This window comes from Chrysemys picta, chromosome 6, assembly GCF_011386835.1.
Source record: "Chrysemys picta bellii isolate R12L10 chromosome 6, ASM1138683v2, whole genome shotgun sequence".
NCBI lineage: Eukaryota > Metazoa > Chordata > Testudines > Emydidae > Chrysemys > Chrysemys picta.
This window is the reverse complement of record NC_088796.1, coordinates 79404135-79476223: the sequence shown is the minus strand read 5'-3', so window position 1 is coordinate 79476223 and position 72089 is coordinate 79404135. Positions and strand designations below refer to the sequence as shown.

Sequence of the window (72089 nt, the reverse complement as noted above, 5' to 3'; positions counted from 1 at the left end):
AGTCGACTTTCTCACTCCAAATTGGTTAGCAAACTGGCCAGCTTCCAGATCGCAATAGCCACCCACTTCTCCACCGGCAGGGCAGCTCTCAATCTCGTGTCCTTGCACCACAGGGTGGGGGTGAGCTCAGCACACAGTCCCATGAAAGTGGCTTTTCTCATCCAAAAGTTCTGCAGCCACTGGTTGTCATCCCAGACTTGCATGACAATGTGATCCCACCACTCAGTGCTTGTTTCCTGAGCCCAAAAGTGGTGATCCACAATGGTGAGCATGTCCGTGAATGCCACAAGCAATCTCATGTCATATGCGTTATGCGAGTCGACATCGTCAAACTCCTCACTGTCAGTTTTTATCTTAAGGAGTAACTCGACTGCGATTCGTGACGTGCTGGCGAGACTCGTCAGCATACTCCTCAGCAGTTCTGGCTCCATTCCCGCAGACCGAAAGGGAAGATAGAGCGTGCAGTACAAAAAATGTTGAAAGATGGCGCCAAATGTGGACAGAAGCACAGGGATTGCTGGGATGCGAAGCGATGCATCCCGGGGCATTTGGACAGGACCCAGAATGCCCCACAGCCATCCACACCAGTCCCACAAGCCACAGCGCCAGAATGGGAAGAGGTGCTCTGTGGGATAGCTGCCCATAATGAACCACTCCCAATGTTGCTGCAAGTGCAGCAAATGTGGTCACACCAGTGTGCTTGCAGGTGACAGTGTGAACACACTGCAGCGCTTTCCCTGCCGTGGTCTCCGAGGGCTGGTTTAACTCACAGCGCTCTACATCTGCAAGTGTAGCCATGCTGTATGAAAGCTGCAGACACCTGTTGTAATTTGTCCATACCCTGAACAATAAAGCTTTTCATTTCCCCGGCTATACATTCTCTGCTGGTTCCTATGGTACAAAAGCCACTCTCCCATTAAGAGTAGACCATCCTTTGCAATTGCTGTGCATCTAATTTAGGGAGACTCACCTGTAGGGAACAATACTAATGAAAAAATAAAATAAAACAAGCTTGTGAATCACTTATTTTCACTTAGCTGCAAATACTTACATTAAAACAGGAAGAGGAAACAGAAAAACCAACGTAAGAGACAAAAAAAATCCTATGAGACATACTCACTAGCCTTTCTGCAGACGTCTGTACTATCCAAACAGGCAGACATTGCAATAGTATTAAAAAAAGATTTTGTAGTTGTCTATTGAGGATTTATGCTGCTCAGAACAGGACTGTTGATACATCAGTTCTGATCGAAACCAACACTTACATATAGGAAACACATTTGGGACTGATCTGCTTTAATTGGTCAGTAGGTCAGTTTTTATATACTTATCAAAGTAATAAATATGAACTAGAAAGTCAAGGGGAAAATAGCTGTCCTGTCTCATTACAGTGGGCTGGATACAGACCAACACTTCTAGCCAGAAAAAATTAACATACTAAAGCATGGTCTGAGGTAAAAACAAAGAGGCCTTAGAATGGAGGTGGGAAAGGGAAGAATGTTTATTTGGAAATAAGATGTGACAGAGGCACAGGAAATGCAAGAAATGCAAACTATTTATTCAGGACAGCAAGTACAGTCCTGGATGGATTTGGAAAACATACCATGGTAGACAGTAGTATAAGGGTCCTACCGTCAATCAAACCCTAACCCTGCCCCTTGACCCCTTAAGCCCCGCCCATTTACCCCTTGATCCCTCCCGCCTGTCACTGGAAGTCCCTTCCCATGGGGGTATTACTTCCGGGGTCAAGGTGCCACCTGACCGGAAGCAGGGTGTGTCATGTGACCCCTCTACCAATCAGGAGGGGGTTCGTCCTGATAGGACCGCCCCAAGAGGAGATTTTGACCAATCAGGGCGACTTCCGGGGCGGGGGTGACCTGTCCGGAAGTGGGTCGTATGACCCCTCTAAGAACTCCCCCCACTACCCTCTACCAATCAGGAGGGGTTTCGTGCCGACAGGACCACCCTGAGAGGAGATGTTGACCAATCAGGGTGACTTCTGGGTTGGGGTGACCCCTCCGGAAGTGAGTCGTGTGACCCCACTAAGAACTCCTCCCAAGGCCCTCCGCCAATCAGAGTGCACCACCATTACCCCATAAGTCCCAGCGCCAGACAGAGGAGGTGGACATCTCTTACCAAGGACACGTGTTTTTGAAAGCGCGGAAAGGCTGCTGAGAGGAAACATGGACTCCTTCATCACCCCCGTGAGAACTTTGGACTTTATTTTAGGCCCAACCACCTTTGACCTTGTGTGGAGCAGGCATTACATCAGCGACAGTTCCGAGGAGGACCCTTTGACCCAGCCGTTGATGGATATGTCGGAACCCGACCCCGAAACCCTCGTGAGACAGCCCGATGAACGTGACGGCCTCTCTTTGTCCACCCCCTCAGAGGTGGAAGGCGATCACGGTTCGGGGGAGGCACCAGCAGACAAAGCGAACTGAAAAGACGGTGCTCAGGTAAAATGAATGATTAAGAAGCGGCAGTCAAGGAGGGGTGGGTAATGGGGTAGGAACCGGAGGTTGCGTACATTAAAAAAACAAGCAGTGGGGGTGCTTACGCGGTTTCTTTTCTGAAAATCTCTCAACAGGTCGACGATGCCTTTTTAGAGGCCTTTAAGAACTTACACATTGGAAGCCCTGTGGGAGTAAACATATCGTGCGTCAGCTGCTTTTGCTCATGTCTGAGACACAGATCTCAAGCCAAAAAGAACAAAATGGAAGAATGAACCATCTGAGACTCCCTTATGGTAGGGGTCATGGCATCCATTTTTACAGATGGCTGTAAAAGGTCATGTTAAACCAGGCGATTAATAAAACATTTAAATATGTCAATATGAATGTGTTCCCTTTCATACTCGTGGTAGTAAAAGACGGTACCAGTAACAGTCATGTCTACACAGACGGCTCTGTTAAAGAAAATATATTACGCCCCCGGGGAAGTTGGGAGCTTCGGCGGGGTCAACCCTCTTTTTCAAGCGGCCAGAAAGCATAGTAAAACTTTAAACAGAAGACAGGTAACAGCATGGCTTTCAGACCAGGATGCTTACACTTTACACAAACCGGCTCGAATATGTTTTAAAAGAAACAAGACCATTGTTTCAGAGGTGGATGCACAGTGGCAGGCAGATTTGGTGGATATGCACCGGTTCTCCAAACACAACAGCGGTTTTAAGTACATCTTAACAGTGATAGACATTCTCTCCAAATATGCCTGGGCCTTAGGCCTAAAATACAAGACACGTGGGGAGGTATCCAAGGCCTTTAAAGCTATTTTCAGTGAAGGTCGCTTGCCTCAAAAATTACAAACCAATCGGGGGAAAGAATTTTTAAATAAACCTTTAAGTGGATTGTTAAAGCGGCATGGAGTTCTCCATTTTGTTACCAATAATGAAGTCAAAGCAGGGGTTGTGGAGCGATTTAACAGAACTTTAAAAACTAGGATGTGGAGATATTTTACAGCCCATAACACCTTTCGCTACATTGACGTCTTACCTGACTTTATAAAGAGTTACAACCAGAGCTTTCACAGAACTATACGTACCAGACCCGTTGATGTTAACCCTTCAAATTCTCTGAAGGTATGGAAAACGGTTTACGGAGATGGTTTTAAAATAAAACCGGTTGTTGCCCCTTTTAGAAAAGGTGACCACGTGAGACTATCTAAAACCAAAGGCGCTTTTGAAAAAGGTTATGAACAGATGTTTACCGATGAGATATTCATAGTGGATGAAGCCTTAACCAGGGGCCAGAGACCTGTATACCACTTAAAAGATTACAAGGGTGAAGCAGTTACTGGATCTTTTTACCCTGAAGAATTACAAAAAGTAAACCCCAAACGAGACAGGATTTACAGGATTGAAAAAGTTCTAGCAGAGAAAGGAAAAGGGAGAAAAAAGCAGCTACTGGTGAAATGGTTGGAGTGGCCTGATAAGTTTAACAGCTGGGTGGAAGCTTCTCAACTCTGTGACATCTAGACACGAACAAACAAACAAACAAACAAAAAAGATTCCTTCTGCAAGGACAGAGAGAGAGAGAAAGAGAGAGAAAAATGAGTGATGGCGGGTTTTACATTACTTTGCCCAGCAATGCCAGCTCTGCAGTTTTTCCCCAAAACACCATCTCGAACTTTACAATATGGCTAATTAAGCCCTTGGATCTCCCGGGTGCCTGGGAGGTGCGGTTAGTGGAAATACAATACCTGCACAGCTGGAATACTATCAACGAAGACACACCTTTCGAAATCACCTTTGGAGCTACAACGTGAAATTTCATCCTACGACGAGGTTATTACTCGACCATACCCGAATTACTGTAGCATATGAACAGCAACGTGGCTCGTCATCCCGGACCGCCTGAGATGGTCATGAACTACGACCCTGTGGGTAGAAAAGTGAGACTTAAATCTACCAATTTTATGTACGTGTTTTCTACTGACGGGGAGCTAGCTAACATTCTGGGTTTGGGCCACAAAGGCAACGTCCAAAAATTCCCCTTCTCGGCAGACATCACAGGAGGTTTTAACTCCTTGTATGTATACACGGATATCGTAGAACACCAGTTTGTGGGGGACTTTTCTGTTCCCCTGTTACGCTGCGTCCCTGTCCGAGGAAGGAACAACGAGTTTGTTACCATCACTTACGACAAACCTCATTACGTCCCTGTCAGTAAACACCACATCGACACCATCACCATTGAAATAAAGACAGATCAGAACAGACATGTCTCATTTCACTTCGGCAAGGTGATCGTCAAGCTGCATCTGCGGCTGTGGAGAGAGCGAGGTTTCTAAAAAAGCAAAACCCTATCATGGCGATCCCAAAAAATTATGGCGACCCCACCATCTACAGGAACTATTACAAAGCCCAGGCTGCTACCCAAAATGCTTGTCCTAGGGTTTGTGGATAACGATGCCTTTAGCAGAAGTTATGCTAAAAATCCCTTTCATTTTAAACATTACGATATTAATTTTTTGGCCTTGTATGTGGATGGTGAACAGATACCGACCAAGCCTCTGCAACCGGACTTCGAGGCAGGACGCTGCGTGAGAGAATACATGAATTTGATACAGACAGCTGGTAAACACATGAAAGATTGTTCTCTGTTAATCGACCGTGAGGAGTTTGCACAGGGTTACACCTTGTTTGCCTTTGACCTGTCGCCTGACCAGGAATGCGCGGATCACTATTCCCTGATTAAAACCGGGAACCTGAGAGCAGAAATACATTTTGGGAAGGCTTTAACGGTTACCATCAATATGATTGTGTATGGGGTTTTTGACAATGTCATAGAAATAAATCAGAGGAGAAACGTTCTGTTTGACTACATGTGAACATGGACACCATGCAGCTCTCACGTGTCTTATCAACGGACCCTTACACGAAAAAGAATTTCTTAGATGTGTTCCCTTGCGATTGGCTCCCAGGAGGCAAGCTGTCTGAGAGGCCCCTAGGCTTGGTGGTGAACATGCATCCACACAACCAACCGGGTGAACACTGGCTCGCCTTGTATCTGGCAGAGCGTAACCATGGAGAGTTTTTTGACTCATATGGGCACCCCCCCGAACAGTGTGTTTCCTAAAAGCATTATGAAATTTTTAAACAAAAATGCCACAGACATGGTGTTTCACAATAGACAATTACAAGACCCCCGCTCCGTCGCCTGCGGCTATCACTGCGTGTTTTTCTTACATCATCGTAGCACGGGTTTATCTTTTGATCGGATTTTAAATTTGTATTCTAACGACTTAGTGCAAAACGACCGAATGGTGATGAATTTTGTAAAAAGTAAATTTAAATTCTTGGGCATGCCTAGCCTTGCTCAAACCATGTTTCAACAAGCCCAGATATGTGTATCTTGCAATGATTTTCATAGCCATGTTACCCAATAAAGCACCCCAGGTGAGAGGTTTAAAGACAAATGATGTTTGGTGTGTGTTTTTTTTTTTTTTAAACCAATTGAGGAAAAAGTACACCGATTTTTTTTTAATTATAGAAATGTTTTATTTAAAGCAAAACATTACCAGTTTTTTAAAAAAAATTTAGAATGTGAAAAATGTTACACACTGAGCCATTCGGCTCTTTTAGCCAATTTTTGTTTTTTAGACGGCAAAAAAGGGGTCACGGTTTCTCGATCCACCCCGGTGTCAGCAGTCGAGGCCTTGAGGCGTTCCAAAAAATCTCTGTTGGCCACATTGCCCATGACGGAAGATGGTACGTTCAGTTCCGCCATGGCATTCATAAACACATCCCATCCTTTAGGTACATGTCTGCTAGGAACAGAGTGAGTCTTGGTGACGGCCCTGACTAAGTCGAGCATGTTAGAACCATTAACCACAGAGCCTTTGTACACAAAAGATCCTTTATCATTCCATGAAGAGAGATTTTTATCCTGGCCCAGCTTATTTAGCAATACTATTGCATTTTTCTTATAACGCTTATTGACGTTATCCAACACCTCCTGAGCAACAGAGTCTGAGTTCTTTGGTGTTTCTGGGGGTTTGGCAGTCACACTTTGTTCCTGTTCCGGTAGAAACAGACTTATTTTCCCTTTATCCGCATTGCTCTGCTTCAGGTACATTAGGTACCTTTGAAGTACGGCGCTGTAAAGTTTAGCCTTTTCATATTCAGCCAAGTCAATTCTTTGAAGAACAGACTTCATTTCAGCATCCAGTAAGCTAGTTGCGGTTGTTCTGATATTTTCCTCTGCCGTAGGGGGAGCCCTTAATTGCTCCAACTGGTGGCTGGGCACCAGGAACATTTTTTCTGCATGCTCCATTATCGATTAGTTAAAAGCCCCGTTATCAGAGGGATAGCAAAACTTAACAGAGGTCCGATAAACCCCCCAGACTGCTTTACCAGATGCTTTTTTCTTTTAAGTGAAACCCTTTTATTACACAAAGTTTTTATAAGCGTGCGTTTCTTTTTCAGCACACGCACTTGATTCTGTGTTAAAGGTACGTTTCCTTTTAAGGTATTGAGCGCTATTTCTGAGATGGCCACTACTAGATCATCAGAGGCCGAACACAGTATAGCCCTCCTTTGCTGTGGAGACGATTTGCTAAGTAATTTTAAAAGGCCCAGGTTTCTCTTCATGCAGCTAGACATGTTTTCGGTCAGCAGCCCCGGCTGTTAAAAAGGGGCCTGCCGATAAGTCATCTCCTTTTATACCCGGCTGTTGTTCTTTTCAAAGTATAAACCGCCGGCCAGTCTGGAGGGAAAAGACCATAAGCTTCTGGTGTGGAAGCATTTAAATCCACCACCAGGTAGCCATAAGGTCTTTTGGTAGCATCCTCAAAAGCTTCTAGAAAGAATTGAGCTTTGCCGGGGTACATTTGCCGAGCGAGCGTAGCAATTTGTAATTTATCCCTGGGGTTTTTGAACAGAACCATGTACTTTGTGTTTAGGTTAATCGTGCGACTCTTTTTTCCCTGACAAAATATGTTTTGAACTATATACATAATGCTCAGGTTTCTGTGATGCACGTACTTGGTAAAGGCTTTCTCGATTTCATCGCTTTCACAAGCCGAGTTCATCAGATCGTCTATGATAATCATATTTACTTTATTAGTAGGAAACAAACTGTCATCGTCAAAAGCATCAGGCAGACCCTCCACAAAATTGATAAAGGGATATTTACAAAGCAGTTCTTTATACAGAGGTTGCCAACAACTGTAACACCACACGATATTCTCAGGCATAACAGACAGTGTGTGTTTGGCATTATCCAACATGTTTTTTATAAAGTAACTTTTCCCGCAGTTGCTAGGCCCCGCGAGAATTGCAGAAAAGGGGTGTTTCCACCTCGTATCCATTTTTTCAAAAACCGTAGGGCAGGGTTTTAAAACCTTCTTCTAGGACCCTCTTGTTGTAAACCACTTTTTGTGTCTTTTTAAGGGTTTTTGTCTCTATTTGCCACTGGTTTTTGTTTCTTACGATAGAGGGCTGCTGCACCTCTATCTTTTTTGAGGTGTTTTCTTGCAGACCCGTGCAATAGTCCAAGACTAGATCTTTCAAACTGTTGAAGTTGATCTTTTCGCAGTTTGCTACGTTTAGGGTAATACCTTTGACTTTCATACAGGCCTTTCCACCCGACAGCTTATATCCATAGGTTTTCGGGCCTGCCGACACAAACTCGGTGATGTGTTGATCTGGCGGGATCTCGCTCATGAGATCTCCTAAATAATCCCCCCAGAGGGGGATTCCAGTCACCCTCCCTTTTCACAAATATCACCGAGTCAGTGTCGTGGTACAGGCACCGTTCTTGCAAACCGTCTAGGAGGCTGTATAATTCTAAGCAGACATAAGTGGTGGTGAAACAGGCTATGAAAACATTGGTATTGCCAGAGACAGAGTACCGGTCTTTTGCGTGCTTCCACGACACGCACGCTGTTTCATCATCGATAAACTCGCAGGATGAAACCTCATAATTGGGGGAGAACAGGTACTGCAAGAGTTCGTCAGGGTCTCTCACGATGCTGGTGTTGGGTAGGTTGGATCTTTGGCCGAATTTACCCCACAGAGAATTTAAAAACAGTTTAGCGATTTGGCGTTTAGCAGGGTTTGATCTGATCTCGTGTTGGCGTAAATGCACGCCTTCTTTCTGGTAGAAATCGCTAACGTACTTATTTTGTTTTTCCTCGTCTGTGCACCAACTGGGATACCCTGAAGCCTCTTGTTTCTGACGGAGGTGTAATTTTATGTACTCTGAAAAGAGTTTATCAGATTTTTCATTAAAATGCCAGATTTCATAGATCTTAGCCACCGCGTACCCCTTCGTTATGGCCGCGTTCAATTCCACCATGCACCAAGTCCCCAGGATGGCCCGCTCCTCGTCAGTATGAGTGCATTTCTCCCGCTGCTCGGTTTCCGCACAGGTTCGGCATAGCGGGAACATAAGCTTGCCACCCACTCTGACAGGTAACAATGGGAAAAAGAGGCCTCGTGGGGGGTACACTTTAACTTTTGCAATTCCAAAATAATTTGCAAGGGGCCCAAATTTGTCATAGACTATATCGGGGTGTCCGATAGGGTATTCTTTGGTTTTGTTTACGAAAGGGTACAGGCTGGTAAAATCAGAATAGTGGATTTCTTCCCCGGGGTTAGGCTTGTAATATAGGCGGATAGCGTTTGTCCTCCCCCCAAAAAGAGCATCCCTAGGCACGAGAGGCTGGGGTAACTGGGCTCGGTTTAAAAAGTCTGCAAGCTCCCTGTCTGTTTCTTTTATCACCTCCCACTCGTGCTCCCAAAGAGTCCTCACTACAAAACCAAGTCGTTTCAGATAGTCGGTCTTGAGCTGCGTCTTGTAATAAAGAAACCCAAAAGATGTCCCCGTCATAGGATTTTGTGCTTTTTCACAATAACAGGTGACACAGCCATGGAAAAAACACCCATTAAACTCAAAGGCTGTGCGTACCCCATCAACATCGGCATAACCGTCTAAAAAGTAGGGGCCTACCTGTAGTTCCCCACCCTGTAAAGCGTGCCGTATTTGTATATTTTCTTTGTGAGAGATATACAACAGCCACTGAATAGATGGGGTCGAATATCTCTTTTTCTGCCTGTGATAGTTGTCTGGAGGGGAAGAGCTACCGTGTTAGGCTCCAAAAACATAAACCTGTACATAACACTGGCATCTGTCTGCATGGCTATGTACCAGAAAGGATCTATACACAGTTTTATCTCAGTGAATTTACCAGGTTCTCTCTCTACTACATCTCCCTTCTCCGTCATTTTTATAATCTCTTTTCTGTATAGGATACAGGCCTGTCTCAAAATTTTTACATCCTGCTGACAGTAATACGCGAGCTCTTTCTGCAAGTCAAACGCCTCAGAGATGTGGTCCCGATACCAGTCGAGAAACTCTGCTTTTCCTCTGGGCATCATGCTTTCTACACCATAGTGCTCCATACCGGGCATAGGCCTCACGTAATTTTGATTTTCTAACGTGTTAAAAAAGTGTGGAAAATACCCTTTGCACCCTTCAAACCCCATCGCCTGCGGTAGCTTGCTAAGCTTCATGGGCAAGAAGTTTAAAGAGTCTATAAAACGAATGCCCAGGGCCTTAACTTCCACGCACATTAGTTTACTACCCTGAGTGATCAGTTCTAGGCCCATCTTTTCCTTGAGTAACTGTCTAACAATAAAGTATGCATCATAACCTTTAGAATTATGTGCTAGGAATGTGTAGTCCCGAAACTCTTTGCCAATAAAGGTCTTCACAAACACAGAAAGACACTCATCGCCCTTAAATTGCCAGGATTTTTCTGGCTTTAGGGACATAGCAAAAATGTAATTGGGAGTGTGCACCCCGGTCTCCTGCGTGCATTCGAAATCATAAAAAATACACTTTTCTGAAGATTCGGGCTTTCTAAGGCTGTCCATAAAACAGAGGTGACCGTCTACATCACCAATGATCAAACCCTGACACTGCTTACACCGTCTCCCTTTACACCTATGCCGCTTGTTCACGTAAGACTGACACTTCTCACACAAAGTTTTAGACAGGCATTCAACTTGGTTTTTTGATGCACAGTCGATATGTCTGTCTAAACACTCTTTGGACCGACAATACAGTCTACAGCTAGGACACCGCTGCTGCATGCCCATGCTGTCTGAGCACGTTACGCTCAAGCAGAGGCGGCAACGATACCTGCAAGAGTGGTCGTGGCTGTACACCATGTGGCAAAACTCACAATAATTTTTCGCTCCAAACAACTTTTTTACATCCAGAACCCCATAGTAATGCTCATCGTGCAACAGGATAAAATAAGTCTTGGGGTACACTGTGCCCCCCGTTTTAAAAAAGCCCCAGCCGCCTTTCGCCGTATACAGCACCACCTGTATGTTAACTCTTAAATGCTGTTCAAATTTTGCTACGTCGCTGAGCATAACCTTTTTTTGATCTGACCACCCCAGTTTCTCATGTAACTTTCTCGCCTCCGCTAACAATTCTGCGTCCGTGGGTTTACGATCAGACATGACGGCCAAGAGCCCACCCGCAAAACACAAATTGGTACCAGTGTAAGTCAGGTCTACTAAACACAGTCTCTTTTTATAAATAATTTGACTATTAAGGATAGTATTTAAAACTCTACGAGCGCCCCCACCCCTATTTTTTACAACTGTCACAACAAGGCGCAACGTCCCATCGAGATGCAACTCTCTATTGCTCTGTAGCAGTTTTGAGGTCTGATTTAAGAAATCCTCAGCAGACAGCTCATCCCTAGTTCTTTTGACCGAAAACAAAGAGTTAGTTAAATTACGGCTCTCTAAACGTAACTGAACATAATCATCAGGGCCTACCCTACCATTAATGTCATCGAGCACTAACTGTATTCTCCGGTGTATGGCTTCAACAATCTGCTGAGCTGAATTTATTTGCTCAAGATTAACAAAACGAAATTCCTCACAATACACCGACCCCCCAAATCTGGATACTTCACGTTGCCAACTTCTCACTCTCTCCATATACACCTCGGCATTTTCGGGGTTACTTGGGGGTTCCTCTACAGGATCATTAGCGGCATCTTCTACATCAGATGCTATTTGAGAGTCAGATTCTGAGGCGCCTCCATGTGGGTCGTTGGGAGTAGAACGGGACCCGTCTAGAGAGCCCTCTGGGGAATTTGCTAAACCAGAGTCTGATTCCGCCTCCCCATTTTCAGACAAGCCAGTTTGAGAGCCTCCAGTAGGGGGCATCTCTTTTTGTTTTTTTTCCTCATTACCTCTTTAGCCCTTTTTAAAATTTTTACAACAACCTGGGCCTGGAACTTTTTGGCAGCCATCTGTTTATCCCCCAAGCGCTGTCCCCCCTTTTGTTTACACATGAGCTGATGTGTACCCTGGAGGGTGCCCCTTTTACCCAGGGCCCTTTTCACAACTAGTCATGCCTGCTCAGAGCCACCCTTTCCAGCCCTTATGTTTTTCAGCATGGCTCTGAACCAAGCATCATATTTTTCCCATTTCTTTCTAGAATCCCGTTCTTTTAGACTACCCGAGGATACATCCTCCACCACTTTTCTGAGGGAAGCCTCAACCCCTTCCCAACTACTAGAATATGAGGGAGCTGGGACAAGCTTATGGCTTTGGGAGAATGGTTTGTCAGTTCTTGTTTTTTTATTCACAACCCCTAGAGCGCATGCTCCGGGTTTGTGAATGTGGGCATTTTCGCTCACAGTTTCCTCAGGGCTTGGTGTGGTGGTGGCCGCTGAGGAACTAGAGTGCTGGTTGTGTGATTGCAATACCTCAGCATCGCAGAAGCTTTTAGTCCTTGGTTTTTTAAACGCAACCCCTAGAGCACATGCTCCGGGTTTGTGCACATTCAGAACCCCTAGAGTGCGTGCTCTGGGTTTGTGAATGTGGGTGTTTTCGCTCACAGTTTCCTCAGGGCTTGGTGTGATGGTGGCCACTGAGGAACTGGAGTTGTGGTGGCATGGTTGTTTTTTTACCAGAGTCTTTTGTTTTGTCCTTGGGTTTGACATATATGAGGTTTGGACTGCCAGGATGTTTCAGCTGCACTCTTGTGCTGTTTTGCGTTGTTAAAGGTCTCAAAGCAGATTCCTGGTTCGTTGGCAGTTCTGGAGGAGATGTCCTTGTATCTCTGTCTACAGCATTGTCAGAAGAGTTGCCCAGGCCTATGACGGGGAAAAACAACATTTTACAAAAACTGAACTTTACCACCCTCTCTTACCCACACCTATGTATTTACTTAAAATACAAAACCTCATAGAACAACCAAACCAATAAGCAAAATATATTTACAGGGCTTCATCCATCCATCAGTCACTGATGCTGGTGAATTTTCCTTTTCAGCGGTCTCTTTCCTTTTTCTTTTCAGCTAGTTTTCCCTCTGGTCTAAGGATCTCTCATGTTTTGACTGTACTGTGGAGCAAACAACAACATTATTATAAAACACATGAAACTGTCTTGTAAACATACATCTCTCTCTCTCTCACACACACACACACACACACACACACTTCATTAGGGTGTTTTTCTATTTAAAAAGTAATAGCTTTACAACAAAATAATCCATTTCAGGCTGTACAACAAACAGGTTTTTAAATACATCTCATTTTTGCAGAATAAAAACCAAAACTGCTTTTAAAATCCATTTTGCAGAGAAACCCTTGTTAGTTTAAAATACACATACCACCAGTTTAAAACCCACAGTTTGCAGCCATATACTTTTCAAAAACCCCACATGCATTTTAAAAGCCACATGGTTGTTTTGACCCCCAGCCATGTGCCTTTGGCTTAGTTAGTAGCATCCACCCCATTTTAAAAACCCATCACATTATGCACAGTAAAAAAAAAAAAAACCCTGTGGCAAGTACTTTAAAAAAATAAAAACCTATGCCTTGCACACACACACACACACACCAGCAGCTTTATAAAACATACCAACCAAGCTTGCAGCCGTATACTTTTCAAAAACCCACATGCATTTAAAAGTTTGTTGCAAAAAATAAATAAATAAATAAAAAATAAAGTTACCTTTCACTATGGGATAAAGTGTTGCAGGCACATGCTTGTTCTGTTCCCCCTCATGTGTGCTTGGGCCTTCAGGTTCAAGAACAAGCAAAAATGTTAGTTAGTATTACCACCAAATCCCTATACAGCCTGTGTAATACTTTTTTTTTTTAATTCAACAGTATTAAGCACAACTATAGTTAAAATGGTTTTTACCTTGGCCTGGTGGTGAAATGCAGTTTAAAGTTACTGGTTCCATGCTAAACAGATCACACTGCAATAAACATAGGCACCATTATTTACTAAGACAGCATGGGCAAAGAGTGGCCTTATATAATATATAGTTTCAGAGTTAAAGACAGCAAGTCTTACCTCTTTTTGCAGTCCAGCAGCTATCCAAGAAAGTTTTCTGTTGAAAAGGACAAACTGCAGCATACCTGAGGTTTTTATACCCTCTTAGCCCATTGTTTCAAACATAGTTGCTAACAGGTTAATTTAATCACCCCTCCCATAGCATTCCCTTTTGTGATCTGGGGTAGTGAAACCATTTTGTCTGGGTGTGTGTGGTTAAAACCCCATTCAGTTCAACAGACTAAGGATAGCTCAAGTATCAGAGGGGTAGCCGTGTTAGTCTGAATCTGTAAAAAGCAACAGAGGGTCCTGTGGCACCTTTGAGACTAACAGAAGTATTGGGAGCATAAGCTTTCGTGGGTAAGAACCTCACTTCTTCAGCTGCAAGACAGGATAAGGATAGCTCAGTGGTTTAAGCATTGGCCTGTTAAGTCCAGGGTTGTGAGTCAACCCTTGAGAGGGCCACTTAGGGCTCTGGGGCAAAATCAATATTTGGCCCTGCTAGTAAAGGTAGTTCTATGAGATAAGTATATCTCCATATTAACTCTATTGTACTCAGACACATGTCTGAACTAGTCCTTGTTTGTTTTATTGTAAGCACATTTTTAGGATTTTCCCCCCTCCCACAACAGACATTTCAGCTTTTTGCTATACACACATGGAAAAAAAAAATACCCACAAGAGCTAATTCTCACAAACAATTAATTTTTTTATTTTAAAAAACATACAGCTCCTTGAAAACAAACGAAGATGCTTCATTAAAACTTTTTTAGCTCACTTAAGGACCAAAGGCCTTCTAACAAAACACAGATAGTCACAAACCCCACCTTTTAAAAAAAATTTACAGCTACCAAGTTTTATATCGCATGTTTGTCCCCTCACCATTCTCTAACTTAATCCTTTTAGATTTCTTACAAATAGTTTTTTTCTTAAGCAAGGTTCTGTAACTCTTTGTGCGGACTAGACGGTCAATATAACACTCTAAGCAGGCATCTTCTGGTTTGGTCATTTTCTTTAGAACACGGTCAGGGTCTGCACTGAATTGCACAGCATTTATCAAGGTCACCCCTTGCGCTAAATGTTCTTGGGTTAGGCACAGACATTGCATACCATAACCTATGGCAACAACAGTGTTTAATAAGCTTTCCAAACACAGCTCAGCACACAGGCCCCGGAGCTTGCAGTTTATATCCACTGAAGTCCAAGTCACACAGTCGTGGTGCCTTTGGCCTAGCGCATCTATGACACAGCCCTCACAATCTTCAAAAAGCTTTTCCCTAAGGCAGTGTTTAAGGATAGCATAAACAGCAACGCGTACAATAGTCCGCATGACTTTTTTACGCTCACGACGTGGCACTGGCTCAGTTAGTTCTATGCCAAGCCGCCTCCTAAACTCCTCATAGCCATCATCCTCAGAATCCTCTTCAACAACCTGTATTGGCATTGAGCAAAAACATGGTGGGGCCAGTTCATCTTCGCTGCTTGATGCAACGCTGTCCGGGTCCTCTAGAAAGGCATCGTCGAGCTGTTGAGAAATTTTCAGAAAAGAAAACGTGTAAGCACCCCTCACTGCTTGTTTTTTTTTTTAATTTATGCAACCGCCCCCCTGATTCCTAACCCATTACCCACCCCTCCTTGACCGCCGCTACTTACCTGAGCGCCGTCTTTTCCGTTTGCCTTGTCCTGTTTCCTCTCAGCAGCCTTTCCACGATTTCTATGCCAAGCCTCTCAAACTCCTCATAGCCATCATCCTCAGAATTACCAACCCCTCCTCAACCATCGCTTCTTAAGCATTCATTTACCTGAGCGCCGTCTTTTCCGTTCGCCTTGTCTGCCGGTGACTCCCCCGAGCCGCAATCGCCTTCCACCTCTGAGGGGGTGGACAAAGAGAGACTGCCATGCTCATCGGGCTGTCTCACGAGGGTTTCGGGGTCGGGTTCCGGCGTATCCAGCAACGGCTGGGCCAAAGGGCTCCCCTCGGTCGCTCCCTCCTCCTCCTCGGAACTGTCGCTGATGTAGCGCTTTCTCCGCGGATGGTCAAAGACCCTCGGGCCTAAAACAAAGTCTGAAGTTCTCACGGGGGTGGTGAAGGAGTCCATGTTTCCTCTCAGCAGCCTTTCCGTGCTTTCGAAAACATGTGTCCTTGGTAAGAGATGTCCGCCTCCTCTGTCTGGCGCTGGGACTTATGGGGTAATGGTGCTGCACTTTGATTGACGGAGGGCCTTGGGAGGAGTTCTTGGTGGGGGTCACACGACTCACTTCCGGAGGGGTCACCCCAACCCAGAAGTCACCCTGATTGGTCAACATCTCCTCTCAGGGTGGTCCTGTCGGCACTAAACCCCTCCTGATTGGTAGAGGGTGGTGGGGGGAGTGCTTAGAGGGGTCACACGACCCACTTCTGGACGGGTCACCCCCGCCCCGGAAGTCGCCCTGATTCGGCAAAATCTCCTCTCGGGGCGATCCTTTTGGGATGAAACCCCTCCTGATTGGTAGAGGGTGGTGGGGGAAGTTCTTAGAGGGGTCACATGACACACCTTGCTTCCGGTCAGGAGGCACCTTGACCCCAGAAGTAATACCCCCATGGGGAGGGACTTCCAGTGACAGGCGGGAGGGGGTCAATAGGGTCACGGGGCGGGGCTTAAGGGGTCGAGGGGCGGGGTTAGGGTTTGATTGACAGTAGGGCCTTCATACTACTGTAGACTAACAAACCCACCTCAGAAAGTACATCTGTGGAGAGAATAACCTGCTGGGTGGAGATCAGTAACCTGAAATATGTAACAGCCAAACTAGAGAGGATGACAGAAGCTGTCTTATTCCATAGGAGAATGACACCAACCTTGACACCAGAGACTGGGTCTGTGGCACACTCTGCTGAGGAAAAGAAACACTCTAGAAGTGTAATGTTTTCTTTATCACTCTCACTGCACAGATTATATCTATGGAGATTAGATTTTATGCACTTTTAAGACTAGAACGCTTATTCAAGTTCTCTCTATTTTTCATAAATCTTGTTTTACTTCAAGTTGTGGACTTCTATTTGTTTCATGTCTTGTCTACAGTGGGATTTGAGTCACTAGTGTAGCTATACCAGTGCTAACCCTATATAGACACAGCTTACTTCAACCTGGAGCCAGTAAGACAGACTATGGAAATTTCACACAGGCCAGCCTGGAACAGTTAAACAACTGTTAGTCTCTAAGGGCTGGTTTACATGCAGAAGTTGCATCCGTTGAATTTAAATGGATTTAGTTAGAAACAGAATTAAGTTTAAATCAATACAAGCCAGGTTTAAATTGACTTGAGTGTCCACAGAGAGGTTTGCATTAGTTTAACTGAACTGTTTTAAAGTAATACCTTCAGTTTAACTGGTGCAAATGTGTGGGCAAATAAAGCCCAAACAAAGATAGCAATGCAGGAAGGTCTGGAATCTTCTGTTTGTCTGAAATTGTTGGTGCAAAGGGACACAGACTAAGGAGTTCCCGTGAAGTATCAGTTTCAGGGCTGGGGGCCTCATCATGATGCATGAGAAATACACTGTTCTCATCTGTGGTCACAGTGCAAGGGGCATAAGGTGATTTGCATCCTGAAAATACAAAGAGAGAAAAGGAGCTTCTGGCCTCTATTCTCTGGAAGCTATAGTCTCAAGTATCCTAAAAGCAAAGAAAGCAGCCAAGGTCCTGATTCTGCTATCAAACTAAGTTGATGGTGTTATAACTCTATTGACTTCAGCTGAATTATCCCTAATTTGTATTGGTGCAAGTGAGATCAGAATTAGGCCTTTACTAGTGCAAACCATCTACAGTCAGGATCCAAAAGACCAAACTGGAGTATATGGAACTACTTCTTCCCAGCCATTGAAACAGCAAAATCTACAAACAGGAATAAAAGAGAAACAATATGTCACAGATGTTAGTCACATTGCTTAATGTACTTCTGTACAGTGCTCAGATATCACAATGATAAGCATAGTACGAGAACCTATATAGATTAAAATATAAAGGGACAAAAGTCTCTTCCATGCATGCTGCCTTTTCTAGGGGATGAGATTTCACATTAGTACATTCAGGTGTAGTGCTGTTGTTATAGTCATAGCTACAAGCAGCCAGTGACCTAGCTCTTAGAGCATGGAGCTTGCCTTTGTTTTCAGTGAACAATTCACATTGCTCACGTCATCCCATTCTCTGAGCACTTTGGACAACATTTGCTTTCAGACTTTTTAAAATTTGTAATTATAATAGTTAAATGAAATTGAGTGCGCAATCCTGCTTTCAAAGATGCAAACAATCAATCTAGTTTCTGTAGCATCAGGTTTGAAGTTTTTCCTGGCACTTTCTGGAATAGTGAGGTGTGCTACAAGAGTGAACGAACAAACAAACAAATCAGCATGGACTGACCATGAATGCGCTACTTAAATCTTCTAGCCTTTTTTTAACCTTTGAGAAGTTTGGTATTACTAGTATTGTTGCAAGCCCTTAGCCCACCTGTAACATACTGCGGGTTGACAGCACTGCAAGTACTTTTAACAGTATGCAAATATTCACACCACTACTGTGTTTTCTCCAGATAATGAGACAATAACTTTCACTTCTTTGCATTCTTAACCATCAGAGAACCCTACTGGAAAACCAACTAATATTCCAATACCATGTAGACTGGTGGGACAACTCAAAAAAGTAAAATTAGGTAACAGTAGAAAACAAACAGAAGAGTTCCCCAGTCCAGGGATAAGCAATGTTCTAAGAGTTCTGGCTATAGAGCCAAACCTTCCCAAAGGCATTTTTCTCCTCTGTCTTCTAAATGCAAGGAGAGATGGATGCTGAGCTGAAATTAACCTCTTGTTTACCAGAGACTAGGTATTGTCTCTGTACTGTGTCAGACACTCCCTTTCATATTCTGTCTCCTCCACTCTGCTGTGCTGTCCCTACAGGCAGGAAGGGGCTGGAGGCAGCTGTGGTATGGGGAGACTTCACCAGGCCAAGCTCCAAGGACGAGGGGGCAGCACTGACAGGTTTGGTGGGAATAGCTGTGGTGGGGGGCAGCCACTGTGTGTGTGTGCGGGGGGAGAAAAGAACAGGGAGGAGGGGCAGGGCCGGCTCCAGGGTTTTGGCTGCCCTAAGCTGCCAAAAAAAAAAAAAAATTGCAATCGCGATCTGCGGCGGCAATTCGGCGGGAGGTCCTTCGCTCCAAGCAGGAGTGAGGGACCGTCCGCCGAATTGCTGCCGAATAGCTGGACGTGCCGTCCCTCTCCGGAGCGGCCGCCCCAAGCACCTGCTTGCCAGCCTGGTGCCTGGAGCTGGCCCTGAGGAGGGGTAATAAACCCCAGCAGCTCCAAAGAGGCCGCAAAGTAAAGAAAATAGAGTGCAGGCCTTGCAAACCAAAGTGAACCTAACTACAAGTATCTGGTTTGGGTAAAGTAGACTATTAAAACAACCTGACATGCTTAGGCTCAGGCCTGGTTCAGATTGGCTGTAGTCTGGCTGGGTTTAAGTCAGGCTTTAATTAGACCTAAGATGATCCTGTGCTCATGAAGGTTATATTAATCCACTGGAGCATAAATTCTAGCTAATTATGGATTTAGATGGGCAGCCTGCAGAACTCCATCACTTTTGCAAGAGGTTCAGACTGATGGTGCCCCATAAAAATCAAGTAAGAGTGCTGAACCCAGGTACCAAATATAAATCTTTGAAAAGTAGAGAAGAGGGAAACACCTAGACCAGGGGTCTCAAACACGCGGCCCGCGGGGTGATTTTCTGCGGCCCGCAAGCCCCGCGCAGCCCCCACGCCCTCTCCCAGTGTTTACCAGAGCGGCTGGACGAGCACCGGGAGCAGGGCATGCTCCCTGCCTGCCTGCCCTGCGCAGCTCCAGGAAGAGGCTGGAACGTGGGGAAGGGTGGGGCGGAGGGGCTGTGTGTGGCTGTTGCTTGAGGCACCGCCTCCAGCAGCTCCCATTGGCCGGGAACGGGGAACCGCGGCCAATGGGAGCTGCTGGAGGCGGTGCCTCAAGCAACAGAAACGCACAGTCCCTCCGTCCCCCTTCCCCTGTTCCAGCCTCTTGCAGGGGCAGGGCAGGCAGGGAGCCTCCCCTGCCCCCAGTACGCGCCGGGCCAGATCCTGCCCCCCGAACTCCTCCTGCAGCCGAACCCCCTGCCCTGAGCCCCATGCCGCACCCTGCACCCCGACCCCCTGCCCTACCCTACACCCCTCCTCCACCCCGACCCCCTGCCTCACCCCGCGCCCCTCCTGCATCCCAACCCACTGCCCTGAGCCCTATGCCACACCCCTCCTGTACCCTGACCCCCTGCCGTACCCTGCACTCCTCCTGCACCCTGACCCCTGCCCTGAGCCCCCTGCCACATCCTGCACCCCGACCCCCTGCCCTGAACCCCCTGCTGCACCCCACACTCCTCTTGCACCCCAGCCCACTGCCCTGATACCCCTGCTGCACCCTGCACCCCTCTTGCACCCCAACCCCTGCCCTGAGCCCCCTGCTGCACCCTGCACCCTGACCCCTTGCTGTACCCCTCACCCCTCCTGCACCCCACACCCCAATTCCCTGCCCTGAGCCCCCACCACATCCCACACCCGTCCTGCACCCCCTGGGGGCAGGGAGGGGGCAGAGTTGGGGTGGGGATTTCGGGGAAGGGGTTGGAATGGGGGCAGGGAAGGGGTGGGATGAGGCGGGGCCTCATGGAAGGGGTGGAGTGGGGGTGGGGCCGAGGGCGGCGGGTGGGGGAAGGTGTCAGTAATGCGGCCCTCGGGCCAATGTACTAGTCCTCATGTGGCCCTCATGGTCATTTGAGTTTGAGACCCCTGATCCAGACCATGAGTATTTCTGGCTGCCAGCAAGACAGACTGTATTTCAGTAGGACATCAGCAAAGCCATGTAAATGCCATCTGTGATTAAGAAAGGATGTGGAATAGGAAAATATGTAGTTTGAGATTCTTTGGGAAGGCAACCACATAGTAAATTACTACACAAATGGGAAAATTGAATTACTATTAGAAATGACAGTCAGAAATGCATACAGGGCACTTGACTTGAACATTGTAGAACCAGCAAAAGGGGCATAAAGTCACCTGGTCAAGTTAAAGTGTCCGATACACTTGGCATACAAGCTTTTACCAAACTTCACTCTGCTCTGCATCACTGTGTGTATGGAATAATGGAAAACAAGAGCACAGCAAAGATCACCTTGTTTTCACAAAATCAGTCATCCAGGGGAAATGGCCTCCCTTTTTCCAACTGTCAGGGTCTAGAACATCTAACGGCATGTTAGAATTCAGATAGTCTAACGCCCTGAACTGGGATCGGATTGCGCTATACAGACATTTTAAATCACACTAATTACTGTAGGATTGAGCCCCCTACAGAATTACACCCATCTATGTTAGTAGACTACACAAAGACAGGAATGTTGAGGGGGTATCAATCTGCCTCAGTTTCCCATCATGAACAGACAATGTTCTTTCTTAGGGGCTCCTCTGAGTCAAGCTGATGCCATCAGCCTAAGTCAATTTCAATGTATAAGCAAAAAGGAAGAAAAGCAATTTCTTCTACAGTGTTCAGAGGTGTAAAAGCAATTCTGGCTATTACATGTAGTGGAGATGGTATTTTCAGTGTCTCCATGGCCTGGCCTAGAAATACAATATTGTCTGGTCTTGCTAAAATGGTGCTAACACATTTCCAAATTTTATCTAATAGTTTTACTTTTGACCCTATTGTGACAATAAAAAAAAAATCACTGTGGAAACTATTGTAAGCTTCTCTCTCCCATCTATGATCTATGCTTTATCTATATTTATTTATAAAATATTAATATTTAATTCACAAAGCTTTATTAATATTAGTATTACAAAGATGTTTTTAGAATAGCCACTGTCAGCATATATAATATCTCACCTTTCCTTCCAAACCTTTTCTTTCTTTTTCTAATTGGATTCCCCCTTGCCTTTGTTTTCCCTGTGCTTATGTTTTCAGGAAGTATCATTTTACAAGATTTTTCACTTTAAAATTCTCTTATACAGAGGTCTGATGCTTTGGCAATGGGCAGATGGTGGTGTTATACTATAAATATTAAATCTTCATTAATAAATACAGTATTAGATACTTGCTGATCTGAGCAAATCACTGGTGGCTTGGTAATTTCAGCAAGAAAATTGGTTTCTATTCACATCTACATTTTTAACCACTCACTTGAACTGAGCTATCTACATTATTACATCAACTAGTTAGGGCTTTTGTAAGAAGTTCCACAAGTGCTATGCTGAACACAGTAAACTTCACTAGCTGGTTGTTTATCATCAGATGAATTGTATTCTCAATAGAGACTTTGCTGCCAGCAGTCTTCTCCAATATGTTTGTTTATAGCTTCCCTAAATACAACTTTGCAATACATCAGAACATTATTGACTGTTCAAAGCATTATTTGTTGGTGATCTATGAGCCAATACTATTACACTGAAAGTCAAAATCCTTTAGGTTACTGATTCAATAGATGAGTAGCCCTGTACAAAAAGTTTTACTGTCAAACTTTACTAATTTTAGTAAGTCTATAATCCATAAACCTTGTAAATGAGAAGGTGATTGGGAAATGAGCTTTCGGGGTCTTTACTAATTAGCCCATTCAAGCAGAGCACCACTCAAAAGTTAGCTATAAATATCTTTTTTAGGACCAGAAAGAAATTAAACAGGCTACTGGCTGGGTTCCTTTTAAGAAGACAAATACAAAATCTGAAGTGGGCATGCAGAGCAGAGGTATAAAAATGGCTAGTTGTATCAAGCCCCTGGAAATAATTATTCACCAGACTTTTAACAAGCAGTTTAGGATTATTATTAGTTCATTGTTGGCAATGTATTTGGTTCTTTGTACTGGCTTCACATTTTGTGAGTCAAGGAAGGTGCACACACATTTCTTATGCTATGGCATGCAGACAAGAAGTTAGAGCTCTCTACCAATGTGACATATAGAGCTAGACTTGACTAAAATTTTTCATTTATAATTTAGTAATTACTAAGTGACAAATAGCTTTTTGGAACTTGAAAATGACAAAACTATTAAACTTGCATGTCTACATGCCATAAACCCCACATGATTTGGATGGCATCGGGCAGGGTGGGGGCGGGGGAAGAGAGAGAAATGGAACATTTTTTGCCCTTCTGTCCCTAATCAGCCCTGATATATACAGTAACTTTGACAGATGCTGGAAGGTGGAGAGCCCTGAAAATATACAGAATTTTTCTGGCTAGAAATAGTACAAGAGCTTCTTTCTGGTACAATATAGACCCTTTGAGATGATTTTATACAGCCCATGATGTTGTTTCCTCCAAATATAACAACTTTTTTAACTGCTTATACTACTGTAGCTGCTCTTTGATAGTTACCATATACATGAAATATTTGTGTGAGGAAATTTTATTTCTTCATTTAATGCCCATCCATCTTTTAGTTTAATTTCACATCTCCTCTTTTCATGCAACTCCCCCTCCATTATTTTTACTCTTATTTCTGTTCCTTGCAAAGCCATATATACTGTCTTGACTTTCACTTGCAATATCTTCCTAACTGCTCTACATTTTTGATCATTGTGTCACTGGAAGCCCTAATGTCCTGCTGTCCTCCTTTGAAGCCATGGAAGATAGAAAGCTAAAGGTGGTCTTGCTGGAGAAGAGGACACAGCAGAAAAGTCAAAGAAGGAGGAGTAAAAGCATTCCCAAAGATGGATTTTTTGGAAACAGGAGCTAGAAGTGAATTCTTGAAGTAGAGGTAAAGGAGTCAAAGCAGAGAGAGTGGTTAAAGATGACAGGGATGAGAGCAATGTTGGAAATCCTAATGTAGATAGGTCTAATCATGCTTAAAATGGTTGCAGATGTGGCAGCCCTGCTGTGAATGGGGTTAGAGCACACTAGTGCTCCCAACATCTCTAACCCTGTTGCAATTGAACTAGAGTCAGCAACAGTTGGAAATTGTTATAAAGTGTCCTTAGTATAGCCAGAGCCAAATCCTGTTAGTACATTTTGCGGGGTAAGAATCTGAGGTTCCCATAGCCAAAGTTGATGTTTTGGGATATACATGTCCCTTCTTTGTGGTGTTTTGCTCCAGTAGTATACAGTATATAGTATTTAACAGAATAAAAACTGCAGATTGCTTTGACACAACATAGTATACTTCAAGAACAGATAGAAGATATCACCACATTCTCACATTACCTACTGATCCAACATATGGACTAGAATTGGCACATCATTAATGTGAATGTGTGTTAAATAAAGTTACCTGAAATAATATTTTGCAAACCTTTCCCCAGATTAATATGTTGGAAACAATGTGGAGATCAGTTTTGGATCCCCAGTCACACTGAACGATTCCTCAAAGATAGTCACCCAACAAATATATCCGAACTTAGCCCCTTGTCCTGCAAAAGAGCTCCATTCCATTATTTCCATGGGGCTCCATCCATATGGGTCCAGTTCCAGGATTGGAGTCTCATTAAGGATACTGTAGAAACCAATCCCGTTAGACCTGCTATTGCTGTTAACAGGGTTCCTCACCAAGCAAGCAACATGGGGAAAAAAGCAGCAGGCTTGTAGTCCGGCTACTGAGTAACTTCCAGTCTGAAGTCACAGTTCAATGAGAAGAACTCTTTTTCCATCACCACTTGTACATATTGAACAATGGTGTTTGAGGGGATATGGAAAGTACTGACGATGGAGAAGCTGACTCAAGGGCTTAAGAAAAGGGCCCAGAAAACTATCCTTTTGTGTGGCTTCCATTGTATAGGTATGCCTGTCTCGTTTGAGGTAGTTGATCATCTTCCAAAATGGATACCATCTAAATTAGACATTTCTTGTTACAATCCCTATGAATGAGAAAACAAGTGCAATCATAAATCAGGCCTAATAAATATACACCTTTTACTACAAGAAGCAGTTTCAGCTAAAGCAGACACTTCATGAAAATAGCTGAAGGACTCTCAGCGTGGGCTGTGTGCCGAATAAATGTCTATTAAAAATTTTATTAAGATGATGTTAAAAAGAAAAAAGTGAAGAGAGTTTGAGCATAGAAGTTTCTGGTTATCAGGGAATAACGTACAGATTATCGAGGGTGCAAGTTTGGTTTAAGATCAGGTGGCATAAGGAATACATAATCGGTAATATCCCCGATTGGGGGTAAAAGGTTGATGGGTCAAAGTACAGGCATTGAGATATGACGGTATGAAGTTCATAGAGTGGCTATGTTCGGGTGTGGAGTATAATGAATGGATATGATGAGGAGGATGGATTGACCCTCATTTGGTGAGATTTAATGTTCAGGGAGTTTATGGTTCCAGTTCATATGATCCAACGGAGAAGGTCACTTGGTCCCTTTCTTGTAGTGGGAGAACAATGTCACTCTGGCTCACGCCTCCTGGTACTGTCGGTGGCCGGTGATGTGCTCGATGTAGATGTCCCTGGACCATCGGATGGTGTCTGAGACCATGAGGAGCCGCTTGAGCTGTGCGTAGCGTCGACTGATCCTGCAGATCCGCAGCACACGCCCGTTGCAGGGGTCCCAGGCGACCAGGGCTCCGACAATCAGGGCATCCATCTGCACCTCATAGCCCTTCGCTCTCAGGGTGTCAGCCAAGGGGGTGTACTTTTCCAGCTTACGAGCTCGGGCTTCGCAAAATGCTGGGGTCCTGTTCTCAAAGGAGACCGTGACGTCGACGAGGATGATCTTTTTCTGGGCCTCGTTGGTGATGACCGTGTCAGGTCGTAGCTGGCTGTCGGTACCAGGGATGGTGCAGTTCACGGAGATCTCCCCCAGGCATGGTGTGATGGCTTTCACCAGGCGATTCTGGATGGTGTTGTGGCACAGCTGCCAGGCTCTGGAGTGGGGTTTGCAGCTGCACAGGACGTGGGGCAGGGTCTCGTTGGAGTAGCCGCACTTCCTGCAATGCTTGTCTCGGTTCCCGTGGTGGATGGACCACCAGTCGGCGAAACGGGTGAAGCCGCCCGCAGCGAGGAAGTGGTTGCTGGCATCCTACTTGCTGGTCAACTCAAAGGCTTTACCTTGGTCTGGTTTACGCTTCAGGGATTCCACGTACAGCGACTGGATGTCAGCCTTTATAGCTTTGAGGTAACATTTATTTTTTACTATACAACTCTATGGGCCAAAGGCAGTCCTGGTGCATGCAGGCACTTCTCCACTTATTTCAGTAGAGTTGCATCAACTTAAAGCAGGGCTGAATTTGACATGGCGCATTGCTTTGTTTGGCACTACACTGTCAAAGCTGTAACAATAACTGGATAACAATGACTGCTCATCTGACAGGATACATTCAAAGAAATAGGAAGTAACCTTTGTACTGCTAAAATGATCAATGGCGTATAAAAGAAACAATACGCATTAAATCTACTGATTGGATCCCATTCAGTTCTTGGCTGGCAAAGTGCAACCAGTGCACACTTCTGTCTTTAAAATTAGACACCTAGGAGGATATGTATTGTGAGTGGCATTGCTGGTGTTGGCTTATGCTACATCAAGTGCAGTACTGAGTGGCTGGTAGGCTACGACTTTCCATAGAAGGATGGAGTATGTTATGCATAAAGTGCCCAAACATCAAGGGTCACCCAGAAACTGTTCTTCATTGTGAAGATTTCTCATGCATTCAGTCCTTGCATGGCTGTGCAAGAGCAGCATCACGTTTAGTGGGCCAGTTACAGAGACTAAAATCTGTCCTGCTGGTCCCCCTTGTGGAAAACTGGTACATACACCTCGGTGAATTCAGATGGCAGCATAGGTATTATTCCTCCAAAAACTGCCACCCTCAAAGAGGTCTGGTTTAATCATTCTATTATGCATTTTTAAAGGCTATCCAATGACCAGTGTTCCCAAGTAGCTTGATACAAATCCAGGTGGTTGAGCTGGTGCAGACACTCCCATTTATTATCTGCAGGACAGTGTTAGGCAACTGTTAAACTGAATGGTGGAAGTACGTTGGGAGAACTTTAATTTACACACTGAGTTCAGTCACTTTTACAACTCCTTATGTGCTGCAGAAGTTCCACTGCCAGAAAAGGTGGGCCAATCAATTTGTATAATCTCAGGGCCTTTTACAGTGTGTCTGCCACAACCACCCACCTGACAAAAATGATTTAGATCACAGTTAAGATAGCAATTAATTGCATCAGTTTACACTTGTATGACTCAATGAATTATTTTGCTTTTGTCTAATTCATTACACCAACCTTTACCCAAGTGATTATTGAGCCAATGTGGTTTTTCAAGTAACTGTGGTGCGGCTGTAAGCATTCTGGGTCTCAACATGGAATCTTCCTCTTACTCCAACTCAGACTTTAAAAAGTTAGTCTATAAACTCCAGCGATTGGTAAACATGCTTTGTCTAAATCTGAACATTAAGCATCTAACAATTTGAGCCCAGTTCTAATATCACCATCTTTGCATTTTACTAAGTGGAGACTGAAAAAAAAAAAAAAAGAAAGAAACAAGAAGAGAGTGGGGGAGAGAGAAATTCTAAAAGAATGACTGAATAAATGCAGCATATATACTGTAGACAAAGTGCCTACTTGTGGCAGTCCAGGGTTGAAGGATGGTATTCTAATCTCATAGCCAGACTTTCCTTTAAAATGTGTTGGTTTGTGAACATTTGAGATTTTTGTCCTAATTCAGGAGGATAAAAATGTTCAAACTCTTACAAAATATAGGAAAACTGTTCCCCAACCAGTTCTAACATACATAAACAACTGATATTAACAAGATCAGATTTAATCATTTAAAAAGTATGAATGCATCAAAAGCAATAGAATTTTGTTTCCTTTATTTGCTGTTTAAGATCACTGTAAACATTCAAAAGCACTGAATTCTTTGTAGCTTTACCAAAAAAAGCATGAAAAAGTAGAGTTACTGGACATGCACAGTAGATATATTTTTAAATGTCCAGTATCAAAAGTTTAATACCTGCAGGACATATATTACAATAAGAACTATGCCAGGTACATGTAAATTACTTCTATTAATTTAAAATAATAGCATTTGTGAGAAGAAAGTCAATACATTATTTTATTTTTGCCATTCAAAGATAGAAGTCAAACCAATATTCTAGCAGTTTTGAAAAATAGTGGATATTCCCTTGTTCATACTCTGAATGAGTCAACTTATAGCACAATTATTATTTCTGAAACTATTTATACACTACAAAAAATGAATTTTAAAAGGTCCCACTTGTTCAACTTCCAATTGGTCATTCTTCTCTCTCTCTCTCAAGCTGACCAAAACCAATACTACTTTAATTTTATGCATCTTTCATACAAACGATATCCCAAAATACTTCATAGAATTATATTATATACTGCACCACTTCCTTGCACCGGCCCTGGGAGGCATGGAACCAGCTACGTTGCCTTTATGCAACCTGAGGATTCCACTGTGAAAGGAAAAATGCTCAAATGACCCTTCAGGGCAGCTTTCTTCCTGGTCATCACTGACTCTACTGTGAGAGTAGAGACTTATAATTTGGTAGCACTTTACACAGGTGTAAGTGACTGCACAATGTGCAAAGCAGTAGGGAATCTGGCCCAAGATGTCTGTGACAATAGGTTTGTATTATATTGGTACCAAACTCTGGCAGTTTCTTGATTTATCTAGGGCATACGCTTTTGGTATATGATGTAATCTACATAGTTTCTGTGGGTTTTAAAATTTTAACGAATTCAATATTAGGAAGAGTTGGATCCCTTTGTTTCTCTCACACAGGGTACGTCTTCACTACCCGCAGATACGGCGGGTAGCAATCGATTTATCCGGGATCGATATATCGTGTCTCGTTAAGACGTGATATATCGATCCCTGAACGCACTCACCGTCGACTCTGGAACTCCACCAGAGCGAGCGGCGGTAGCGCAGTCGACAGGGGAGCTGCGGCCATCGATCCCGCGCCGTGTGGACCCCAGGTAATTTGTTCTAAGATACTTGGACTTCAGCTACGCTATTTGCGTAGCTGAAGTTGCGTATCTTAGATCGATCCCCTCCCCTAATGTAGACCAGACCACAGAGAGAGAGAGAGAGAGAGAGCTGACAATGAGATGAAGCACAGTAAACACCTTGGAAAAGTAGCTTCTTGACCTACTATTGGAAATCTACAGAGACTTTTCCCATAAAAATAATGCTTAATAGTTCCCAACTTCCACACCCTCCCCCCCTGAATTTTGATATAGTTGCCCAACTCATTGTGCTAGGGCATGGGTGGGCAAACTTTTTGGCCTAAGGGCCACATTGGGTTTCGTAAATTGTATGGAGGGCCAGTTAGGGGAGGGAGTCGTGGCCCAGCCCCCACTTCCTATCTGCCCCCCCTCCCGGGACTCCTGCCCCATCCAACCCCCCCGTTCCCTGATGGCCCCTGTGGGACCCCTGCCCTATCCACACACCCCCGTTCCCTGTCCCCTGACTGCCCCTGGACCCCCGCCACCCCATCCAACCCCTCCTCTCATTCCTGACAGCCCCCCTGGGACCTCTGCCCCATCCAACCACCCCTTCAGGCCGGGCTTTGCAGCTGCACTGCCCCAGGAGCTCACAGCCCCGCTGCCCAGAGCATTGCGCCGGAGCGAGCAAGCTGAGGTTGCAGGCAAGGAGGAGGGGGAACAGCAGGGGAGGGGCCAGGGGAAGGCCTCCTGGGCAAGGAGCTTGGGGGCCGGGCAGGACGGTCCCGTGGGCCGGATGTGACCCAGGGGCCATAGTTTGCCCACCCCTGTGCTAGGGCAACACTTTATGTTTTCCCAGCTTTCATCAGCAGACACAGAGGAATATTGCACTGCAATTTCTTCTTTATTGCACACAACAGCAGCAAACAAAAGTGTGCACAGATAAAAACAGAGCACTGGCTCTGTAACAATGATCAATTTCACAATATAAAAACAAAGAATGACCTTAGCCTGGCTTTTCAGAACAGGCAAAGTACATACTTCTGTTCCCTCTGAGGTCTTTTAGACATAAGCATTTTCAGACCTATAATTCCCAACACGTACAGCTCTATTATTGGTCCCACTGATGAATCTGTAGTAAACAAAGCTCAGGTCTCCATGCTTATTCAAGACAGCTATATCAATATAAAACAGTTTTATTTATTTTTGCAATGAAGATATAGCTTGAGTTGCTTGCAGTAACACTATTGTGTTCATTTGTATGTAACAAGTCACTCTTTACTGAATTGAGATACTGATGTGTATTTTTAAGCATTTTATTGATTTAAATACTCAATTGCTTTTTGATTTTTCTCTATTTTAATGTTCACAGTTGCAGGAATATATTGGGAACTCAGGAAATATTATTTAATGGCAGTAGACACTGAGATTCAAAAAGTTAAAACTTTATAACCATTAGAACTCAAGTTGTCAATATTATATCAAAATATACAAAGTAAATATCCTTAAAAATCAAACTAATACGTTTTCAAGTAGTGTTTTTCTTACTTTGCCTATCTATAAATTTCATTTATTGATAGAAATATTTTCTCATTTGTGTGTATGATTTACATTTACAGATAAAAGTCTAATTCTTCCAAGCCTATGTATGACCAAGTGACTGTTATCCAATAAATATTAAACATTTAAGTTATTTAAAATAGGGTTACCATATTTAACAAATTAAAAAAGAGGACCCTCCACGGGGCCCTGGCCCCGCCCATTTCCCACCCAGCCCCGCCCAACTCCGCCCCTTCCCGCCCCAACCCCGCCCTAACTCCGCCCCCTCCTCCCTCCCACTCCCAGCCACGTGAAAAGGGCTGCCCGAGCGCTACCGGCTTCACGGTTTGCCGTGCAGCCCCCAGACCCTGCGCCTCCGGCCGGCGCTTCCCCAGCGCAGCTGGAGCCCGGGAGGGGAAGCGCCCAGCCGGGAGTGCAGGGTCTGGAGGCTGCCCGGCAAACCGTGAAGCTTGGGCTTCAGGCAGACCCTATGCCTCTGGACCCTGCGCCCCCGGCCGAGCACTTCCCCTTCCGGGCTCCGGTGGCGCAGGGTCCGGAGGCATGGGGGCTGCCCAAAGCCCATAGTGCTCGGCTCTTAAACAGAGCCGAAGAGTCAGGGAGGAGCAGAGCTGCCGCGGCCAGAGGCTCTGCTCCTCCCCTGACTCTTCGGCTCTGTTTAAGAGCCGAGCTGCCCGAGCGCTACAGGTTTCAGGCAGCCCCCATGCCTCCGGACCCTGCGCCGCCGCAGCCCGAGAGGGGAAGTGCCCGGTCGGTGGCTGGGGTCCGGAGGCAAGGGGGCTGCCTGAAGCCCATAGCGCTCGGGCAGCTCGGCTCTTAAACAGAGCTGAAGAGTCAGGGGAGGAGCAGAACTGCCATGGGAGGGGAAGTGCCCGGCCGGCATTTTCCCGGACATGTTCGGCTTTTTGGCAATTGCCCCCAGACGGGGGTTTGATTGCTGAAAAGCCGAACATGTCCGGGAAAAAACGGACGTATGGTAACCCTATTTAAAATGAAACTTTCAACTAACAAGTCCATTTTCCCCCATATGTAAGCCATCCTGCTTTGTTAGTATTAGCCATTTTCAGAGCGTCTAGAATATTTTGCAGCCCTGGAGACAGTGCATCATTTCATCCCTTTGTGTCTATTTTTCTTATTATAGCATGTGTCACCAATACAGTATACAACTTTTTTGGGAAAGCTGTTGTGTTTAGTACAACTACAACTAAGAATAAACTAATTGCCACGGTCATCAAAAATGCTGGAAGTCTACACTAGAGCCTTACTGGTGCAATTGAACCAGTGATAATACTAGTGGGAATTTTTTCCCTTAAATTCCTTAATAGAGACATGTCCTGAATCATGATGCCAATAATCAAAGCCATTAGGACATTGCATCTGTGCTTTCAATAACAATTTAATTAAGCTCTAATTTACATTTTTTTCCCCACTACTGCTTGTTGAAGGTATGGTGAGTGAGGTAATATCTTTTATTGGACCAAGTTCTGTTGGTGAGAGAAAGAAGCTTTCAAGCCTCACAGTCTCTCTCAACAACAGAAGATGGTCCAATAAGAGATATTACTTCATCCACCTTGTCTCTCTAATATCCTGGGACCAACATGGCTACTGCTACACTCTATACATGTTGAAGGTATGTTCAGTTGCCTCTGCTACCAGGATAATTCGTCCTGCATGATCACACATGGAAATGACAAGTCATAAAGTGGTAAAAACAAAAAGAAGTGAGTAAATTAACCTAAACTCCATCATCCCCAAATAAGAAATAGGTAAACTTAATTTACCCTTCACTACTTTACTGGAAGTGACCCCTCTCTGGGAAGAGAAAGCTTGGAACAAGGAGAGTGAGGGAGTAGAGTTGGGAACAGCAAAAAGGAAAAGAAAGAACTAGAGAGAAGAAACAAGGAAGAGAGGAGATCTGAAAGAAGGAAGAATAGAGAATTTATCAGAGTTTCGAGTAAGGAAAGGCATCTTTACATGATACACAAAGTCCCACATAAGACATAGAAAGCCCAGTGATAAAAGAGAGGAGCCATATGATTTAAGAAGTTTTGCATTGGTCTTGTTCCCCACATTCCCACTTGCTCCAGTTATCAAACTCACTTCATTTTCCTGTGCATCAGGATAGGCATGACTCAAAAATCTGTGAGAAGGGAAAGGAATATTAGCATTATTTTATTTACAGGTATTTTTAGAACTGGTTAAGTTTTACACAGGTATAATCTCTCGTATCTGTCAAAGTCATTTCAATGGCATGGGGGGCAGGGAGTGGATCAGCAACCATAGATCATGTTTCTTCACAGAAATGGGCAATTTTCTAATCTTCATTGCTGAGGTTTTTCTCCAGTGTTAATAAAATCCCTCTGATTATTCTAACTCACACACACACACAAAAAAAACCATTCTTCTACTATAAATAGCAGTTATAATGCTTACTATATGATGCAAGTGCCCAGATTGGATATTATTTTCAGTCATGTCTGGGGGGGGGAAATCAGTGGAAGCATGTCATGGTATTTAAAGAACTTATTAAAGTTTAACATCCAAGGGGTTCTCTTTCTAAAAATCGGCTAATAAAAAAAATAGATATCACATGTATTAAACATCAATTGCAAGCTTGCAGTTCTTTGATACGACAGAATGGGATTAGAAATTTGGGGCTTGATTCTCAGTTTCCCTGTTGTAAATTTGGAGTAACACCCTTGAAGTCAGCAGCATCACACTGGTGTTAAACTACTGTAAGTGAGATCAGAATCAGATTTTTGGAAAGTATCAGATTCATAAATGTACTCCCTTTTATGCGGCTATAATAAATGACTGGCATAAAAATAGGTAGCTCTCTGATTAAAACTGGAAGTAAATCCAGTCAAAATGAAAATGGCTACAATTTTCACTTATCTAGCGTACTGTTTACTGGGCCAGGTCCTGGGCTCTGATCCATCCTATTTATGCCACTCCATCAGCACTGTATAGGGGAAGTTATAGCTATGTTGGCTCTATGCCACATAACTCTGCACCTATTGCTCCCATCCAGGATAAGCAGCATTCCAGGAACATGTTGTGGGAAAGCTGCTGAAGTGCCTTGCACTCTAGCATTTTTGAAGCAGCAGAAAACACTCTGGGTGTGTTGCAGATTGCATAGGATATAGCCCTATAAGTAGGGCTCTACCAAATTCGTGGCCATGAAAAACGCGTCACGGACCCTGAAATCTGGTCTCCCCCCGTGAAATCTGGTCTTTTGGGTGCTTTTACCCTATACTATACAGATTTCACAGGAGAGACCAGTGTTTCTCAAATTGAGTGGCCTGATCCAAAAGGTAGTTTTGTGTGTGTGTGTGTGTGTGTGTGTGAGAGAGAGAGAGACACACACACACACACACACGGTTATTTTAGGAGGGAGGAGGGTGATGGTATTGCCACCCTTACTTCTGCACTGCCTTCAGATCTGGGCAGCTGAAGAGCTGTGGCTGTTAGCCAGGCACCCAGCTCAGAAGGCTGAGCCCCGCCAGCAGCAGCGCGGAAGTAAGGGAGGCAATACCATACCATGCCATCCTTACTTCTGCACTGCTGCTGGCGGTGGCTCTGCCTTCAGAGCTGAGCTCCCAGCCAGCAGCGCAGAAGTAAGGGTAACCATACCACAACCCTCCCGCCACACACAATTCCTTTATGGGTCAGGACCTCCAAATTTACAACACCCTGAAATTTCAAATTATAATAGCTGAAATCATGAAATTTACGATTTTAAAAATCTTATGACCATGAAATTGACCAAAATGGATCATGAATTTGGTAGGGCCCTACGCATAAGGCTGCTCAGATTTATACTTGGGACAAAAGTGATCACCAAAATTGGGCAGAAAGCCACCTTTTCCCTGACCCCTCCCTTTGGGTTCTATGTAGCTCAGCTGGAAGCCTTCATGTTACCAGTCTTCTCTTAGTAATTTTTCCTTTCTTTGGCAAGGCAGTCTAAAATAATAGCGCTTTCTACCACCTTGAGAACATAGTACCTGAGCAGAGAACTAACACCAAGTCATCAATGTCATTTTTATATGCACAGCACCTGATACCAATGATATTAGAGAGACATGGTGGGTGAGAATATCTTATGGGACCAACTTCTTTTGGGATTGACACAGCTACAACCACATTATATTAAGCAGGACAAGAATTTAAGCCACTGTAGATAAAGTTAGTATGTGCTAACAAAATGTCACTGAAAACTAAAACCCACGCTGTGTGCGCTTTGTTAAGGCACTGATGACTAAGTAATATACACATTAGCATCAGGATTAGGACAACATGAAGGTTGGGAAATTAAGAACTCAAAAGTTAGAAAGCTTCCAAAGTTAAGGTTTCTCCTGTACTCATGTTGCACCTTTGAACCTAATCTTTACCCATCTACTGTCACAGTAGAAGGCCCCACCTACAGTAGAATCCATATGGACCTGCTACATGGTACGGTAAAAAGGATACTCAGGGGTACAATGCTCTCTGAACCACAGATCCCTGCTTCATGGGGTATTCCTGCCTGTATCCAAGTCAGGGGTTCTCAGGACACATTTTTTGGTGGGCTCAGAGTGCGGCGACCAACTCTTGCTGGTGACTGCTCTCACTTTTTCCTAAAATACTTAATTAGCTTTAGGAACATTAAATAAATATGCACATACGCAAGTCCAAATCATTGTAATGTATTTATTGCTAGTTAGTAAGTCTGTTGTGAAAAGTGATATTAACCATACATGGAAGCTAGTGTCTAGTGTTCTGTGTAATGTAAAGTGCTTTTATTCTGACACACAAAGGGAGTAGGATTCACTTAGATTCTGCAGGCTCATATACCGGTGCTGCAGAAATGGCACAGACTCTATAAAAACCTGCTGCAGAAATCATTTCTGAAGTGCTGCAGAGCTCCAAGGGCACTGATCACAGGAGGCACAGAATGGAAAGCAAACAGCTTTATTTTCAAATATGAAAATAGAACTCACTGTACGAGCATGAGTAAAAGCTTGCTTTGAGTTATACGCTGAACAAATTTGATGTTGAAGCCACTGAGAATAAACATGGATCACCACAAAGGCCTCATTTTCAAACACACCCTGTCATGTAAGACTATAATTAAACATATCAAGCGACTTTTTTTTTTTTTTTGAGTGAGTTTTTCCTTTAAATGACCAGGATTTTCTTCAGTAGGATAAACTAGAGAGTTAGGCCCAGCCCACATTGTGGAGAGACACAGAGCTCCCTGTCCTGTGATTACATTAACATACAGGCCCTCCATTTTAAGACTCAATATTTCATTTAAGGAGTCAGTGACCCTACATGCTTATGAGAGATGTGTCCATGAGTGATAGGGCAGCCCCTCCTCGAGCACACTCCTGCTGTACTACACCCCTCTGGCCAGGGGCTGATCGAGGTACCCATGTTCTCCACAATATGTAGTAAGGCAACCTGGCCTGAGGTAATCTCCTGCATCAGACCACTGTATGATAGATGCATCTGCCTCAGTTTCCCCTCAGTCCAGCCATGAAAATAATACAGTTTCTCTCATTGTCCAATTCAAAGTCCCACCTCTGGGCCTGGTTTAGTCATGTACACATAAAAGTCCATAGAACCCTCAAGGTAAAGCAAGTGTCCCTAGTTCCGCTGTAAAACAGAGATACAGCATCAGGGGGGTAGCCGTGTTAGTCTGGATCTGTAAAAAGCAACAGAGAATCCTGTGGCACCATGTGTCTGATGAAGTGAGCATTCACCCACGAAAGCTAATGCTCCAATACATCTGTTAGTCTTAAAGGTGCCACAGGACTCTCTGTTGCTTTTTAGAGATACAGCAGTTCTCTCTGGGGACCTCACTTCCAGCTCATCCACCTGAAAGGGGAATGGAAACCACCAGCACTCAGTTCCCAGTGACTTTCTGCCTTTGGTCCAGGGCCCCACTCTCCTGGCCACTCACTTGAAAGTGACCAGCATCATGACCCTTCAGCCCAAAACACAGTCCAGTGACTGAGCTCTGTCAGATATGTCTATACTGCAGCTGGGAGTTAGCCTCCCAGCCTAGGTAGGCAGACCCATGCCTAGCTTGGCTGTAGCTAACACACTAAAATAGCAATGTGGAGATCATGGTTCCGGCAGCAACTCAGGCTACCCATCCAAGCTCAGACCAGGGGATTGGGCAGGCTTGAGAGCCTGAGGTACAGCCCAAGCTGCAACATCTATGCTATTTTTAGCACACTAGTTTGAGCCCCACTAGCACAAGTCTGTCTACCTGGGCTTAGAGACTCACCCCCAGGTGCAGTGTAGACATAGCCTTTCAGCCTCCCAGCTCTGGTTCAGGAATGAGCAGTCTAGTCCCTCTCTAGTCTCTCAACCAATTCCTTGCTGTGCCCAGGGAAGGCCTGCAGAGCTTCCCACTCTCTGCAACTGCCCTGACTCTCCCAGGTAGTTCTCACCTGCTCTGTTCTGCTCCTTTCCGCTGGTGCTCTGTGCCGTGCCGTGCTGTGCCCAGCCCCTTTCTTTGCACTCTCCTGTGACTGACTGCTCTCAGACTCTTCCAGTCTCCCTAATGTGGTCGAGGTGCCTTCCCTTAAGTCCAACTTAAGCAGCTAATCAGTCACAGGTGCACTGGACCCTGCTTCATGCTAAAGGGGCTAATCACCCTGTGACACCAAGGTTGCCTACTTGGAATGGAATACTGCTCTTTCTTTCCAAAAGCCTATTCTGATTGCCCCACGTAAAGGAAAGCTGGCCTGCCTGGCTGCTCAGTCAGGGCCCAAGGTGTTTGAAACCTCCCCCCCCAGACTTCCTGCTTGGGAAGCTAAACCACTAAACTGAACAGTTCTCAATGCTACATCTTCAATGAGCAGTGCATGACTCCTCCATCTGGGGAGGCTGTGTGCGCCCAGACTGTGGCCCCACCCCTAGGCCTGCCCCCACTCAGCCTCCTCCCCCAGAAACCCCACCCATGCTCCACCCCCAGCCCCTCTCAACTCCCTTCCCCCACCTGCCAGCTGGCCAACCGACTGCTCATGCGCCTCTTTGCCCCTTCCCCCAGTCCCCACGCCCACCACTCGTGCTTCATCTCCTTCTCCGCCCACCACTCGTGCTTCATCTTCATCTCCTTCTCCTCAGACCTCTTTGCCCCTTCCCCAGTCCCTCCCCCGCCTGTCACTTGTGCTTCTTCACCTCCTCTGCCCACTGCTCACGCCTTTTCGCTCCCCCGCCCCAGGCCACTTGCACCTCTTTGACATAGTTACCGCTGCTCATGGAGGTGGTTTTATGATGTCAGCGGGAGAACTCTCTCCCGCCCCCAGCATAGAGCTGCTACATGAGTGATCTTACAGCAGCGCTGTTGTAACCTTGCTAGTGTACACATGGCCTTAGGGTAGCTCCACACTGCAATTAAACACCTGTGGCTGGTCTGTGCCAGCTCTGTGCCAGCTGACTCGGGTTAGCAGGACTCAGGCTAAGGAGCTGTTTAACTGTGGTGCAAATATTCAGGCATAGGCTGAAGTCCAGGCTCTGGGACCCCGTGAGTGGGGGATGGTCTCATAGCTCAGGCTCTAGCCTGAGCCCATGTATCTACACTGCAGTTAAACAGCTCCTTAGCCCGACTCAGCCGGCATGGGCCACTCAAGAGTTTTTAATTGCAGTGTAGACATACCCTTAAATAACATTTATATAAGTCAGCCAGTCCAAAAACTCATACTCAGCCTACTAACTAAACTCACTAACAAGGTGCCCTCTAAGGCACTTTACACTGTAGTTTGGACTTGCTGTCTCCCTTGAAATATCAATGCTACCAGGGTATGCGCAGGAATCTAGATGTGACCCCTTTTGGAGGGAAACGTTCTGTGCCCCTGCCAAGACCCAGGGCTGGAGGAGCTGTCAGCTCCTACCGCGGTCCAGGGGCCGGAAGAGCTCGCTCTTCCCCCTCCCCTGACACAGCCCCAGGGTCGGGAGAAACTCACTCTGCCCCCCACTGTGCCCCCCTCAGGGCCGGAGGAGTTCTGTGCCCCCGATGATTACTGGGGAGGCCCATGCTCCTGCTTCCCCCCTACCCCGTTGTGCATGCCTCTGAATGCCACTGTTGTCTTGAGATTTAATGTCCTGGGGCTTGGTTATCATGACCTGTTGTGGTTGTTGCCTTTCTGAGACCTTCTCAGGCAAAACAGCAAACTTCGTGTCCCTTATCTCCCTTCCTCTGGAAGGTGTAGAAGGTATTGCCTATTCTTCCTCAGATATGTCTTTTCTGGGGTGACAACCTCGTAAGACTGCAGACAGGGCTGGATTATGACATTCTGAGGCCCTAAGCTATGTCAAGTGTAAGAGGACGCATACCATAAAAAAAATGAATTTCTTATTTTCACAGAAAGCACACTGAATATATAAACACGAAAGCTTTATATTTGCATATATACAAAGGCGAAGTTGTAAAAATAAAATAATAATCATCATTTTTCAGCAGCCCTCTCTATAACAATATCATGATAGAAATAAATTTTAGACAAATTCTTTGAACTAATTGCATGTGGTAAGTAAAGCAGAAGTAAACAATACAATATAAAAAATACAAAATTAAAAAAAGACAGTAAATAATACAATTTATTAGAAGAGTTCTCAGGAAATTTTTCTTCTCTGTTGGGGCATCTAAATTCTGGAATTCCTTGTCTGAATGCCTAATGAGACTCTTAGAGGATAAAATGGCAATAGAGAATATAAGCGGCAATAGAGGATATAGGATGCAGATAACCCACAAGTTTAAAGCTCAACTATTAGTTATATTAATATATGAATTACACCCAGGTAATAAGCCAACCATCAGGTTGTATTTTTCCAGTACATTGATTTGTTTTATTTTTATAGAAGGTTATGCTGAATTACCTAAAATTAGTAGCAGAAAGTTTTTTATTGAAACAAGTAAAAAAATTAATTTTATAATATAAATATTGAGATGTATATATCTATACAACAAATAAATATATATATTATTTTTGTTGTATAGCTATATATATCTCAATATTTATAATATAAAATGTAATTTATATATATATGCCAAAAACCTGTGTTATTTTACCAGGATATTTCTGTGAAAAGTTACCGCTATTTTGTCTATGTTCTCACAGGAAAATAAGAGAAGATATATAACTTTTTTTAAACTATGAATAAGGAAAATTATCTTTCTTTTCATATGAATACATAAAAAAATAATTGATTAATTTTGTTAGGGAAATACAAAGTTTATCCAGACTATATATAAAATATATTTACAACTGTTTATTCCAATTTAATGTTTGCTACAAAACATTGAATTGTTGGGATTTTTCTTTTGCTATACTATAAAAATACAATATATTATGCATATGGTATGTGATTTATAAGTCTATATAAGAATTTTTACATAGCATACTACCTATAATAAAATATTATCTTTCGCGCTCCAAACCCGGTGAGCAGAAAATCCCAGTCTTTTTCTAGGCGGACATCTCTCTTCGCGTTTGCTTGTGTATCCTATGTCTCCCACAGGACCACTAATTAATCTCGAGTAAACACCTCGGACACACAGAGTAACAACAAGCTATATGCACGAAAGAGAAAGAAAGAATTTACCAGAAAAAAGACTGGTAATCTCTAGACAGGCATTGAGAAAGTGCCTGAATATATATTCAAGAAATATAATGAATATTATAGGCTTTAATAGCCTGTAAATCATATATGCACATAGTTTGAAATAACTTGCTCACCAAATACTCAGAATATTTCGATATATATGTATATCTTCCTTCACGTCTCTCAAAATCCTCTATTTATCCTTTTATCAGCACTCTTTGATATTACTGTGAAGGTTCCTGAAACTGACGGAGGAAAACCAACACAAATTTATCCTCCTCAAGATCCACTCGACCCAAGTCCATAAGTCCATAAAATTAGTATTTCTACACGTAAATCTGCTATCAGTCTCCTAAGGCAGCGTTTTGTTGGCCAGCTGCTTCTGGTAAAATTCTGACCGTGCCTTCATAACTTATTTAAATAAATAATCTCACTGCCGACAAAATCGGGAAAAAAAATGTGAGGTCGGAGATGGCAGTGTCATGAAGCAATCCTGCCGTTGCCAATTGCAAACTCAATCAGGTGAAGTATGCAGGGCCGGCTCCAGGCACCAGCGTAGCAAGCAGGTGCCTGGGGCAGCCAATGAAGAGGGGGGCAGCACCTCCGGCCGTTCAGCGGCAATTCGGCAGTGGGGCCGTCACTCCCTCTTGGAGAGAAGGATATGCCGCCGAATTGCCGCCGTAGAATGAAGCGGCGGTAGAGCTGCTGCCGCTTGCGATCGTGGCTTTTTTTTTTTTTTTTTGCTGCTTGGGGCGGCAAAAACACTAGAGCCGGCCCTGGAAGTATGGATAGCGCATGAAGTGCAGCAAAGTGGCGTGCGCACCAAAATACACAACAGTACATATGTACAGATCAAAAGAAGAAAGAATACACTAACATACAAGTATGAGTTTGGCAGGATTGCTTCATGACACTGCCATCTCCGACCTCACATTTTTTTCCTGATTTTGTCGGCAGTGAGATTATGTATTTATTTATTTATTTAAATAAGTTATGAAGGCACGGTCAGAATTTTACCAGAAGCAGCTGGCCAGCAAAACGCTGCCTTAGGAGACTGATAGCAGATTTACATGTAGAAATACTAATTTTACAAGTGCAATTATCGTTTTTTTCCCTCAGCCCTGGCCTCCTGCTTGTCAATAATGAACAATTAGTGAAGAGTAAGGGTAGGGTAAGGGTATTTGTGTAGCCAGATATGTATATTTTTGTCATATTTGAACAAAAATGTCTACATTTAGAGAGAATCTTCTTTTTGCCATATCTCCTTTATTTATCAACTAATTTTGATAAAATTTGAAATGTAGTCAGTTTTTTCTTTTTTAGAGGCCCCTCATGTTGCAAGGCCCTACTATTTTATAGTAGTTTAGCTATTTTATACCTGGCACTGACTGCAGGACAACCTCATGTGACACCACAGCTCTTTGTGACCACTGATTTCCACTGCATCATGTTCATGAAGCAGTATGTTATCCAATATATATTGTTATGTTTCTGACACATCACACTGATATGTCTTGTGCACAATAGTAACATTGTACACATTGAACTGAATGCTGGGTAGTTATGCTAAATTCTATTACTGTGATTTGTGCTATGTTTTTTCCCAGAATGATGTTAACATCCCATAATAGTTTACAACAGTTTTGCACAGTCAAGTACAAAACCTATCAGAAGCAAAATGTATGAACGGTATTTCCTGGTCCCATGAGGGAATGCTGTCATGACCTACTGATACCTGGAATGTGGTATCCAAAGCAAAGATAAGGAAGGTACAGGATGGTATCAAAAAACAAATATAGACTGGTGGGTGACGTATCAAGTGCTCTCTAACAGGTGTACTACAAATATAGCTAGACTTAGGTACCTATTTTCAAATCAGACCTTCTGTATAAGGTGAATGCCATGCTGTGAGACTGATTGCTTCCTAGAAAGAATGGTATGGATGGCTCATTTTCATATTGTGCTTTGTCTTTCACTAATAAACTGATTAAACTTGGTTATTTGGTCTCTCAAATATTTTTAATATAAAACTGTAAGTGTAGTCAAGCAATTGGCTTTAGTCAAAAGGTGGCTTTTTTTGTTTAAGCTGGCCAGCATTCATGGCGCTGCAACACTCATCTCTAGATTCATCTTCAGTATACCCTGTGCCTGGGGAAAGTGCCAGGGAGAAAACTGTAGGCTAGAAAGTGTTGGGAGTGTTGATATGTTAGTACTTATTAGTTAACCTTAACCCTATCCTTCCCTAGGTCCTATTTTCCTGCTCCCAGTAGCTCTCCCTTTGTTATATTGTTACTTTGGGGTGTGTCATTCCTTTGCTGGGTTTGGGTTGATGTACTTCATTGTTTCTTGTGTACCGGGGTCAATACTCTGTGCCAGCAGTGGTAGCATTATTCATTTTCCTAAGGGACAGCAGCCCTCGTGTCTCATGCAAATTGAGGAGTCACCTTGGTTGGAGGTATCAGGCTTCACAATAAAGAACCCTCTCTGCCCTCTGGAGCTGGCAATAGCAACTGGGAATTATCTGCATGAACTCCAGCTACATTCTATGTGTTAGGTGTAGCTGTATTGAATGGCAGAGGAATAAGCCAGAGCGGCTTTGAAGTGCTGTGATTGTGGCATGAGGAAATTTGATCTGAGTCCCCCCCCCGTGCATGTTATAAAAGGAAAGAGATGCACAGGGACCTTGAGGTTCCAGTCTGCATCATTTCAATACAGAATACTATGGCTAGATAATAATCAAAAGACCTAACTTTTACATAATGCTTTATGTCAGTAGATCTCAAAGAATGTTACATCATTATCCCCATTTTGCAAATGGGAAACTGAGGTACAGAGTGGTAAAGTGACTTTTCCCAGGGTCACCAGCAGGCGAGTGACAGAGCTAGGAATAGGCCCAGTCTCACTAGGCCAAATGGTTGCTATGTGATTCCTTAACTTCCTTTCACCCCTCCTTCTCCCGCCCGTACATGTATTTTAAAAGTCAGTGAAGCTTTAAAAGTTTATTTAATCACCACATACAACTCATAAAAGAACATTCCTACCCCACCTGTAAATCCACTGATGCTTGTAAAAAAGCTACTTTCAAACAATAAGGCTTTCTCCAGCAACTACAAATCAAAGTATTATTCTGAGGCATAAGATGCCATCTATGTTATATATTGTTCCAATATGTTTTGAAGCGCAGTTGTAGGTTTATTTTTCCCTCCATTAGGAGAATCACCAGTCTCCTAATGAAGGGGAAAATGTTTAACTCGCTTTGACATTTATTTAAAAACTAATTAATATTTTGTGCAGTCATGCAAGACAGGTTTTATAATATCTGAGAAAATTGGGGGGAAATAAATCTACATTCCAGGAATTTTTTTTTAAACCAAACTCCTCTAAATAGTATTTCTGAGTACTCAGTCTAAGCCAGGGCATAATCAAACTGGCCTTTCTCTAGCCCATCAAGTCCGTCAGCCCAGGTGGAGGTGGGCATACTTCTGTAGGGGTCTAAGAGAATTCGGAAGCATCGGACAATGAGGATGCCTAAGAAAATAAATAATAAGATCACAAAGACAAATGTGGTTTTCTGCTCCAGGGTCAAGCTAGCGTCTTGTGGAACATTCCCAGGTGGCAACAAAGTAGAGGTGATAGGCTCTCCTTCCATTGTCCAGGGAAGCTGAAAGGAGTAATCCCACAGTTTCCTTATTTCATCATCAATTTGCTGAGGCCATGGTAGAAGTCACTTAGATGTACTTGTGTTATCTGCAGGGGAAGGGGGAAAAATGTTAGCTATGAATGCACCTTATTTTTGTGTGTGGTCTCATCTGAATGCAGAGGGCATATGGGAAAGAACACCATGGTTGTTTCCATTCCACTATTATTATTTTCTGAACATATTTATTGGTTTCATAATATGAAAGGCCTAATATTACTGTTAAATATCATGAACAGACATCTTGTCTATAAGATGGCCAAGCACTGGGTCATAAATCTGATCATGTACCATTTGGATTGATGTAGAATTTTTCCTCTCTTCAAGGGGAAGTGTCAGGGTTCCAATCACATTGCTCAGAGAACACTGCTAAAAGGTAAGCTACCGAAAGGACAGGTCTGAAGCAGACTGTGTCTCATTCCACCTGGGAAAAGAGAGTGTCATTACTGTGCCAGCAGTTTTGGAGGAGGAGGGTCAGAAACTAATAAAAAATTTTAACACCTTTATCTACAATGATCCCAAATGGACCCAGATGACACAGACAGGGATCTCTTACATACAACTGAAATGCAGACACCTCTGAGCTGAATGCTGGCAGTCATTCTGTGCCCATAGCACAACATGGCATTTATAAAAGACAGGCAAAATAGCTTCTCCATTTGAAACAAGAGGAATTATAGGGAGGCAGACTGAAATTACTCAAATGCAGCCCAACATATTAGTTAATGCCCTTACCTCATGCTGAAATTCAACCTATGATCTTTTAATAAGTACAGTGAGTCAGAAGCTAGGTTTCACATTTCACAGCATGCCGTAGTGCTATGTAGTGTCATCAGGTCAGTACTGACTCAGGGCCAGATCAAGCCATCCTTGCATATGATCCCACTGAAATCAATGAGTAAAGTGAAATGTATTCAAATGGGTGCCCAAATGTGGCTGTAAGAATGTCCCCTACCAAAATCATCAGCACTGCCTACAGTACTTACATTTCTCTTAGGCCTGGTCTACACTATGAGTTTAGGTCGAATTTAGCAGCATTAAATCGAATTAAGCCTGGACACGTCCACATGACGAAACCCTTTTTTTCGACTTAAAGGGCCCTTTAAACCGGTTTCTTTACTCCACCTCCAACGAGGGGATTAGCGCTGAAATCGGCCTTTGCGGGTCGGATTTGGGGTAGTGTGGATGGAATTCGATGTTATTGGTCTCTGGGAGCTATCCCACAGTGCTTCATTGTGACCGCTCTGGACAGCACTCTCAACTCAGATGCATTGACCAAGTAGACAGGAAAAGCCCCGCGAACTTTAGAATTTAATTTCCTGTTTGCCCAGCGTGGAGAGCACAGGTGACCACGCAGAGCTCATCAGCACAGGTAACTATGATGGAGTCCCAGGATCGCAAAAGAGCTCCAGCATGGACCGAACGAGAGGTATGGGATCTGCTCGCCATATGGGGAGACGAATCAGTGCTAGCTGAACTCCATAGCAGTAAACAAAATGGCAAAATATTAGAAAAGTTCTCAAAGGCCATGAAGGACAGAGGCCATAACAAGGACGAACAGCAGTGCCACGTGAAAATTAAGGAGCTAAGGCAAGCCTACCACAAAGCCAGAGAGGCAAACAGAAGGTCCAGGGCAGAGCCACAAACATGCCGCTTCTACGCAGAGCTGCATGCCATGCTAGGGGGTGCAGCCACCACTATCTCAACCGTGTGCTTTGACTCCATCAATGGAGAATCACGCAACAGGGAAGCGGGTTCGGGGTACGAGGAAGATGATGATGAAGACAATGAAGATAGCTCACAGCAAGGAAGCAGAGAAACCGGTTTCCCCAACAGCCAGGATATGTTTATCACCCTGGACCTGGAACCAGTAACCCCGAACTCACCCAAGGCGTGCTCCCAGACCCTAAGGGCACACAAGGGACCTCTGGTGAGTGTACCTTTGTAAATATTACACATGGTTTAAAAGCAAGCGTGTTTAATGATTAATTTGCCCTGGCAATCGCGGCCAGTACAGCTACTGGAAAAGTCTGTTAACGTGTATGGGGATGGAGCGGAAATCCTCCAGGGACATCTCCAGAAAGCTCTCCTTCATGTACTCCCAAAGCCTTTGCAGAAGGTTTCTGGGGAGGGCTGCCTTATCCCGTCAGCCACGGTAGGACATTTTACCATGCCAGGCCAGTAGGACATAGTCTGGAATCATTGCATAACAAAGCATGGCAGCGTATGGTCCCGGTGTTTGCTGGCATGCAGACAACATCCATTCCTTATCTCTCTTTGTTATCCTCAGGAGAGTGTATCATTCACGGTCACCTGGTTGAAATGGGGTGATTTTATTAAGGGGACATTCAGAGCTGCCCGTTCCTGCTCGGCTGAACAGAAATGATCCCCGCTGTTAGCCACGCGGTGGGGGGGAGGGGTGAATTGATCATCCCAGAGAATTGGTGTGTGTGTGGGGGGCGGGTAGTTGGGTTTGTGCTGCATGTTAACCCGGAAACCGCAGCCCCTCCTTTTACATTGCAAACGCATTTTAAATGGCCAACCCAACGGGTGCTTGGTATGGGAAATGAGGGCGCTGCTGTTTGAAACCATTCCCACATATTATGAAGGTTAAAAAAGCCAAAAGACTGTGGCTTACCATGGCTGCCTGCAAGCCGAATTCTGTTGCCTGGCACTGCATGAGTGATCTCTCACAGCAAACCGGTAGGCCCTCAATATAAGAAGAAAAATGCGACCTTGTAACGAAAGCACATGTGCTGTATAATGTGAACAGCAAAATTTAACGTGAAAGAGTGTTCCCATTGTTCTCTAAAATGTGTCTTTTTTAACCACCTCTCCCTTCTCCTCCACCAGCTGCAAATGTTTCTCCTTCGCAGAGTCTAGTGAAGAAGATTAGAAGGAGAAAACGGCGGACTTGGGATGATACGTTCTCGGAGCTCCAGATGTCCTCCCACGCTGACAGAGCACAGCAGAATACGTGCAGGCAGTCAATGTCAGAGTGCAAAAAAGCACAATATGAACGAGAGGAGAGGTGGCGGGCTGAATCGCAGGATGAACAGAGCAAATGGCAGGCTGAAGATGATAGGTGGCATCAGCTTGCAGACAGAAGGCAAGAGTCGATGCTCCGGCTGCTGGAGCATCAAACTGATATGCTCCAGCATATGGTTGAGCTGCAGGAAAGGCAGCAGGAGCAGAGACCGCCGCTACAGCCCCTGTGTAACCACCAGCCCTCCTCCCCAAGTTCCATAACCTCCTCACCCAGACGCCCAAGAAGTCGGTGGGGGGGGCCTCCGGCCACCCAGCCACTCCACCCCAGATGATTGCCCAAGCATCAGAAGGCTGGCCTTCAATAAGTGTTAAAGTTCTAAAGTTTTAAACTGCAGTGTGTCCTTTTCCTTCCCTCCTCCCCCACCCCTCCTGGGCTACCTTGGCAGTTATCCCCCTAGTTGTGTGATGAATTAATAAAGAACGCATGAATGTGAAGTAACAATGACTTTATTGCCTCTGCAAGTGGTGCTTGAAGGGGGGAGGGGAGGGTGGTTAGTTTACCAGGGAAGTAGAGTGAACCAGGGTGGGGGAAAGGGGAGAAGGGTTCATCAAGGAGAAACAAACAGAAGTTTCACACTGTAGCCTGGCCAGTCACAAAACTGGTTTTCAAAGCTTCTCTGATGCGCACCGCACCCTGCTGTACTCTTCTAACCGCCCTGGTGTCTGGCTGCGCGTAATCAGCGGCCAGGCGATTTGCCTCAACCTCCCACCCCGCCATAAATGTCTCCCCCTTACTCTCACAGATATTGTGGAGCGCACAGCAAGCAGCAATAACAATTGGAATATTGGCTTCGCTGAGGTCTATCCAAGTCAGTAAACTGCGCCAGCTTTTAAACGTCCGAATGCACATTCTACCACCATTCGGCACTTGCTCAGCCTATAGTTGAACAGGTCCTGACTACTGTCCAGGCTGCCTGTGTACCGCTTCATGAGCCATGGCATTAAGGGGTAGGCTGGGTCCCCAAGGATAACAATAGACATTTCAACATCCCCAACGGTTATTTTCTGGTCTGGGAAGAAAGTCCCTTCCTCCAGCTTTTGAAACAGACCAGAGTTCCTGAAGATGCGAGCATCATGTACCTTTCCCAGACATCCCACATTGATGTTAGTGAAACATCCCTTGTGATCCACCAGGGCTTGCAGCAGCATTGAAAAGTACCCCTTGCAGTTTATGTACTCGGTGGCTTGGTGCTCCGATGACAAGATAGGGATATGGGTTCCGTCTATCGCCCCACCACAGTTTGGGAATCCCATTGCAGCAAAGCCATCCACTATGACCTGCACATTTCCCAGAGTCACTACCCTTAATATCAGCAGGTCTTTGATTGCGTTGGCTACTTGGATCACAGCAGCCCCCACAGTAGATTTGCCCACTCCAAATTGATTCCCGACTGACCGGTAGCTGTCTGGTGTTACAAGCTTCCACAGGGCTATCGCCACTCGCTTCTCAACTGTGAGGGCTGCTCTCATCCTGGTATTCTGGCGCTTCAGGGCAGGGGAAAGCAAGTCACAAAGTTCCATAAAAGTGCCCTTACACATGCGAAAGTTTCGCAGCAACTCTGAATCGTCCCAAACCTGCAACACGATACGGTCCCATCAGTCTGTGCTTGTTTCCCGGGCCCAGAATCGGTGTGTTCCACGCCATGAACCTGCCCCAGTAACATCATGATTTGCACATTGCTGGGGCCTGTACTTTGTGAGAGGTCTATGTCCATGTCAATTTCCTCATCACTCTCATCGCCACGCTGCAATCGCCTCCTTGCCTGGTTTTGCTTTGGCATGTTCTGGCTCTGCATGTACTCCAGGACAATGCGCGTGGTGTTCATAGTGCTCATAATTGCCATGGTGATCTGAGCGGGCTCCATGATCCCAGTGCTACGGCGTCTGGGCTGAAAAAAGGCGCAAAACTATTGTCTGACGGAGGGAGGGAGGGAGGGAGGGAGGGGCGGGCGAGTAACGACTTGGCTTACAGGGAATTAAAATCAACAAAGGTGGCTGTGCATCAGGGAGAAACACAAACAACTGTCACACAGAATGGCCCCCCCAAAGATTGAACTCAAAACCCTGGGTTTAGCAGGCCGTTGATTTCACGGAGGGACGGGGAAGCAAATGAATACAGAACAAATCTGGTCCATCTATCTATCTTTTACATCTTAGGCTGGCAGTAGACGGTGCAGCATGACTGATAGCCCTCGGCATCTTCTGGGTGCTTGGCAGAAGATGCTGTATTATGACTGCTTGCCATCATCGTCAAGATGGTTCAATAGGACTGCCGGCAGGACTGAGTCTCCAGGAGACAAAACATGTCTGCCCAGGTGCCTCTGACCGAACTCACTGAGGAGTACGACGACGACGGATACCAGTCATAATACACCATCCACTGCCAAAAGGCAAGGGGCTGCTGCTGAATAGCAATGCAGCCCCATGTCTGCCAGCACCCAGGTAGCTGATGACAGCTACCAGTCATACTGCACCGTCTACTGCCAAAAGACAATTAGCTGCTGCTGTGTAGCAATGCAGTACCACGTCTGCCGGCACCCAGATGACATATGGTGACGGTGAGCTGAGCTGAGCGGGCTCCATGCTTGCCGTGGTACGTTGTCTGCACAGGTAACCCAGGTAAAAAGGCGCGAATCGATTGTCTGCCGTTGCTCTGACGGAGGGGGAGGGGCCTGACGACATGTACCCATAACCCCCCGCGACACTGTTTTTGCATCATCAGGCATTGGGATCTCAACCCAGAATTCCAATGGGCGGCGGAGACCGCGGGAACTGTGGGATAGCTACTCACAGTGCAACGTTCCGGAAGTCGACGCTAGCCTCAGTACTGTGGATGTGGTCCGCCAACTTAATGCACTTCGAGCATTTTATGTGGGGACACACACAATCGGCTGTATACAACTGATTTCTATAAAACCGGCTTCTATAAATTCGACCTAATTTCATAGTGTAGACATACCCTAAATCTTACCTCAGGCATTGGCAAGGCCTAAATCTACCTAGATTATGAAATCCATATGAGGTATGATGGCTACAGGTTATCTCTGTTTGTCCCCAATTTAGCACAATAGGCTACAATAAGAGCACTTCATGCAAATGGTAAGAAAAGAGACTGTTTTTAAACAAAATTGAACCTGAGCTAGGAGGAAGGACACAAAACTGTGGAAAGAAGCAAAACTTTTGTGTTGCCATTTAAATTCATTGAGAATTAGCTGTCATTTACAATGGAGACCTGATCAGTAATGACTTACAAGCACATGTCAATAAAAATAATTACCACTGAATGTGGTACTGAGAAAGCACACTTATATAATTACACATAAAGCGTAATTTTAAAACCACATATACTTCAAATAAAACGATGGAAGATGTAATAAAAGAACAAATGTCACAGCTGTACAATTATTAATTCCTGAACCAATGTATATAAAAGTTGTTAATTTCAAATCTTTGAAAGTATATTTCCAGCTACCAGCTGATGAAAAATTTGCGAGCCTGGCTAATAAAAAGAGCTGTAACCCTAAGATCAAGCAGTTTAATAAAAGTGTCAGATCTTAGATGATAAATGGAGGAGAAAATGTAAGTACGGTCCAATGATAAATCTTTGAGACACAGGATTTGAGACACAGGATTATAACATTGTGGCAATGATGCTATAATGAAGGCTGAAAACAAACTACTGCTACAAAAAAACCTTCATTTTAGTCACTAAAGCCCTGAGATAGCAAAGCACTTCAGCAAATGCTTAAGTCTCAAAGACTACAATGACTTCAGCATGTGCTTTAAGTTAACCACAATCTTAAATTCTTTGTTGAATTGGGGCTTGAAAGTCTCTCCTAAAACTACCTTTTGGAGATACATTTTGTCATGCTTGCTTTTAGCACAGATTTGAGTATTTTAGGAAAGGTTTGGAAACATATATTCAATAATGTACAATCATCTAAAAATGGGCTAAGGATGTTGGGGATGGTGGGAAATGGAAAATTTTCACCTCTCAAGAAAGTTCAGATTTTTACTGTGCTTGAAAAACCTCATTTTAAACTTAGCAGGTCTATATTGCTCAGTAAAACACAAATGCTTTGCATTCTTTGAAGAAACCTGATTTCAAAATCATTTGATGAATTATTAAAGCTTGTGTGCTAATTACTTTCTTTAAGGATTGAACAGGCACCAAAAATGGGGTGTGTGCTGAATGACTGCAGATGTGTTGGGTAATCATTCTCATAGCCATAACTGGTTTTAGTTAATTTTACGTATCAACAGAAGTGTGAAGCATGCTTTGGACTTGGCAGTCTTTCAACCCCAGACTTCTCGTTATCATGCTACAACTACATGCACCAACACAAAAAAAAAGTAATCATAAAAGCCAGTTAAGGCTACTTCTTAGGCATAAGTCTTGCCAACACTTAACTAAAGCTTGTAAGTTTTTTGGAGCACAAAGGGTCTCTCCTTAAGTTCATACTGGAATTCATTGGAGCACAATGGGGCTCTGATCCTAACTGTGGCCACTGCAATATAAAAGTTAAATCCAACAACAAAATGTTGCTAAATGACAACAAAGTGCCTATCTTTCACATCATTTACAAAACTCACCTTTCTGAAAGCAAGGAAATGACTACCTAAGGACCTCAGAGATCTTACACTGCCCATAGAGCAAACAAACATGTAGGGACAGATTCTCAGATCCCAGTCCAGCTCCTTTGCACCATTCTTGAGCAACTGTGGGTTCCCTTTGTGTAGGAATCCCTGGCTCTCAAAGAGTTGGCTAAGTGATTCTAGCAACTTCCTACAGCACTCTGACAGTGTGACTCCATTGGAGCTGTGTACCAGGGACTCCTCATGGCAACAGTTGCCCCCAGTATAGGGGGCTACAGGGAAATGCTAATACAACTTCAGGCTGTATTATCTTCTCTGGGAAACACCTGTGCATTCATCCCATCCACAACCTACCCTCTTCTCCTCCAGCCTCCATCCCCTTTCCCAGTATAGATCCTAGATTCCTGGGGAGATCTTTGTGGGGCCTGGGAGATGGAAGGTACGGTGCCACAGAAGTAGCTGAGCAACTTTTCCACATAGTTTTGGGGAGGTCTGTGCATACAGGGTCCTTTTCATGTACAGATTTCGGGGTGGTGGTGGCGGCATCTTACACTGCAAGCTTCTTGGAGCACAGACTGTCTTTCTGTTTGTTTGTACAGCACATAGCACAATAGGGCCTAGATCTTGACTGGGTCTTCTGTGAGATATCATGATGCAAATGATATTATCATCTCCATTTTAGAGATTGAGAAATGAAAGCAGAGAGTGATTAAGTGACTTGCCAAAGGGCTCACAGGAAGTAAAGCAGTAAAGTCAGTGATAGGAGCCAGATTTTCCACTTTTCCATTAGCCACAAAACCATCCTTCCCCATCCTTTTCACCTTCTTGTCTATGCAGTGGTTTCTGAAACATTGATGATAATGGTGTCAAACTGAAATAATGATATTGCATATGTATACATTGATCCAGAGAGGAATACATTATAGGCATCACAGAAAGTTACGACTGAAGTGGCAGCTATCAGATGATCAAAAAAAGAGTAGGACTGTGGTGATCTGAATATGTTTCTTATTGTTGGTTTTAAAAGCCAGCCAGAGCTGGGCCAGGTTATTACCTGGATTAGAGATCCTCAAGGGAAAAAATATTATAAACAGAGGTTTGTCTAAACACCAGGCTGCTGTCTATATGACTTAAATAGAATTAAGACTGATTGCACAAACAGATTAGCCTTTAACTTGATGAGTAGCTTTTAGAGGTAAAGACATTCAAGTTCAATTTCTTGTTGAAATGATTTCCTCACAGATATGAATAATCTTTCATTTAATGAGTACACAATTGAATACCTTTCTGTCCACATCCGTCTCTGTTGTTACCGTTCATTCTTGCTAACATGCAAATAACCATTAGCTCATTTTATTATAGTTCTGGCTCAGATGGCACTTTCAATCTCAGTCACTCAGTCGCCGTAGTTATACATTTTTTAAAACAAAAGAACTCAAATGCTTATGATTAATGCCAGCCCAGAAGGTTTTGTTTTGTTTTTGTGGATTAGGCAGAGATGTTTGAAGAAATCAGTGGAGATCTGTTTTAATGTAATATATCATTTTCCTTGGAACAATAACTGAAACATACCAAGGACCATGTCACTGCTACATAGGGACTGAACTTTTATTTCAAACAAGTCAGGAAACAGAATTAGGGTTACCACAGCCAGCTTAACTCTGTTCCCTTGCACATTTGCATGACATTAGGATCTCTCACTCTTTTGGACAGTCTCTCTCCATCATTAAGGTTGTGACAAGGTTATCATTATCAATCAAATTTTGACCTGTCCCTAGTTTCACCCAGACTCACCCAATCTACAATGACTGAACAGTCTACTCTGGATGCTGTAAACCTGTATATCATTGCTGGTTCAGTTACCTATCTCATGCTACAGAAACCGCCTACCTGCAAATCTGAAGTTTGTTAAAGTTTGAGGTGCCCTTGCAGGAGTGAAACCACCCAAGTATATGGAGTTGAGAAGGTAACTAGCTTTGATACAGATGCACTTATTGAATACATTAAACTGCTTTAGAAAGTTGGGACACAGGCTACCAGGAATATGCAAGCAGAGTTAAGGTCAGTGCACCTTAAATCAGCATTTCTAGGATTTCCAACATTTGGTTTTGAAAAAGGCAAAAAACTTTCATTGAAAATGGTCGTGTTTTTTAATGATTTCTTTTTAGGGTTCCTGGCAAAGCTTTCAAGCTTCTTATTTTGAAAATAATATAACAGACTAATGGAAAAGAGTCGGGCATGGTGGCGTGTGCCTGTAATCCCAGCTATTTGGAAAGCTAAGGCTAGTAGATCACTTGAGCTCAGGGGTTCTGTGCTGCGGTGTGCTATGCCAATTAGGTGTCCGGAGCCACTGACAGCCTGGCCAGCGAGTGGCTGAACAACATGAATGGCGTATTGTGATCGGTGCTCTCTCTATGAGGGCTGATGGACCGATCGATCAAGAGGACAATGGAAAGGAACTGTTTTTTTAAACGTCACTCTTCCAAAACCACTGTGTTTGTAACTAAATTGGACTTTGCACTGTTATGTTTAAATTGCACCTTTTTCTATTACCATTTATATAAAATAGTATTTTATATAATTGAATATAGGATTTGTGTTTGTTTTATGAAAGACTCTTGTAACGTATATGTACAAGAAGGAACCTGAAATCTCAATTTGCTAACTTTTGTACAATTAGAATCTCACCCTTTACCATTCAATGTGTTGTGTTTTTTGCAATTCTTATACTATATTTGTGTATAAACACTGCAGTGAACAGAGTCAAATATTTACAAAACCGCCTAATTTTTGAAATACATTTGATGTTCGGTAGCAAATGAAATTCTAGGCTAGACCCCATCTACTATAAATTGAAGTAGTTCCACTGGTCAGTGGTGTTACACAGATTAACACCACTTTGTTTCTAGGTATGATGAAGAATGCATAATCTCCAGGCTTTTAAAGACATCAGCAAAGGAAATTCAGAGATAAAAATCCTGGAATTATTATGTTTATATTATTTTATCTTTATATTTATATATTATTTATATATGTATATTATTTTTATATAAAATTCCCTTTCCATAGACTAAAAATGAAATTCCAGGTTAAATGTGTTCCAGGTGACATTTATCTCTATTGTTTAATAAATCACTTGCTATACAGTTTTATGCAAATTACCTAAAATTAACAGGCATTTTAAAATACCTTTAAAATGAGCTGGATCAGTGGAGGAATCTGACCAGCTAAAGCCAGTCCTCAGCACATAGATACACAATTTAAAGAGCTTTGACGCACTTTGACGTATCAGACCAAATTCTCTATTGGTGTAAATGGCCACAGGTGCCATTGATTTAATTGCTTTAGATTTATTGTGGCAGAGAATTTGGCCCCTGAAAACTGTAAAATGTATAAATAATAAACGTTAGGACTGGGAATATGTGGGAATATCCTTGCTTTTAAGATAAAACTTGGTGACCAAATTTTGCCCTTGGTTACACCCATGCAAACTCACTGACTTCATTCTTAAGAGCAGAATTTGTCTCTGTGACTTCACAAGGTGCCTTACAAGTATGCATAATGTAATGTAAGTATATGTATTTAATGGCACACGTAGGTTTCCATTATGGCTTATCTAGTGTAATGTAAATCATGTGATTGCATGCAAGACCTAAGTTGTGTCACAGCCACATGTACTATTTTTCTATACTATCCTTTCTAGTTTAGCAGATTAGTCACAGCATTTCCTTACATATAAACATCACACGAGCTTCTTCGCGCTTAGTGCCAGAATCAGCAACTGACTTTATTGAAGTAACTGCTCACTTTACTGGCTAACTGGATTTAAACAAAAGGAACAGCATGTGGGAGTCAGCTGGTATAAATCAGCATAGCTTCAATGGATTTACACCATCTGAGGACCTGGCCCCTAATTTGAACCTACCATACAAAATACACTATTTCCTTTTCCCTTTGTCTCCATGTACTTTTCCTTCTAAAAAGTTTACAGCTAGCATTGTAGCTAACAAAATTTAGAAATGCTAGCATTGTAATTCTTTCCCCATTGCATATTGCTACGACACGTCCATAATATATTAAATGTTAAAGCCCTTTAAGCTTTACATGTTATTAAAATATTTGATTAGGCTGGATCCCACTGGGAAGAAATAATCCTATTACAATTACAAATCTTTCCAAATTAAGAAATCTGCTGCTCAATGAGACTAATATATTTTACATTCCTCTTTCTTGCATTAGTAAAGGTTAACTTTGTTAACCTTAATGAACTTTTCAAAAAAATAAACATAAAAAAAACAGTACAGGTCACATATACTTTGTATTATTTGTTTTACATACATTTAATTTTAGTAGGTTTTAGATCTCCATGTCACAAATTCTTACCTTCTATCCAGGAAATATTGCATATAAACAGTATTAACCAGGCATGTAAAATATAAAGATTATTTATTAAATAAATAAGTACAATTGGGCGTACAGTTTTTGTTATACAAGTACCTTCATCTAGTCGAGAGAAAAGCCGACCCATTTCCTTCTGCAGCTGTTACGGGTAGTTACAGGTATCTTTAGTTTCCATTCTTCTTCACCTTGCTCGTAATGTAAGTGCAAAGTAGCAGGGGCTGTAAAGAACCTGGCTGAACACCTAAGCACTAGAGCTGCCTTTAAAAGGCTTGGAATTTTACATGAAAAACAATGTCATACAAGAATGCTGTTTGTGTGTTAGAAATAATTAGCTGACAATACTGTCGTTTCTTTGAGGCGAGGCATGATTTCAGTTCTGCCTCAGCAACTCTTCAGTAGATTCTGCTTCACTGAGTAGAGCAGCAGCCTAGCAATCTGTCTTCAGGAGAATATTAACATTCAAAAGTAGTACAGGAAATAAATAAAAAAAAATCACAGGGCATTCCCATATCTTTGCTAAAATTAAAGCCATAAATTTACCAGTATTTCTCTTTTTACTGTAAGGACTACTGTCAATATTAGACAAATAGCATTCATCTGCCAATCTGATTACAGTTTGTGACCTTCAGGAAAACTCCTTACTTAGAAGACTTCTAAAAAACAATGTGTGAGAGTAATTCTCGGCTACGTTTACTATATAAAAATAACCTGACGGCAATGGCATCTGGCATGCACCCGTCAACATAGCTGTTGATTGTTTTTAAACTTATTTCGATGCATTTCTTTTTTCCTGGAAGCTGTATTTGTTTTCAAGCCATGTACAAAAGCTTCCCTTAATAAAGTAGCTGCTTTATTTCAGGAAAAAACACTCTGTAAAGCAACATGGTTCTTATTTTCCCTTCCTGAAAGAAAACAACGCTAGTTTTAAAATGGTGTGCCAAGTAAATGACACAGTGTTTAAATCAGTTTTTCCCCTGGTTTCCACTTTTTTTGAAGGGGCTTGGGGGGGGCAGGGGAAAGGCTGAACAATTTATGGTTAGATCAGGGCATTTGTGCCACAGCCCTGTGTAGGGGGCAGTGTGGAACCAATCCCCCCAGCAGCAGCATCATAGGACAAATTGTTTCCCATCTAAGGCACAATCCGTTTCCCAAGGTGCTTCGATGGTTATTGAGGGAGGCCCTTTGTGGTCCCCCTTCCATCCCTGCAGGCCCGTGTAAGGACTACACGCAATCTGGCCCTTAATGTTTTGTCTGATTTCACCATAGTAAACAAAGAGGAATAATATCTCCACTCATTCATCACACACATGCAAAATTCCACATATACTGCTATAAGAGCCCTGTGGCTCCAGAACCAGGTGGGGAGGAGCGGCAGCATGGATGCAGAAACAGGGGTTGTACTGAGCTTTAGTCCTGGTCTACGCACAGCTTTTGTACAGGTGTACCTATTCAATTATGGGTATGGTGGTTTTTTTTTTTACTGAAAGAGTTATACCAGTACAAGCCCTAGTGTGGATGCAGTTATACTGAAATAACAGTGTTATACCAGTATAGCTTATTCCCCTTCCTGTACAGGAATAAGCTATACCAGTATAAACCTAATTAAACCAGTATAACTGTGTCCACACTAGGGTGTTGTGCTGCTTTAATTATACTGGAAGGTAGTACAACTTAGGGTATGTCTACACTATGAAATTAGGTCGAATTTATAGAAGCCGGTTTTATAGATATCGGTTTTATACAGTCGATTGTGTGTGTCCCCACATAAAATGCTCTAAGTGCATGAAGCCGGCGGACCGCGTCCACAGTACCGAGGCTAGCGTCGACTTCCGGAGCGTTGCACTGTCGGTAGCTATCCCACAGTTCCCACAGTCTCCGCCGCCCATTGGAATTCTGGGTTGAGATCCCAATGCCTGATGATGCAAAACAGTGTCGCGGGGGGTTCTGGGTACATGTCGTCAGGCCCCTCCCCCTCCGTCAGAGCAATGGCAGACAATCGATTCGCGCCTTTTTACCTGGGTTACCTGTGCAGACAACATACCACAGCAAGCATGGAGTCCGCTCAGCTCAGCTCACCATCACCCTATGTCATCTGGGTGCTGGCAGACGTGGTACTGCATTGCTACACAGCAGCAGCCCCTTGCCTTTTCGCAGTAGATGGTGTATTACGACCGGTATCCGTCATCGTCGTACTCCAGTTCAATCATAGGTACCTAGGCAGACATGCTTTGTCTCCTGGAGACTCAGTCCTGCCGGCAGTCCTATTGAACCGTCTTGACGATGATGGCTAGCAGTCGCACTACAGTATCTTCTGCCAAGCACCCAGAAGATGCCGAGGGCTATCAGTCATGCTGCACCGTCTGCTGCCAGCTTAAGATGTAAAAAATAGATGCACCAGATTTGTTCTGTATTCATTTGCTTCCCCCTCCCTCCGTGAAATCAACAGCCTGCTAAACCCAGGGTTTTGAGTTCAATCTTTGGGGGGGCCATTCTGTGTGACAGTTGTTTGTGTTTCTCCCTGATGCACAGCCACTTTTGTTGATTTTAATTCCCTCTACCTCCCATTCTGTCCATGCTGGAGCTCTTTTGCGATCCTGGGACTCCATCATGGTCACCTGTGCTCTCCATGCTGGGCAAACAGGAAATGAAATTCAAAAGTTCGAGGGGCTTTTCCTGTCTACCTGGTCAATGCATCTGAGTTGAGAGTGCTGTCCAGAGCGGTCACAATGAAGCACTGCGGGATAGCTCCCGGAGGCCAATAACGTCGAATTCCGTCCACACTACCCCAAATCCAATCCGTAAAGGCTGATTTTAGCGCTAATCCCCTCGTTGGAGGTGGAGTAAAGAAACCGGGTTAAAGGGCCCTTTAAGTCAAAAAAAAGGGCTTCGTCGTGTGGACGTGTCCAGGCTTAATTCGATTTAACCCTGCTAAAGTCGACTTAAATTCGTAGTGTAGACCAGGCCTTATACGTGTAGCTAGCCAAGGCCTCACAGTCTTGGTAGCACAGAGGTAGTACACTACTGCCTCACTAAAAATGGATTACTAAGCAGAGCCCAGTTCAGGACAGCTTTGTGATCCCAGCAAAGTTATATGGGTTATCGGGAGGTACTTTTGTGTTTTTAAAGAATAAACTGTTTCTGCTGAGCACTTCTTATTGAATTATTCCCTTTGTGACACCGGCTTTAGCCTTTGTATACTAATCTACCCAGTTTCTCTCCTAGCTAGAGGATCAGCATGAATACACACAACAACCAAAAGATAAAGGCAGGATGGAAGAGGCTTGTTAGATCCAAGAGGAAAACTAAGTGAGAGGCTGTTTTACTATATTAAACAAAGTTGTAGATATTTTCCAATTATTTAGAACCTGTCATTCATGAATGTTTTCTCTTTTGGTCTGCCCTTCCTTGTAGAGAGTCACAACTCTGAACCCATGTATGCTCCAATGAATGCACAGTTTGTGGCTAATAAACATGAGGACAGAGAGAATTGATGAAACAATGGGTTTAAAGATTCATTTTATCTTCTTTGTTTTGTATTTTATAAAAGTCTTACAAACAGATGACAACCGTGACATTCATTTAAGGCCCAATAAAGTCAATGGGAGTCTTTCCAGTGAGTTTATTGGGCTTTAATGCATGGCCTTGGATACTATTGATGTCAGCAATGGCATCACTGTGCTGTAGTTACCAAATTAACAATACCTCCCACAATTGTCCCATGGTATTTACCATGGGCTTAAATCCTTATGTCCTTACTCTATTGTGCTCACACTTTACTGCACTGGGGTTTGCCACAGCAAGGACCTCAAGATTTCTCTTTGTAACTATGGCATAGTAGAGCTGTGCTTGTGAAGATTACATACATCACATTTGGTGAAAACACTCTGTAGGAACAGCAAGGTAAAAATCTATTATAGCCATTTTAGTTAATTGCTCTCTAAAGGTAATACTCAAACCATCCCACTAATTAATTCTAATTACAGTACTAAACTACAGCATCTCTATATCTGACTTTATTTGGTGTTCAAGGGATGTTCTTGGTGTGATTTTATTAATAGGTCTGAAGGTATCCTTTTAAGTTAGCTGGTTATTATTGCACAACCTTTCCAAAAGGCTATGAACAAATAAAATGTCATCCAGAGACCCAATGAAACTTCTGCACCAATAGTTACCATGAAGCCGCCACATCACTGGAAGAATCCTAATCATTTTGATTCACTCTGCACCCTGCCATGTCACTCAAAATGAGCTGTGCAAAACTTACAGATCTGAAAGTCACAGAATATTGCAAACATTCTGTAGGAATACATCTAGAGAAATTTCTAAGATATGCAAGCAGGTTTGAGATTACCAATGCTGCTGTCACCGACAGACTGAATCTCTGACAGTGAGCAAGAGAATGAAAGAAAAAAAATCAATAGCCCATTTATCTCCAACTCACTTTCTCAAATACACCTCTACCCCGATATAACGCTGTCCTCGGGAGCCAAAAAATCTAACCGCGTTATATCGAACTTGCTTTGATCTGCCGGAGTGTGCAGCCCCTCCCCCCTGGAGCGCTGCTTTACCATGTTATATCGGGCCGCATTATATCGGGGTAGAGGTGTATCTGGGGATTACAGACTCCTTTGCAGTTAGACTCTACATCCATGTGAATTGACTGAAGGGAAGCCAGAGGAACATGCTAATGGCTTGCTCTTGGTCTATTGCTCATTGCCATGTATCTTGTCAGACTGGCTGCTAGGCATGCATTTTCCAGCAGTGGCTAATTTTACAAGGTCTGTAGTGATGATCATTTAGGTATCCTAAAGCAGGACTGAGCACTAACTTTGTGGCAGACAAACATGTCAACTCTGACATTCTGAAAATAGGCTGTGTGCCAGATTCACTGAAATGGATGCAGGGAGATGTTATACTTCCCTAAGCCAGCTTGGCCCCCTCCATGCTCCAAGTCAAATCCATCTTAAATGAGGGCAGGAGCTAGCTTCACATCTACCCTTCCCTCATTGTTTTCTTGGGGGAAAGGGAGACGGACAAGAAAGAGAACACTCAATTTTTAGGAGGTGAAATCCACTGGAGCTCCCCTGGCAGATGCTGTGAAGGGCACAGTGCTCTAGTGCATCCCTGATGACTCTCCCCATAGTCCTCCTCAGGCCAAGATTTTCTACTTTGGGGACTGTGTTGGCCACATTGCAAAGTTTTTTGACACTTACATCATCCTGTTCTGGTGGACTTTCTGTTGTCATGAGTCTCTGAGACTGGCCTAGAACTCAAGCTAACCCTACAGTTCCATCTAGTAGCTTCTCTGGACACACTCCTCTTGCCCCTCCATCCAGACTCTAAAACATTGAATCTCTTAATATTCAAGGGACTCGAGTGCAAGTTAAATAGAGCTGTAAATTATGGTTATAAAATGGCAAGTAAAATGCAATACAATTAACTTTAAAATAATTCATTATACTTACTCCTAGCATGCTTGTTATCTATTTGCAATGGTAGAAAAAGGATAAAAAATAATAGGTATAATTGGTCATGAATTTTCTGCAAGAATAGTTTTCAGATGATAAATGCAGTTTCTGCAAAAAATAAAAAATTTCCACAAGAAATTTGTGTTGTGTTCAGTTGTGCTGAATTTTTTCAATTTTCTGTCAGGAAAATCAAAATGAAATATTTTGTTTCTGCTCGGTTCAGTCTGAACTGGAATATTTCATTTTTATTGAACTAATCTGAAACCTTCCATTTTGAATCAGTTCAGAAAAAATTAAACTGTATTTCCCTAGTGCATTGTGCTTTTGTGTTCTTTGCAGTTTTTCTAAGATAATACCATTGTAATATTTTCCATATTCTTAACTTGTTTTGATGTGAAGAACTACATTATTCTTGACAACTCCTATAAAAAGTGGTTTAATGATAATTATGATCAATATTTATATGGGCATCAGTTCAGAAATCAGTGTGCATTCAAAGATAGACACAAGCATTTTTTAAATGTAACTATAAATCTTTCATAGCCACTTTGATTTTGAGCAAAAACTCACAAGTGTGAGGATCTTAGCAAAGATGCCACATTCACTGAGATTCAGTGACATTCCTGCCAGCTCCATCACCACAGGTGTAAAACTATATTTTCCATAAGAAAATTAATGTTTTGTTTTTCATTGAAAGTTGGCCTTTAGGCCTCTGGCTGGCTCAGACACCTGTAAGAATCTATCCCCTCTATGTATTTGTCTGGCACCATGAGAATATTCTGGTACATATATTATAAACACTGTGGATCACATTTTGGTTCCAAAAACAAAGCTGGAATTGGGATGTTTATAGGTGCTTGGAGGACATAGAGTTTTCCCCCTTACTCCTTCCTCCCAGGCCACAAAGTTCTAGTACTGGCACACCCTTAAGCCCTGTTTTAATTAAAGCCCCAGTTCCTGGAGTCAGGTGATTGCGAGTATTTCAACTTTCATTTTAAAAAAAATCCTTATGGTTGCAGAGAAAAGCTTCCAAGTGGGAACCCTTAAAGACTCAGAAAACACAAGACAAATAGAAAGAACCCCAAATTTATTATTTTGAAAATCTCATGATTTTAAGCCATGTGGGGGATTGAGGGTGGGGGTGGGGACTGACTCTGGGTTTTTGAATGTATGGAGTTGGCAGTACTGTATTAGTCCCAGTTATGGATGGATATATGGCCTGAAAGACCTTTTTGCAGCAATCACAGAATCATAAAAGTATAGGGCTGGAAGAGACCTTGCAAGGTCATGTAGTGCAACCCACTGCACTGAGGCAGGACCAAGTAAACTTAGGCCATTCCTGACAGGTCTTTGTCCAATTTGTTTTTCAAAACCTACAATGACAGGAATTCCACAGCCTACCTTTGAAGCCTATTCCAGTGCTTAACTACCCTTATAGTTAGGAAGTTTTTCCTAATATACAGACTAAATCTGTTGCAGATTAAGTTGATTAATCCTTGTCCTGCATATGGAGGACAGCTGATCACTGTCCTCTTTATTACAGCACTTAACATATTTGAAGACAGTTATCAGGTCCTTCCTCAGTCTTCTTTTTCTCGAGGCTAACACTTTTTAATCTTTCTTCATAGGTCAGGTTTTCTAAATAGTTTATCATTTTTGCTGCTCTCCTCTGGACTCTTTCCAATTTGCCCACATCTTTCTTAAAGTATGGCACCCAGAACTGGATACAGTACTCCAGCTGAGGCCGCACCAGTGCTGAATGGAATAGGACAATTACCTCCCATAATTTGCAGTCATAGAGTTTAAGGTCAGACGGGACCACCAGACCCTCTAGTCTGACCTCCTGTATATCACAGGCCACCAACACCACCCACACACTAAACACAGCACTAAAATTAGACCAAAATATTACAATCTATAGAAGACTGGACTATTATGTGCCACAGGCAAAGATATGCACCAGTGCCAGAGGCCCCCACAATGGCAGAGAAATGATTAAGTTAGATATGTCTGATAATCCGACCAAGTTAAGTGAAGAGGGTAAGATGTCAATGTGGCTTAGGGAAAAGCCACATTTTAAACTGAATTTATTCTGGATATTGTGCTTTTTCCCTTTTCTAGTTGATCTGCCCTGACCATTTTATAGTAGCTTAAACAGTCTCCACTTTTATACCATCCAGCATACAGATACCGCATCAATGAGACTAGTCTAAATCCTGTTTATATAGTCATCATCTACCAAGGATCTTAAAATTGGGTTCAGGTAGAGGTGGGACTCACATTTCATCTTCTCATTAAGCATTTTTGTATACAGAGAAAGTTGAGGAAGGGAGAGGACAAGAATCACCATTGGGGTGAGATGAGTATGACTGGAAGTTACCAAAGAGCTAAGATTTTCTAAGAGGTTATGAAGCACTTTCTTATATTTTTGTTTATCCATTTTAAGTTTAAGGATGTATGGCCTAGGCGATAGTATTGCCAATTTCAGGCACTATTCATAAACAGTTCAATTATGGCACTTCTACAAAATCAACAAAAATGTCTCCTGTTGCAAATCACATTGAGTTTACCATACCATTTTTAGAAAGTGCTATAGATAAGAACCTTAATCAAAAGGTGGTGTTTAATTCACTAGCTATTTCACCATGACAATTCAGAAGATGTACTTGCATATAATCCACACAAGCGGTCCATTTCCTGGACACTACTGCGCTAATAAGCGATGGTCACATAAATACCACCCTATACCGGAAACCTACTGACCGCTACACTTACCTACATGCCTCCAGCTTCCATCCAGGACACACCACACGATCCATTGTCTACAGCCAAGCTCTAAGATATAACCGCATTTGCTCCAAACCCTCAGATAGAGGCAAGCACCTACAAGATCTCTATCAAGCATTCTTAAAACTACAATACCCACCTGCTGAAGTGAAAAAACAGATTGACAGAGCCAGACGAGTACCCAGAAGTCATCTCCTACAAGACAGGCCCAACAAAGAAAATAACAGACCACCACTAGCTGTCACCTTCAGCCCCCAACTAAAACCTCTCCAGCGCATCATCAGAGATCTACAACCTATCCTGAAAGATGATCCTTTACTCTCACAGATCTTGGGAGACAGACCTGTCCTCGCTTACAGACAACCCCCCAACCTAAAGCAAATACTCACCAGCAACCACACATCACTGAACAAAACCACTGACCCAGGAACCTATCCTTGTAACAAACCCCGATGCCAACTCTCATAGACTCATAGACTCATAGACTTTAAGGTCAGAAGGGACCATTATGATCATCTGGTCTGACCCCCTGCACGCTGCAGGCCATAAAACCATCCCCGCCCCTTCCCTGGACTCTGCTGCTGAAGTCCCCAATCCTGTTATTAGTGACCTCAATCGGCAGAGACCCTCCTGCTAGAGATCCCTGCCCCATGCTGCGGAGGAAGGCGAAAAACCTCCAGAGGCTCAGCCAATCTGCCCTGGAGGAAAATTCCTTCCCGACCCCAAATATGGCGATCAGTAAGACCCCGAGCATATAGGCAAGAGTCTCCATCCTGACCCCTTTTAGCCATTATGCTATTTACCTACCATTGCTTGGTTTTCCTTGACAACTATGTTTTACCATTAAACCATTCCCTCCATAAACTTATCTAACTTAATCTTAAAGCCAGACAAGTCCCTCGCCCCCACCGTTTCCCTCGGAAGGCCGTTCCAATATTTCACCCCTCTAACGGTCAGAAACCTTCGTCTAATTTCAAGCCTGAACTTCCCCACGGCCAGTTTATATCCATTCGTTCTCGTATCCACGTTAGTACTAAGCTGGAATAATTCATCTCCCTCCCTTGTATTAATCCCTCTAATATATTTAAAGATAGCAATCATATCCCCCCTCAGCCTTCGCTTGGTCAGACTAAACAACCCAAGCTCCTCTAGTCTCCTTTCATACGACAGGTTTTCCATTCCTCTGATCATCCTAGTGGCCCTTCTCTGCACCCGTTCCAGTTTGAGTTCATCTTTTTTAAACATGGGAGACCAGAACTGCACACAGTACTCCAAATGAGGTCTCACCAGCGCCTTGTACAACGGAAGCAGGACCTCCTTATCCCTACTAGAAATACCTCGCCTAATGCATCCCAAGACAGCATTGGCTTTTTTCACCGCCACGTCACACTGTCGACTCATAGTCATCCTGCGGTCTACAAGGACCCCTAGGTCCTTCTCCTCTTCCGTTACTTCTAACCAATGCGTCCCCATCTTGTAACTAAAATTGTTATTGGTCATCCCCAAATGCATCACCTTACACTTTTCACTATTAAATTTCATCCTATTTCTGACACTCCAATTCACAAGCTCATTCAAGTCTCCCTGCAGGATATCCCTATCCTCTTCCGAATTTACAACGCCTCCCACCTTCGTATCATCCGCAAACTTTACCAGCCTACTCCTGCAATCGGTTCCGAGGTCAGTTATAAATAGATTAAATAAAATGGGTCCCAAAACCGAACCTTGGGGAACTCCACTGGTAACCTCCCTCCAACCCGACAGTTCACCCTTCAATACGACCCGCTGCATTCTCCCCATTAACCAATTCCTTATCCATCTCTGGATTTTCAAATCGATCCCCATGTTTTTCAGTTTAACCAATAATTCCTCATGGGGTACAGTATCAAACGCTTTACTGAAATCCAGGTATATTAGGTCCACCGCATTTCCCTTATCTAATAAATCCGTTACCTTCTCAAAGAAGGAGATCAGATTCGTTTGGCACGATCTGCCCTTCGTAAAACCATGTTGTAAATTATCGCAATTGCCACTACCCTCCAGGTCCTCAACTAATTTCTCCTTCAAAATTTTCTCTAACACCTTGCACACTACAGATGTTAAACTAACAGGCCTGTAGTTACCCGGATCACTTTTTTTCCCTTTTTTGAAAATAGGAACCACATTAGCTATTCTCCAGTCTAACGGGACCACCCCCGAGTTTACAGATTCATTAAATATCATCGCTAACGGGCCTGCTATTTCCCGCGCCAATTCCTTCAATATTCTCGGATGAAGATCGTCCGGTCCTCCCGACTTAGCCCCATTAAGGCGTTCAAGTTTTGTTTCTACCTCGGATACGGTAATCCCCCATCCCGAACGCCCCTCTGTAATGGTGCTAGTATCCCTAATCCCTTCATTGGCCTCATTAAACACCGACGCAAAATATTCATTGAGATATTGCGCCATGCCTAGATTGTCTTTGATCTCCTCTCCGGCAATAGTCTTCAGCGGTCCCACTTCTTCTTTCTTTGCTTTCTTCCTGTTTATGTGGCTGTAAAACCTCTTACTATTGCTTTTAATTCCCCTCGCTAGGTCCAATTCTACTCTGTCCACATATCTATTCAAGTGACATCATCATAGGACCTAATCACATCAGCCATACCATCAGGGGCTCGTTCACCTGCACATCTACCAATGTGATATATGCCATCATGTGCCAGCAATGCCCCTCTGCCATGTACATTGGCCAAACCGGACAGTCTCTACGCAAAAGAATTAATGGACACAAATCTGACATCAGGAATCATAATACTCAAAAACCAGTGGGAGAACACTTTAACCTGTCTGATCATTCAATGACAGACCTGCGGGTGGCTATCTTACAACAGAAAAACTTCAAAAACAGACTCCAACGAGAGACTGCTGAGCTGGAATTGATATGCAAACTAGACACAATCAACTCAGGATTGAATAAGGACTGGGAATGGCTGAGCCATTACAAACATTGAATCTATCTCCCCTTGTAAGTATTCTCACACTTCTTATCAAACTGTCTGTACTGGGCTATCTTGATTATCACTTCAAAAGTTTTTTCTCTTACTTAATTGGCCTCTCAGAGTTGGTAAGACAACTCCCACCTTTTCATGCTCTCTGTATGTGTATATATATCTCCTCACTATATGTTCCATTCTATGCATCCAAAGAAGTGGGCTGTAGCCCACGAAAGCTTATGCTCAAATAAATTTGTTAGTCTCTAAGGTGCCACAAGTACTCCTGTTCTTTTTGCAGATACAGACTAACACAGCTGCTACTCTGAAACTTGCATATTATGCTGCACCACTGATTTATTTATTTTCAACTTGATTTGCACTCTGTTTGTGCTGTAGGGGTATCAAACAAAAAGAGAGCACCACAATATCATTTAAATAATTCATTATATAATCAACATTTCAAACTGAATTTATTTTATTTGCATTCCTCTGTTTCTTTTAATGCAGCCTGAAAGTGAGGTCTAACATAACACATTTCTGCTGCCAAAACAAAGATTATTGTAAAAAAATATTAAACATTTCTGCTTTCCCCTCCCTCAAAAAACCTAGTGGTTTATGTAAATTGCTGTGTAAAAATCTGAATGCAATACAGCAGTGATAAATGCTATATGCATTTAAAAGGGTACTGGACAACCCATGACAGGCAGCTCTGGAAGAAAACAACTACTTAAAATTACAGCTCATGTGTCCATGGCAGAATAAAAGGGCATGAATAATTCCATTTTTTCATTAGTACATTTTATTAACCAATAAACTAGCAATGTGAAATTTTACTACTATTGCTCTGATAATTAAAATACTGAATTAGGATCTATACCCTTAAGGAGGGCATTACAGTATATTAAATAAGAACTATGATTTTGCTTGATAACTGAAATGTATGTCAGCTAGTGTGCCTTTAAGCAGCATTTTATGTCCAAGTGACACACAGACACACACACAAACAGTAACAGCACTGAACAGACTTTATTGTTTAAAAAAATATAACTCCTCCCTAACATTCCTAATTCCATTAGCTAATAGTCCCTGAAAGTCCTTTCAGAATAATATAAACAGCTTCGTAGCATCAAACAAGAATACAAGTAGGAGAGAGGTAAGGGACAAAACACTGAGTTTTCTGCTAGATGATTTTTATCCTGATTTTCAATAACTCAGTAGAACAGACAGCTACAGGTCAGAAATGAGATGGTATTGTCTTAGTAGCAATAGATATAGTAGATATAAGTGCTGGCACATGGAGAGATTTGAATGACAGTATGTTTTCCTGCTTCAAGATTTCCATCTTTGTTGCAAGAGTTGTCCCTTTTCACAACCATGTAACCTTTTCAGGATTGGGAGGGGGAGAGAGAAAGAAATGTCTCTATCAATAAACCCATTCTGTTGAAATTTTATGCAGTGCTCCACATGGGTTTCGGCAGAGGATGCTGGTACCAGCCAAATAATTCTCCCCCACTTTCTAAAAAAAAAAGATTATTATTATTTAAAATAAGTCACTTACTTGTGGGGGTGGGAATGGGATGAAAGCGTCCTCTTGCTGACTCTTCCAGAAATGCAAAAGGCCAGCTCTGCCCACATTGCTTTTTCTAGTTAAAGGGGACAGTGTCAATTTGAAAATCAGATTTATTTGGACAATTTGTACTTGCTATATTTACAACAGCTGAGATTACCATAGCTGAAAGAGAATAGTGGGGAAATATTTTTCACAGCTCATATATTTCAGTTACAGTACTCTTGTGTATGATTTATAACAATAGTAGGTGTAACCCTTCTACCAGGCAGAGCTGACAGCAACAAGGGCCGGGTTCAATACATAAGGGTTCCCTTTTAACAATACAATGCAAAACCGGCTCGAGCCCTGTGATGATGCGGTTCTGGCGGAACCCAACTGAGAGTGCCAGCTCAGGAAAAATTGCTCAAACAGGGCAGTTACAGCCCAAGGCTGGGGTTTTTTCCACCTCTAAGGCAAACCAAACCAGCCAGACTAGGACGACTTCGGTCTCACCCCACTGGGTGACCGCAAGTCTCACAAGCAATCTCCTTAGACACTCCAGTTTCCCAGTATTACCACCAGTGCCACTCGTTATGGGGACAAATGGTTATGAAAACCAATACCCCAGTAAAAGAAAAAGGTTCTCCTGATCCCAAAGGACCGAGCCCCAGACCCAGGTCAATATACAAATCAGATCTTACCCACAAATCACGCTGTTGCCAATCCTTTAGAATCTAAAATCTAAAGGTTTATTCATAAAAGATAGAGATGAGAATTAGAATTGGTTAAATGGAATCAATTACATACAGTAATGGCAAAGTTCTTGGTTCAGGCTTGCAGCAGTGATAGAATAAACTGCAGGTTCAAATCAAGTCTCTGGAATACATCCCCCGCTGGGATGGGTCCTCAGTCCTTTGTTCAAAGCTTCAGCTTGTAGCAAAGTTCCTCCAGAGGTATGAAGCAGGATTGAAGACCAGTTGGAGATGAGGCATCAGCCTTACATAGTCTTTTCCAGGTGTAAGAACACCTCTTTGTTCTTACTGTGAAAGATTACAGCAAAATGGAGTCTGGAGTCACATGGGCAAATTCCTGCATACTTTGCTGAGTCTCAAGGCATATTTGCCTTCTCTCAATGGGTCCATTGTATAGCTGATGGTCCTTAATGGGCCATCAAGCAGGCTAGGCAGAGCTAACACCAGTTTGTCTGGGATGTCACCCAACAGCATAGCATAAGTTTGAAATACAGAGAGTATAGAGCCAATATTCATAACTTCAACTACAAAATTGATACACACATATAGACAGCATAATCATAACCAGTAAACCATAACCTTGTCTTAGACACCCCATTTGACCCCCTTTATACAAGATTTGCGTGCCACTACAGGACCTTGGTTGCAACAATGATCTATATGGCCCCAGATTATATCAATAACATCACAAGCCCCCACCCAGTGACCTGGGGAAATTACACACACACCCCTGGGTGCCTCAAAGCAGCAATACTTCCCCTCTCACAAGCACAGAGTCTCAGTGTAGCAAAAATCTTTAACACCAGGAGGTAAACAACTCAGCATTAAATTGGGCAAACACCACAACTAGGGTCTGTAAACACAAACCATGAACCAGAATACCCACCCCCAAGTAGATTGGGCCATGACCTTTCCCTTTGGTTCTTGAGTCCAGCAACCCAAAAGTCACCTCACTCACAGTTTCTATCCTTGGTCAGTGCAGCCCCAGAGTTCAAAAAGTTCATCTGCAGAGTTTACCTCCCAGTCTGGGTGGAAGGGAGAGAGGTATGGAGGCACCTTACATGCTCTGCTGCTCAGGCCCTTGACAGCAGATTGACACAAGTCTCTGTAGGGTTCTGCTGCAGTCTTCACTGCCAGCCGCGCCTCTCTGCTAGCCACGCCTCACCACCAGCCACTCAGCTGGCCACACCTCTCCACTAGCTGCTCACCAATATGTCTTCAGCCCCCCCACACACACACTTAACATAGCTCTCAGTGATTTCAGCTGTTAGTAGGGGAGCCTCCCTGCTGGTGCACCCAACTAGTCTTCTGCATCAGAACCACTAGCCCAAAGTAGGTCTAATGCTTAGACCTAGGTATCAGTGATTTCAGCTCTGCAGCATATAACAAGATTCCTAATTGAGTCAAACTTAGCTCTGTTACTACACATTGGAGAGAAGAAGGGTCACTGCGGTGTTTTGGGCCCTCAGAAGGCACCCACATTACCAGATACAAATACCTGTCCCCAACCTCTCTCAATTTACTGGGTTTTGGAATCCATGTCCCTTGCCTAGTGAGTGCTGCTTAGTCCAGGGCGAGTCCCTCAGTCATAAAATACCAAGTACAATTCTACTGCCCTTGATTCACATAACCAGGATAACAACACTTTATTACTCCTACCCCAATAACAAAGGGACTGGGGATCCCACAGCAGCCAAAGTGACCATTTGGGCAAGCTGTCCATCATGCTAGGCAAGGTGGGTGTGCCCATGCAAACGAGATCAGCCCCTGAAGTCCTTTTCCTCAGCACACCACCGGATATCAGGGGAGAGCTCATTCTGACTCTGCTTACATAGGTAAAAAATGAAGACAGAAATGTGTGTCATTTTAATCCCTCAGAAATAATAGGCTGTAAACAGTTATTGAATAACTTTCAAATGTGAACACAGTTAGCAGAGTTAACCTTAGGTGATAAAATATTCAGTTATTATCTTAGCTGGAAAAAAAATATTTAAACTCCCAGTATTTCATAATTCTACATCTTCTTATGATCCAGTCTCATGGAATTTCTGATTCTTTGAAACAGAATTAGTTCCATCAACTGAAGATGAAATTATATACATGAAAGAAATATTTAACACCATTGATTGTGTCAACGCAGGAGAAACCTATTAACATTTGCCATAACTTGAGTAAAATGTTTGATTCTATTTATATATATTGATAAGCTTTTCTTTAAATGGTCCTTAATGTATTAATTAAAAATTAATTTGAAGGGTCCCATAAAGAAGCCGGATGTTATATAATGACACGAACAAGGAAAAGTATGCCAGCAAATGTATAAACAAATCTTATATGGTACTGCACATAAGAAAATTTCTTTAGGCCTTACTCTGTTTTTTATAGGCCAACATAATTAATCCATTACAAGTTCATCTAAATATTTATATCCTTTGACCGGTGTTACATTATAACCACTAGCATGAAAGTGAAATTCATAAACATTTCTATTTTGAGCAGCAGTCATTTTTCCAGCCTTCTCCCGTGTTAGCATATTCCACTTCACTCACCCTTGATGAAGTCAAGCTGCATCTTAGCTGAAGTCTGTCCTGCCCTGCTTTGAAGTACAATGTATAATACAGAATCACCAGCAAAGAACCTAACAACATTTACATTGGATTTCAATAACCAAACTTCTACAAAGTTATTCCTTTCAGAACCATTGATGTGAGCATGCCCTTCACCTCCCCAATTCTCTCCTCAGGCTCAGCCCCCATCACTGGCAGGCTTGTTGGTTGTTGTTTTGTTTTTTTATCCTACTCTTCTAGCCTCCAGCCAGGAGGGGCCGTTGTGTTTCCTCTGTCTGCAGATGAGAAAAAACACCAAGGACAAACCCTCACTCTTAAAGCCTTAGGAAGAAAGGTTTACATGGGCTAGGAGGATCTGG

At 43.4% G+C, this 72089-nt stretch overlaps 1 protein-coding gene across 3 annotated transcripts; it reads right to left on the bottom strand.

Moving 5' to 3' along the window:
* Nucleotides 1-43176: 43176 nt before the first annotated feature.
* On the bottom strand, nucleotides 43177-68540 carry CTXN3 (cortexin 3). Of its 3 annotated transcripts, none has more exons than XM_065599311.1 (2): nucleotides 68421-68540; nucleotides 43177-43640 (listed from the first exon to the last, which is right to left on the bottom strand). In XM_065599311.1, exon 2 carries the CDS (start codon nucleotides 43540-43542, stop codon nucleotides 43300-43302), a length of 243 nt encoding a protein of 80 aa, XP_065455383.1. In that variant the 5' UTR covers nucleotides 43543-43640; nucleotides 68421-68540; the 3' UTR covers nucleotides 43177-43299. The 3 variants fall into 3 exon arrangements, with proteins under 3 accessions (XP_065455383.1, XP_005303115.1, XP_065455384.1); XM_005303058.4 differs by lacking the exon at nucleotides 68421-68540 and adding an exon at nucleotides 55732-55870; XM_065599312.1 differs by lacking the exon at nucleotides 68421-68540 and adding an exon at nucleotides 43882-44003.
* Nucleotides 68541-72089: the final 3549 nt, after the last annotated feature.

Coding starts and splice junctions, on each gene's coding strand:
- CTXN3 (XM_065599311.1), bottom strand. CDS start 43,542: ATGGAAGGAGAGCCTATCACCTCTACTTTGTTGCCACCTGGGAATGTT.